Source organism: Mauremys reevesii, linkage group 2, assembly GCF_016161935.1.
Source record: "Mauremys reevesii isolate NIE-2019 linkage group 2, ASM1616193v1, whole genome shotgun sequence".
NCBI lineage: Eukaryota > Metazoa > Chordata > Testudines > Geoemydidae > Mauremys > Mauremys reevesii.
Window position 1 is genome coordinate 207,066,404 of NC_052624.1, and position 72,089 is coordinate 207,138,492.

Here is a 72,089-nt window from a genome sequence, read left to right on the forward strand (position 1 = left end):
CAGGACACTTGACTTTACAATGGCATCTTTATGAAGGGAAAATATATTTTATATAATATTTAGAGAGTTTTTAAATGTCCTAATTATATTTTTTCCTCTAACCTCAAAGACAACCTTTCTGCATTCAGTTTTCCATTTAATATGGGGTAAAAATAGGATATTTTGTATTATCTCAGGGTGGTAATACCTGAAAGAATGATCAGGATAAGACCGTTCGGGGAACTGGAGCATAAACTAAGTGACAACTAGTTCCGGTTTCTGACTGCAAGGCCAACAAATAATGCAGTGTTTGCAGCCTAAATATTGCAGAAGTAGTATAGGGGAAAGCACGAGGAACTGCATTATTGTTTGTAGATTTAGAGACGGCTTATGACAGAGTTGCTAGAGAAATAATATGGTGTATTTATGGTTGTGAAATCTGCCAGAGACACATGTTCAGACTATCAGACATGCAGGAGGGCATCACAACAGTAGTGAGAAACTACTGCAGCTACAGTGAGTCATTTACTGTGAAGGTAGGTCTAGACCAGAGGTTCTCAACCAGCAGCCTGTGGGCTGCATGCGGCCCAATTAGCACATAGCTGCAGCCCAGCTGTGTGCGAAAAAAAAATTCAAAATGTGCCGCTCTGCTCTGGCAGGGGTCAGGGCTGGCTGAGAGGGAGACAGCGTCTTGCACTAGCGCTCCCACCAGCAGGGGGCTGGTGAGTACTGCAGGGGGCAGAAGGGTGGGTCTGTGGATAGGTTTGTGGGGGGTGGGCTCTGGGCGGTGAGGGGTGCTGGGAACTAGTTGTTTGCCAGGGTGCTGCAGCACCCCCAGGTTTTAAGGGGGGCTCCACGGCTGGCCCCATGCCTCAGGTCTTGGCTGCTGGCCCGCACAGGGTGCTCCACTTTTGGCCTGGTGCCGGGGGTCTGGCTGTCCATCCATGTGCTGTGGCACTCAGGTCCTGGCTGCCCAGCCCCGCGTGGAGGAGTCTGGATCCTGCTGCTGCCCGTCCCTGCACAGCAGGGTCCCACAGTGCGGACCGGCCGCCTGCCGTCTGGCCTGTGCCCAGGGCTCCGCTCCTGGCCCCGCCCTGGGTGGGGGCGCTGGGCATAGGGGACCGTGGGCAATTTGGGGGGCACTGTGGTTTTCAACCTGCAGCCCATGTAACACATTGTGCGCTGCACAATGATAAACAGGTTGAGAACCACTGGTCTATGCTAAGGATCAGTTAAAACTCATTCCTATTTGTGTTTGTAATGGACACCTGGACACAAGCAATTAAGGGAGAGGCTCCACAGAAGCATGCTTTTCACTGCTGACATGATGCTGTGCTGCACAGATAAATACAAACTGGAAAGGGGTCTAGAACATTGGAGGGCTGCCTTGGAAGAAAACAGTTTATGAAACAGCCTACATATAATGCTTCATAGAGGGGGACAATGAGATGCCAGTAAAACTAGACAGTATAGAGTTAAAGTCTGTGCAACAAGACAAATACCTGAGTTCAACACTGAGCTATGATGGGAATGTGGATGTGGATGTTAGGAGCTGCATGAAGTGCACTAGGTGCAAATGAAGGGAGTTGATGGGAATTCTCTGCTATAAGAATATGCCAAGGAAACTAAATAGAAAAGTGTATATGCCCATGATTAGGCCAGCTCTGATGTACGGGTTAGAATGCTCACCTTGGAGAAAGAGCGAACAATTACTTGACACCGCCAAAATGAGAATGCTCAGGTGGACGCTGGGTGAGAAATTGTATGAGCCGTGATGCAGGTGGAATAAAGCTTTTGTTGACACTTGTTGAGCAGTGGTAGATTAGGCACTGGGCCCATGGGGCTCATGCCCCGGGGCCCCAGTCAACTGGGGGGGCCCTGGCTTCCGCTTCCCCGTGAGTGGGGCGGGGGAAGCTCTCCCAGTGACTCCAATGCCATCCCAGGCAAATGCTGTGGGGTGGGGGAAGCCCCCCAGCAACCCCCCACCCCCGCCCCATCCCTGGCAGAGGCCATGGGATGGCAGGGGAAGTCCCTGCACCCAACCCTACTCTCCAGCAGAAGCCCCAGCACCCTGACTCTGGTCCCCTGCAGAAACACTGAGGGTGGCAGGAGAAGCCCCAGCACCTGAACCCCCACTGTAGCTCTGGAACTGGAGGAGCTCTCACTCTCTGCTGTGGCCTGGGGGCCATGGTGTGGGGAGAGAGCTTCCCCAGTCTTGGGGGGGCGGGTGGAATGGGGGAGACCTTGGGTGGAACAGGGCCAGGGCCCCAGGGAAGGGCCAGAAAGGGGCGGGGCTGTGGGCGGGACCGCAGGTGGAAGGGGCAGAATGGGAGCAGGACCACAGACGGAAGGGCTGGGGTGGGGACCCCCACTTTGTCTGGCCCAGGGCCCCAGGAAACCTTAATCTGCCTCTGTTGTTGAGATAACTGGCATCATTTACTGTACTTCATCCCCTGTGAGACTACAGTCATTGGAAAGGCCTGACAATAAAACCTTCATAGCACATCGCACAATCATGTATACTCTCTTTAGACATACATACATAGGAGAGAGAGAATATAACTGTTTGCAGATTTTCTTTTCTTCCCTGTTCAGTCTCATCCTTGGTGCGGCACTGTATGTCGGAAAGGAAAAGGTCCAATCAGGGAAGTTGGCTGGATTCAGTGTTAAGAAGGTGAGGGACTCAGTGTTCTGACTGAGGATGCACCATGGATACATCTGCTGAATCATTGGGATTTCAGGTTTTCTGCTCGAGAGCACCATCAGACCAAGCTGAGTATAGCTGAATTTTCAGTTCCTAATGCACTCAGGCCCAGACCCACAAAGAGTCTTAGGTGCTGTGATGCTGAGCATTACAACACCTAACTTTTAGCTGCCTAGAAAATCACAGGAACAAAGCTGCTATCCACAAAGCCTGAGTTAGGCACTTAGGTTCCCTATACAATGAATGGGGAAAGAGGTGCTTAGAATCCCATCCATAGAAGCCAGCACACTGGGTGGTGAGTTTCCTAAGCCAGTTTCCTAAGCCAGCACACTGGGCGGCGAGTTTCCTAAGTCAGCCAAATGGAAATGATGAGAGAGATGTGTTCTAAGTCCCAGCCCTCTCTTGGAGATGGGCAGCTAAGTCCAGGTTGCTGGATGGTGCCTCTCTATCTTTGTATTCTATAACTGGTAGCCCCTCTCCTGGAGTTAGGCAACTTAAGACCCTAAATTGTTTCTTGTGAGAATGAGCTAGTGTGCCTGCCTCATTTCACGAACAGCAGGAGGAGTAGGAAGCAGAGCCCACCTTGTAACTTTTAGTATAATGGTTAGAGTGCTTGCCTAGGATGTGGGAGACCCAGATCTAATTCCCCTTTCTGCCTGGTGGGGAGAAAGGATTATGAAGAGGGGCCTCCCACACTTCTCAGGAGAGTGCTCTGACCACTGAGCTATGAGATGATGTGCAGCTCCCTCAATCTCGCTTGTGGAAGCTGTTCGATGTGTAAATAATGAGAGTCATTGGAGCAGGGGGACTGGACACTGGGTCGCCAATGTGGATGCCCTCACCACCAAGCTACAGTCATTCCGTTTTGCGCTCTCTCCCTGTGGTCCAGTGATTCTTTGAGTACTTATCCAAAGTGGCATAGCTTCAGCAGAGAGACTGAAGGACCCCCACAGCAGATTATCCCATAGCTCCATGGTTAGAGCACTCTTCTCAAAGGTGTGAGTGACTCCTCCAGAAATCTTTTTCCTCCCCTCAAGCAGAGCAGGGAATTGAACCTGGAGCTCCCATATCTCAGCTGAATGCTCTAACCACTGGACTAAAAGCAATAAAGTGAACACTCTCTGCTCCTCTGCTAGCCAGGAATGGGACCTAATCTCTTAAGTGGCCTCTGAGCACACCTACCAAATCAGCATCCCTCTCCCCTCCAGATAGACATTTACCCACCTGTCTTCCCCCAGTTCTTGGATCACCCTGGGGATTAGGCAGAAGATAAATCTCCAGATGCCTAGATTGAGGCAGCAGTGCATGTGCCCAGAGCCAGAAACTTAGGGAACTTCTAACCTGAAAACTTAGGCTCTGAGAGAGTTTAGGTCACTACACTTCAGGAGTTTTATGGATCACAGTGGAATCTAAAACTTGGACTTAGGCACCTAAACCTCAGCCTTGTCTACACTAAAAGAAAAAGTCGATCTAAGCTATGTCATTTGACTTACGTGAGTAGTGTAACTCAAATTGACGTAGTTTAGATCTACTTACCACGGGATCCACACTACGTGACTCTTCTCGATCAGGTGGAGGAGTCGACGGGTGAGTGATTAGCAGTCGGTTTAGCGGGTCTTCACTAGACGCGCTAAATCGACCACTGATGCATCAATCACCACAGCGTAGATCCTCCGGTAAGTGTAGATAAGCCCTTAGGCACCTAAATCGGGCATTTAGGAGTCTAAATACCTGTGTGGATCTGAGACATAATGATGTCTTCTCACTACCAACGTCACAACTGCTTCACTATCAAGACTTATCATTCTTATAGGTATTTTCCATTATAGTCGGCGGGCCTAATTATTCTCACTCATCTAGGTGTAAGTCAGGACTGATTCCACTGAAGTCAGTGGAGTTACATTAGCATAGATCCATTACTTTCCCTCAACGGCTGATCTACAGAGTTTTTATACCAATCTAACTAAATATATCAGTGCAAGATTAACTTTGTTAAACCAGTGTATATGTGGCTACATGAGAGGATTAACTAAATGTAGTTTTAACCTGAGTTTAATTTAGTTAAATTAATATTTAATGTATTAAATCAGTAAGAAAAATATGTACAAGATGTCATCCTTGGATATTCATGGAGTATAGAGGCAATTTTCTGAAATTAGACTAGCATATAGTTTCTTGATAATTATTTTAACATATCTGCAAAACTCCTGGTTTCTTGTATTCACAGCATATGTACAATTGGCTGGTTTATCAGCATCATTCTTTCTGGAAATAATTGTCCTTGAACATGTCTGCCTGAAGTCTGGCTTACCCATCTGTTTGTTTAAAAACCTAGTGCAGAGAAAAGTGTTGCATAAATCTATTTATACGAACAATACTAAAAATAATATATGTTGAAGTTATTTCCATCTCCCTTGCTATTTATAGGTTAGATCCTGATATTTATATGCTGGCATAATGCCTATTAAGGTTAATGGGAGTTTTGCCAGAATAAGAAGTGCTTAAAGATAAAAATTCAACATATTCTGATAAATCTGAATATAGCAGTGTCTTCTATTTCAGTCTAGTCTATATCATTTTAATTGAAATAATTATTATCCCAGATATTCAACTGTATATGGCAGCTCTTAACATGTTAGTAACATTGGAATAATATGCTGTTAATTGTAACCATCTTTTATCTTCAAGCCCTTCCATAGGTTCTTTTCTTCTTATTATTCAAAATGCTGGGGTTCCTTACTAATAAAAAGGCAATTCATTATTACTAGTGATAGAGCAGCATAATAACACCTGCCAAGAGATCAATATAAAGGATGGAAACTATTTGTATTACAAACTGTTTAGTGCTTGCAGCTTGATTAAATTAAAATGATAAAAATTGGCACTGATTGAATTAATTAAATGGACATTACTGTATTCATGTACGAATCGGCCTATAATACATATGTTTGCATGCACACAAACATATGTACTACTTAACTACAGTACAAAGCTATGTAAATGAAACCATTAACACTGAGAGGAAGTTAACAGTTGCTTTCTGAGGTGATTCAGAAAAGAGGTGATTGGGCTGTGAGATCTTATCTGTGAATAACTGTCTTGATGTGGAGGTTAATTGCTTGGATGGAAACTACCTTTTCAGACTCTCTCAGGGCTTTGCATTTATCTCTGCTAACTCCTCCTTGCAGAGTCCAGGAGGATTCAATCAGACTTGTTGCTGCTAGGGATGCAGTGAGGCTGAGACCCTGTAAATCTAGGAGAGCAGAAGCATTTGGGGTCTTGAACTTTATCAGGTTTGAATGTGTGATTGTGAAAGTAAAGAGCAGAAAAACGACAGCACTCAGTAAATCAAACCAAAAGAAAATCAGTGCTGTCAAAAGCAGGAGAAAAACAGACTCAGGCAAAAGCACAGTTTACAAAGCAAAGGCGTGAGACTTATTTTTAATCTCTCTCAGGATCCCTGTGCCTCCTAGAAAGCAACCTCTCTGCACCCTTTTTGTTGCTGCTCAGATTCCTGCAACTTGCTAAATGGCCTGTATTTCTGGAGTTGGGAAAAAATAAAAGAATATAGACTTGATTTGCCATTCCACTCTATCAGGTGTATGCCAATTCAGTGGCATCATGCCAGCACAATAACTGGTGTAACAGAGCTGTGACTCAGGTCCCAAGATTTTAATCACTTGGTGCCCAGATCCTCAACTACTGGAAACCCCTGAGACTCCACTGATTACAGTTTTCTATGCATATTTCTTTATCAGTGTCCTGCTCCCAGTTGGTCTTAACCTTTTCCCATTCAGGGATAGTGGCAATACAAGAATTTTATCAAGATCAAATAGAGAGGTTCCACTAGAAATATATCAAATTGATGGGGAATCAACTAAATTGTGTTAATTTTTATATACTCTTTAATTAAATTTTAACTGTGTATGCATGCAAATAAATAGAGCTGGGCAAACTGTTTGCTATGAATAATTATTCATTACAAATTGAGTCCCTAGTTTTGTTAGTGAATCATTAGTGAATCAATCCTGATTTTCCTCAAATGTCTTCATTACTCATACGTGTTTAGTGAATAGTCTGGGTGAATTGTTTTCAGTCCATAGTAGTTAGAAAACTGCTACTAACTCATGTGGCTGGGTGGCTCACCGAAGTCACACGGTATTGTTTTTGCTCTCTGAATGGATGACTGGAACAGGAGGATAGTGTACAACAAATAACACACTTCTGGTATTAATTTATGACTAAGTTAATCAGGTTCAAGATTTGCAAACATTTTGATGAATACCCAGCAGTTGTACAAATACCCATGAATAAATAATAATAATGCCCACTTGATTTTATTTTTATTTACTTGTGTGTATTACAGAAATACCCACACACCCCAATCAGAATCAAGGCCCCGCTCTGGGTGTTGTACAAAAACATAGGAAACCACAGTCTGTGCCATAAAGCGTTTGCACTATCAGAATCATAGTGATCTGAACTCAGCTCTCTTATTCACAAACATTTCTATATCATTGTATTTGACTATTGCTACAAATGAGGAAGATTTTTGTAACTGTGTTGCTAAAACAAGTGAAATATGTTAACTGGACCTAGTACATCAGTTAAACACAAAATCCCAATGTTTTTCCAGTATTACAGTTTAAATCAGTGATGCAAATTAAATCTGGATTTCCCTGAGTTGGGCTCATAAAATACGGTAACAAGATGGCACATTCAGTATTTCCTGGGCTAATTTCCAGGAACACAGAAGTATTTTATTAATGATGAACTTGTACTGTAGGGAAGGAAAGAGAAGAAAGTTTCACTACCCAATTCAAGAAGGATACTGCTGAATTTGTTTTAAAATTGAAGCCAATCCGGTGAGATGAGCCACATTTTTCATAGTCTAATGTCCAGGAAGTCAAACCAGCGTATATACAATTTAAATTGCAGCCTTTGTAGGGATATTTTTTTTCTCAGCCCATATTCATGTCATAAAGGCTTGACTTAATCTTCTTAATATATTTAATATATAACAGTAGTTGAAGCATATGCATTGAATATATTATTCACAGAAATTATAGGCATGTAATTAGAACTTTGTTGTGAGATATTAATTAGTCTGCCCATCAGATTCCCAGCCATGGTTGCCTGTGCATAATATCTGGGTTTTTTTATATATATAAGAGTTACTCTTTTCATGGCAATGAGAGGTAAGAGTTATTAAGAGGTCCATATAATTTATTCTGAACCGTTAAATCTGGAGTCTCTAATATGTGATTTGAGTATTTTGATTTTCCATGCCAGACTCAAAATGTCTTTCACTTACAGACCTGGTCAAAACTCAGAATTTCCATTGTGTAGGAAATTCCCATATTTTTAAATTTCATGTCATCCTAAATTGGAACAAAAAGTCAAAATATCCCAATTTCCTGCCAAACAAAATTTGCAATATTTTTTGTTTCTGTTCAATTAAAATGTTTTGTTTTAATAAAAATCTAAACATTTATTTTTGATTTTGACTTTTTACTTGTATAGTATATTTGATAATATAAAATACATTTATAATTGATAAGTTGTTTTGAAATGAAACATTGAAGTGTTTTATTCTGAAAATGTTGAAATAATGTTTCAGCTTCAAAATGCTTCATTTTGGGCTTCCCCTCCCACAAAAGCATAATTTGTGGAAATGGTTATGTCCCTGCTGGATCTTTAGATTTTGACAAATTGGCGTTTTCCAATGTAAAAAAACGTTACACTGGAAAATGTTCAACCTGCTATACTAATTTATGATTTTTTCCTAGCAGAGAAATAGGAAATAAAAGCTCCTGCAATAATTCTTTAGCAGTTTCTACACAGAAACTATTTTTTCTTAGTGAGGTGCAATAATTACAGTAAATTGTTTCCACTTGTCCTGAAAATATTCCTTATTAGAAGTGTTGTTTTAAAAAAAAGGGGGGGGGAAAGGGGGGAAGGAATGATGTCTGCATGACCTTTTTGCTTGGAGAAAATTGTTAGTTTGGCAATAAGGATAATGAAGGTCTGATTGGCATTTACTGTGTATTTGGTATCTGCTTCTATTACAAGAATAATAATCAGAGGTGTAAAGAACCTGTTTTAGAGAATGATTTGTGAGAATGGGGGGAGAATATAATCTCACTTTACTGGATGTAACACACTTTATAAGCTGATCATTTTGATAAGGATTGCAATGGGCTGTAATAGCTTTAGTATTTTATGTGTCTTCGATATCACTACTGGGGCTTTTATCTAGTAATGTGATTAAGACTGAATTAAAATCTTCTCCACTAATAATTAATAAACAAGTTGTATGGGGAACTAAAAGAAATAAAATCCCTGTGGGATAAATCAGATGGTGAGGGCAAGTCATCATTTTCTGTTTTAATTGACAATAATACTACTGTGGAACTGTCTAATTGTGAGGTCATTTATTTCATAGAAGACTTTTTCTCTAATTTGAAGTTCATTGTAACTAGATTAGTGGTTTGTACATTGCAATGCAGTGAACTGGTTTGGGATATTCATTCTACTTCATTGCTAATGGAGTTTCATTATATTTAAGGTCACTATGGGGCTGATCCAGCAGCATTGGAGTCAATGGGAGTTTTGCCATTGACTTCTGTGGGTGTAGGATTGGGCCCTATGAGATGGTTCTTCTCTGTTTTACAAAGAGAAACACACCACTGGACTGTACCAAAGTGAACTACTGGCCAGTGTTCCAATGACCTGGAATCAATGGAAGTTTTGGATGCTCAAGGAAGAATGAAAGAAAGGATTGTCCAGTGGGTAGAATGATAGCCTTTGGCTGGGGAGACCAACATACAATTTCCTGTTCTGTCTGTCACAGACTTCCTGTGTAAACTTGGGCAAATCACTTGAGTCTCTGTGCTTCAGTTCCCCATTTAAAACTGGGGATTATAGGGAAGTGCTATCTCCTCAGGGCATTGTGAGAATAAATACATTCAAGATCATGAGGTACCCAAATACTAATTACCAAATGGGTGCCTTAGATTGAAGAAATTCAGAATTAGACCTTGAAGGAGCTAAGCATATTTTTACCCCACCAAGAGCCGAGTGCCAGAATTTTTCCCTTCTACATATAAAATTTGTGGAAGGTAGCAGATAGATGCAAGTAGAAAGTCCATAAACACAAAGAGATAAATATGAAATTTAAAAAAACCCCAAAGCTCCCACCACCAAAATACCAACAAAATAGTGTGTGTTAACTATTCACAGAGACAAAACCAGAAGTAATAACAATCCACTACACATTATTAATAGAGTCACAGGACAATAGACTTTCTAGTTTCAAGGTATGCTGCTATTACTGAATGAAGAATAATACATAGTCCCAGGAAACAAGATAAACTATCTTACTTTTTCACTTGAACAAGAAAATATCATGCAAAAATGAAATGATGCTAAATTTAAAATCACAGAAGAATGAAAAGTTAATGTAAGGGTCTTTCAAACATTTAGATCTGTTCTGCAATGGTCATTCCACTTCTACCACATACAGTGCTCTGTTCCTCATCTCTGAAAACCTACATTTCAGAAGCTGCTTCTAGCACTGCAGATAACCAAGGGGTATATCAGACCATCAGTATTAATATTTATGCAGAAGTCACTGAAGTCACCAATGGCACAACTGGACCATGGGTGTGGGATGAAAATCATAAAAGGCAGGGGACAGGAATGAGCTGTGTCTGTACAGGTCTCCAATGGTTGTGTAGCCTTAATCCCCCCCTACCTTGGGAGATATTTCTCTCTGAGTTGATGATACAATAAGCCATGTCTCTGCAGAAACATAAAGATCAGGACATTAGTCCCCTCCCTCCATTAGAGTCTGCTCTTAACACTATTTAAGTCAATGGCAAAATTCTAATTGACTTCAGTGCTAGTAGGATCTGGCATTATCATTTTGCATTAGCACTAGCCTTAGCTAATTTGCATTAGTCCCCTTTTGTAACTGAAATTGCTATTGGAAAAAGGCTTTTGCTTTCTCAGCACTATCGCAGCGAGCAAAAGAGTCCCATTTTATCTTCATCCCAATAAGGGGAGAAAATTTGTGTTTGGAAGGTTTTGGAATGAGGGATCAGGAAGCCATAGCTGAGCATGTTGCATTGAGGGAGAGGTGTACTGCTGGGACTTGACTTGAACCTTGCTAATCCCTGCTGGCTCCAAGGGGCTGAAAGATTATATTTAGGTGTATATCACTCTGCAGAGCAGTGGAGTGCCTGTGGCCATGAGGCTGAGGCTCCCACCAGGGTCTTTGGGAAGATTTACCCACACTTCCCTGTAAATTAGATTTGTATGTTAGGGCTCATCAGGGCTCATCATTTCCTATGCATTATGGCCCTGAATCAGGAAAGTACTTTAAGCACATCTTAAACTTTAAACAGGTGTCTCGTCACTTCAGTGGATCTATTCATCTGCACATGCTTCAGTGCTTTGCTGAATCCGGGCCTATGCGCATCCCTAAAGTGTTGCTCTGTAATGAGCAAAGATGTTTTTGTTGCTGTGTGATGAGTGTAGTATGGGCTCCCCAAGTGGAATGTGCAAGGGGCTGGGAACATGTGCCTTAGATAGAAGAGATTCAGGATCTCAAGGGAGCTAACCATATAAAAATAAAGGCTTACAAAATAAGCCTACTGGAATATAAGAGAAATCTATGGTCAAAGGGAGGACAATGCTGAAGGAGATGCCAGGGAAAGCAGAGCTGCAAGTGAGTGCTCTGTCGTGAGCAGAAGGGCCAGCCAAGAGTGAGCCAGTGAAGAGACCAGGCTGGGAGTGTATAGGAAGAGGCTGTGGGACAGGAAGACAGGGAAGTTTAGGGTTTCTCAGGCTGGGAGCCCATAGTAGAGGGTGGGTGTGTTCCTCCTGTCCTGCCACCCCATGAGGAAGTATGGAAGGGGTGGATTAAAGTAGGGGGAAAGGCTGAAGACAAGGTGAAAAGGGCAGCTCTTCAGAGGGAGGGCTGTATCTAGTGGAAGAGTCTGGGTGGAAGATTTGGTTTTAGGTTTACATTGCACTTTGAGTTGAACTCCGGAAGTGGTGGACTTTGGGACTTAGCCGGAGGGCTAAGTCACTGCAGAGACTTGACAGGGTTGGGAGCTGGTGAATAACTGGCATTAAGGGGAAGCTTAGGCAGAGGCAGGGTCTCATGCCAGATTTGGGGGAGACCCTGTTACAGTCTTATTGAGATCAATATGACAGCCTGCGGAGTAAAGTACAAGGATGCCAGAATCAGGTCTCACATTTCATAAGGCACCTATGACTGTGGTTTCTAAGTGCTGGAGGAATTGAAAGCAGCAGGCAAACTGAACATAACCCCTTTATTTGTATTGACTGCCATGGGGGAAGGACTAGTCCCTTACATGTTCCAAAATGTGGAGAGTTTGTGCTTTTGTTGCAATTTTATCCCCCACAAAGGCAAAGCTGTCCCAATATTTCATACAACTGATTTGAGAAAACAAGACTGGATTGTAGTTTCTATCTTGACTGTGTAAAAAATAAACTCTGTGTCATAAAATTAAAAAACCCCACTGCTTTGGAAACTGACATAGTCAATCATTTTGACAGGAGATTTTGAAATAGGGCAGTGCTTACATAGTAATGCTAACATCATAATAACTTTTAAAAAGTTGTGCCCAGAAGAGGAAAAACTGGGGAGGAAAACTACCAAACTAAGACAATGATTTTTAAAGCTGTGTGACTGTGCTGCAATTATTGTTGGATCAATCAAGGGCTGGCCTTGCATTCCTTGGGCTTGATTCAGCACTTCTAACACACTCCTGATTTAGCAAAAGTCCCTTGATTTCAGTGTGATTGGTGGCTGTGTGAGAGCTGCTAGAAATAACATCTAGATGCAACTCTCACCATTTTAATGGACTGTTTTATTTGAAGTCCCAGCTCCTGGAGCCAGGTGATAATATGAGCATCTCAACTTAAAAAAAAAAAAGAGTTTCTTGTCCTCATGGTTATGGAGAAAAGCTTGAAAAGTGACCGGCAGGCAGCGGAGAGGCTCAGAAACCAGAAGGCAAAGAAAAAGAACCCAACATTTATTATTGAAAAAAATCTTATTAAAAAAACAACCACCACCTCCACAATTCTCTTTCCCATCGAAACACCTCCAGCTTTGAAAGACAAGTGAGCCAGGAATTTCCATGAAGAGAAACATCTCGCTGGCCTAACACAGCCGACTGGTTTCTGTAAGCCGATGGATTGTTTGTGTAGCTCGGGCTGAAAAGTTTCCGTGGAAATCACCCAAAAGCACAGCCCCGGCGAGTCCCGGGCAGGGCCAGGCCACCGGCTGCTGTGGGGAACCGCCTCCTGCTCCTGTCCGGTGTGACTCGCCGACGAGCACAATAGGAACCCGCTGAGCAGCTCGCTTAAGGTCAGCGTTTGATCGGGATTTCATGGCCGGAGACAAAACGTCCAGAAACAGCCCCAGGCACCGAAAGAGCGGAGCCCAGCTTGCAACCAACCCCTCTCTCCTTTCAAACCTCGCCCTGAAGCGTGGCTAGTTATCCAACGGGCTTTCCCCTCCCCCGGCCCGGGTGAGGGTCAGGAGACCATGATCCCCTCGCTCAAGGTGGTGGTGACACACCCGCGGGTTTCTCACCCTCTGCAGTAAATATCCCCAAAGCCCTTACGTCCATTCCTGAGCTCTGACGCCCAGCCTCCGCACCCCTGCAGCACCTCGCGGCACCTATTGGAAAATAAAAGCGGGGGGAGGACTCCCACTCCTAAAGGTGTCAACCCTTGGGATATAGACTGAGAAACGTTTGTCTTTCCAGGTACTCATGAGGGGAGGTAGGAATCATAAGAAGAGAAGGCGACCAGGGTCAAATCCTACTTAGCACCTGCTCCTCTGAAGTCCAGCCGAGCAAAACTTGGTTTCTAGTAGCTTATTCGGTCTAACTGACTGTAACCGAGTTAAATGTTGCACTGTAGGAAGAACAACATCGATAGTTTTTGTTTTTTTTAAGGATTTTTACCTTCTCGAGGCATGTTGTGTGTGTGTGAGTGTGTGTGTGTGCCTAGCTTAGAGTTTAGACTAGATTAGGTTTTAACTGTACGTATTAAATAGAAGGATTTTTAAAGGGAAGGAGAACTCGAAGGAGTCTACGAAATAGGCTGAAAATCCACTGCGTTTTCGTGTCGCCCCCAATCAATCGGTCTGGTGTAATGTCACAGTTGTTTGAGAGTGGAAATACTTCCTATCATTGGCTGGCCTTGATAACATATTTTAAAGGAGCTTGGATAAGAGACATAGTGGGGGAACTGCACAGCAGGTAGCCTTTCATAACTCCTCTGCTTATCAGCCTGGCCTAAATTTACCAGCGAGTTTTAAAGTACATTAAGTTACATAAACATGGCACGGAAAAGAATGCATTTCATCCTTTGATAGCGACCAAAGTGACCTTTACTGTATCTCACCTAGAGCCCGATTTAATTAATGCACATTCCGACACTCAACAACATTGGGAGAACCTGTGCTTGCTCGCTTTAAACATGGGCTTTGTGTTAATGGGCAGTACACTAAATTGGCTATGTCTGCTTATTTCATAAAACAAACGGCAAAGGAATCCCTCTGCTTAGCCATAAATGCTACATGGGAGAACGTTCAGAACACATTTCCGGTGGCTGGGGATATTTAGTATCAAGGAAAATTTCTAAAGCGTTACAGATGATCTGTGCTGAACAGAAGAGCCGACATTTATAACACTAAATCCAGTGTTTGCGAGAAATAAGTCGAAAGTTGGCAATAAAGGTTAACAATTGGATATGAAAACAAGCTTGTGAAGCTCTGCAAAGGATAGCTGCATAAGTTAAAGGGAGCTGCAGTGAAGGAAGGGGGCATACATTTCTCACACACTAATATATGTTATACTCTTCAGAGCTGTATTTTAGTACTCTCGCTCTTTTTTTTTTTACTTTTATTTTTAAAGCCTCTTGTGTAACCCACAGCTTTGTCAAAAGAGACTACAGGGGGTTTGAACTTGTGTATTATTGTTCACTAATCCTCTTTTCCACCGGAGCTTTCACAACCCACAAACTGAAGCGAATTATAATTTAAGAAAACAATCTCTCTCCCTCTCCCTAAATTAACTGTAGTTAATGAGTGAATTAAAATTGAGATGGGTGTAATCCAGCCAAAATAAACCACGCGCTTCCACAGAGAGCGCTGCAGAAGAGAGAAGCCAGCCTCCGCCTGCAGTGTTGTGTTAAAGAAACCCACACAACGAGGGACTCTTTCCTTCATCCAGGCTTCATCGGCCACAGAGCCTTTCGATTTGACTAATCGAAATAAACCGGAACAATCTAATGGCCGATATATTGGACTGGCTAAACAGTGATGGCTAGTCTATATGTCTGTTATTTCTGCAACTCTTCCCCTTCTCAGCCATCCCAAGATTATTAGCAGGGGCTGCTCCCCGCCCAGCCTCATTTCAATCCAGTTATTCGTTCCGTCAGATGGAGGTAAAAGATGCAGAAGAGAACCAGAGCTGAACACAGCTAGGAACGGTTTAAAGCCCGGGAGAAAACTTGCTATTTTCGCTGCTGGGTGAAAGTCCGTCAGAAGTGGGGTGCGGGGGAGGGGAGTGGCAATTAGAAATGAACAATTTAAACCAACCTGCGGTTAGTGGTTTTGGAACAAAACTGAAACGAAAAAGGGGAGGGGGGAGGTGTGGGATAATTTCCACGTTGCCTCTGACACAGTGCACAGGAGTTTCTTATCGGAGTCTAATGGAGAAAATAAAATGAAATTTGTAGCCTGGCTGTAAAGTAAACAGAGAGCTAATCAGTGATGAAAAAGTTTTGAAGTCTGGAGGGTAAATTGCAGGTCACCTCTGAGCCAGATCTCTGCCAGGCTAGAGTGTCTCTGCCCATACCTCCTCTCTTCTCTCCAGCCGGAGTAGGAGAGAAATCATGGAGAAACACGCAACATTACAACCCCTTAGTGACTCTTGCGTGCTGAGGAAGACATTTTCTTGCCTTCGACTATTTCTTTCCTCACGAGTGGCGTGAGGATATAGACTAGCGCTATTATTTAGCGGGCACAACACCCATTTAAACAAGAAACTTGTTATAAAATTGGTGAGGGATAGATCCGTGACGCATTCGTCGAAATTTCCCCTCAGTGAAAATTCAGTATCGTCACATTATATCAACCTGGATGGCTCTCCATAAACCGATGTAATACTTTCTGGTTTACTTTATCAAGGATCTGCTGGAGAATATGAACGAAAAGTAATGTCTAAAACCGATTGGTTTCACCCACTTTAGCAGAAACATTTCCTGCTAATAACCATCACGGAACGAAATTACCTTTGTCACATATCATTAAACCTTATGATAGTCTGCGTGGGTCTCTCACTTTAGCAAATCTAAACATTACTGAGAAGTATTATGGGTTACTAAAATAAAGTCAATTGGAAGACCTGCAGTTGCATTCAAGAAAATGGACCGGTTTCCAGACCTCTCTGCCTACTAAATTGATTAACTTGCATCTCAGATTAGGGGGGGAAACCCCTAATCATTTAAATCTGACACTTGTACATTAGTCAGGCAAACATGAGCGGAAAGGAATCTCCTGCAATTCAGCAGAGAAATTGTTTCTCCGAAAACAGGCTCTTTTGCTCCACAATAAATCCTCCTTCCAAATACACAACAAAATAAAGCAACGCAGTGAAACTCAAAGCACTGAACGCGCGCTCCCAGCAAACTATTACACCCAATATTTTATCCCCAATCACGCAAACTGTTCGCTTCCCACTCACCTTGCCCGGAAACCCCCCCCCCCCCCCGAGATAAACACGCTCTATCAGCAGGTTTTTAAATTGCGTCTGTCGGAACGAATAGTTTCTGATGGCTACAGGGAGGGAGACATGCTTCATCTAGCCCCCTGCTACAGCTGACTCTCTTTCTGTACAAACTGATGATGACAGATATCCAGCTGATAACCTCTGGGGATCGAAGTTATTTTAATTTCCAGTCACTTTCCTGCTAAGGACCGTATCAGTTTGTACACAGCTGAGATAAGAGAAAGAATAAGAAAGAAAGACTAAAAACGTAGCCATAATGGCTGGAGGGGACGGAGCGCGTTCTCACAGCCTGCCTTTGACTTTACCTGAGTCTTACAACAAATCGAGGATAGCTTTGATTTTTGCCAGAAAAACCCCGGGGACCTTTTGATGGCGATTCACCTGATTTCTGAATATGAAGGCAAACAACGTGTGGCTCATACAAAAAGATACACGGGCCGATTCGGTATGACCTAGGTGAAGTTCAGCCTATAGAAAAAAATAACATCATGGCCCTTGACTCTTTAAAAGTCATTTCCCGCAACCTGCGGGAAAAAATGATGGGACGGGAAATTCATCGGTGAAATGGGCTTTTAGTGAAAACAAAGCCTGACACACACTCCCCCCCACACACACTTGGTAAGACAACTCCCATATTTTCTGTATATTTATACCTCCCTACTGTGTGTTCCACTGCACGCCCCCGATGAAGTGGGTTTTAGCCCACAAAAGCGTATGTCCAAATAAATTTGTTAGTCTCCAAGCTGCCCCAAAGACTTTTGTTTTTGCTGATACAGACTAACAGGGCTACCTCTTCGAAACCTCTGTTTCTGTTCAGAGAGAAGAGAGCGATGGACGGATACTTAGCTGGACAGAATAATCTGGGGGGGTATAATTGGGCAAAGGGGTTCGATGGTGCCCCAGCTTGCATTCTATCAGCATGCAACTTTGGGATTAGTCATTGATCCCCTTTTGTAAGCATTTGCCTAACACTGATATCTCTGGAAAGTGGTTTCTGATCTCTATCTCCCCCCTCATTCAGCGCGCATCACATTGTGCCTGGTCTGCCTCTCACGCCAGAGCTGGGAGCAGCGGTGCGCCTGTCCTGTGACTAGCGCCGGGACTGGCACCCCTCCGGAGCGCAGTGTTTGTTTAGGGCTCACTGAATCCAATCAGGACTTGCTGGCTGCAGTTTTCCGGCAGGGCTGTGAGAGGCGCCTCCTCTCTCCTTTTTATAACATGAGCCGCTCGCAGTAGCCGCTGGACTCGAGTTTGCCGCTCTCCTCTCCCCTCGCTCACTGGATTAACGCCTGCTGAGACCAAAGCAAGGAAGCCAATGCGAAGCAATCACGAGAGGTTTGCTTACTGGTTTTGTTTCTTCTTGCTCTTGTCTTGATTTCAAACACGATCCGGGCTCACTGAGGGTTCTGCTGGTGCCCGAGGAGTTGCTCTGGACAGACTTCTGCTCGCTTTGCCTGGGAGCCTTATCTACCCGCCCCTTATCGCCTAGTTATCTTGCAAAGGGAGAGACGTATTTTGTGCCTGTCTGCCAGGGGGGTTTGTGTGTTGGGATTGCTATTCATGTGGTTATCTTAAGAGCCCCGAGGTGGTTTGGGAAGCTCAGAGAAGGAAACTTGCGCGTCCACTTTTGTTGCTTGAGCGACTGACACTTCCCCCTTCTCCAAACTCTCTCTTTCGCTTTCTACCCCTCTCCTCCAAGGACTTGGCACCGGGCTGGGCTGGGCTGGGGGTGTGTGGCCTGTTTTAATACTGGCTGCTCCCGCTCGTGGTGTGATCTCCGCCGGGGGCCCCAGGTTGTCTGACGTGCCGCAGTTTGCGTTTGTTGATTGTGGATTGGTGCCATTTCCAAGGTGTGCTATTGTGGGGTTGGACTTGCTACTCCAGAGGCTCCGAGTAAGTGGCGCAGGCTGGCACCAGCTTCCTCCAAAAGGTACATGCCCCTCGCCCTTCGCAGATCGCCTCTCCTGGGTGGGCTTTGCACACCCCCACCCCCGGTCCCTTTTGCGACCTTTTGTCTGAAACAAACAAAACGGAGGGAAAGACACGGATTGATGCAACGCCCCGTGTCTGTTTCCCAAGAGCTAGAGAGAACCTGACCCGTGCCATTGCTAATTGCTTTCCTCGTGGGAGGAATTCAGATGACTCATGCATCGGAAAATAAGGAAGGGGCGCGTGGGTAGCCCGCAATAAACAGCGCTCGCCCCATCCCCTTCCCCTCTCGTTTTCGATCTGCAACCCAAGATAAGGTGGGAAAGCTCAGCCTGGCGCCCTGCTCCCTGCCTACTCTACCTATTGCTGGGGGCAGCGGAGCTCGGGCCGCTAGCGCGCCCTGCTAGGAGGGTGGGGGGTGGGACGGGGGGTGTTAATGACCTTTGCTGGCTGATCCTTATTCTGCCCGGGAGCCAGACAACGCCGCAAGGCGACAGGAGCGATTAGAGGGTCTCCTCGGCTCCCAGACCCCCCCCCCGCGGGTCTCACAAAGAGGGAGACGCTGGGGGCTGTTTGCTAACTGGATTTTTCTTCTCTTTTGTGCCCCCGCCCGCGCCTTCCCCTCCCTATTCCCCTCCCGCCCCCCAGAGGCTAGACGGGGACCTGGATGGCCCTGACTGACGGCGGCTGGTGCGTGGTGAAGCGGTGCGGCGCGGACGCTGGCGACTCCTCCTGCCCCTTCCCCGCCAGGGAGCCGGGCCCCTCTCCTCCTTCGCCGGCGTCTTCCTCCTGCTGCTCCCCGGGCGAGCGCGGCTCCTCCAAGACTCCGCAGCACGAGCCCGAAGGGACCCGGCCGCCTCCTCCCGCCGCCGCCGAGGGCAGGTCCCTGCTCGCCCCCTACGTGCACTTCGGCGCCCCCCACGCGCCCAGCCTGCCCAGCTGGGAGGACATCCTGCTCTTCACGGATTTAGACCAGACCAACAAGCTGCTCTGGTCCAGCCGCGGCTCTAAGCTGAGCCCCTTCGGCGCCGAGCAGCCCGAGGAGATGTACCAGACCCTGGCGATCTCGGCCAGCCAAGGGCCGCCGGCCCCTTACGATGGATCTGCCGGCAGCTTCATGCACTCCACGGCCAGCTCCCCGGTGTACGTGCCCACCACCCGCGTGGGCTCCATGCTGCCCAGCCTCCCCTACCTCCAGGGCAGCGGGGCCGCCCAGCCCAGCCACCCGGGCAGCAGCCACTCGGTGTGGCCCCAGCCGGCCTCGGAGAGCCCCTCGTACAGCAACGGCAGCGGCTCGCACCCCTCGGGCCGCTTCCCTTACTCCCCCAGCCCGCCCATGGCCAACGGGGCCTCCCGAGAGCCGGGGGGCTACAGCAACAGCCTCAATGCCAGGGACCAGTACAGCCCGCTGGGCAGGCCTCTGAACGGATCTTACCCCGGCCACTACCCCTCCTATGTGGGACCCCAGCTCACCCCGGCCTGGCCCACGGGACCTTTTGAGAACTCCATGCTGCACTGTCTGCAAAGCCGAGCCACCCCGATCCCGGTGCGGGCTCCCAGCGCAGGTAAGAGCTCCCAGGCCCCGCCACGGGCGTGGGTCTGTGTGAAGGGCCGGCCGGGCTCTGGAGGGATACAGCAGGAACGAAATGACCCCAGAGGAGGCGGGGGAGGGGGGTTCCCTGCAAGGGGAGGGGAGCTGGGGCGGCATTTTCGGTGTGTGGCCAGCCTGTGTTTTCTGCTGCCAGGCTGGAGCTGTGGTTGTGCAGAGGGGAGGAAGTGACAGGGAAGCAGATGGCACCGAAGTAGAATTATTAGTCCCGATTTGTGTATCCTTTGAGGAGGTGTATTGGAAGAGGTCGGTGTCTTTTGGAGACCATTTTAAGATCCTGGGGTGTGGGGTTTGTTGTTGTTGTTTTTTAAGGGGAGGATAAAGGTGCCAGTAGAAGCCGTTTCATTAACATAAACACATTCTTCGAATGAAGATGCATAAAGTTTGGTAAATAGGAATCCTAAAAGGCCGCTAACCTTCAGGTGTCTTTTGGAATAAGTTTTCTCTCCTGAATTGTGTGCAGGGACAGTGGTTTGGAAGGGATCAGTGGAAGTATTTTGAGACCCCCTATTCTTTTGGTGTTTTTGAATGGTGTGGCTTTGGTGATAATAGCAGGCAGGGGGGCGGTAATACAAACGTATCTTTTGGAATAAAACGCATCTGAAGTGAGTTTTTTTACTCACCAAAGTTTATGCCCAAATAAATCTGTTAGTCCTTAAGGTGCCACGGGACTCCTTGTTGGTTTTTTTTTTTAAATAAACGTTACTGCCTTTTTGAATTTTTTTTTAAAATGGCATCAATTGGGAGTATTTTAATCGGCGTTTTAAGCCTGGTCTTTTTTTGAAAGAAAAGAGTTGGTTAATGTAAGTCATTTCCTGATGTCTCTTTATTGTATATTCGTGCTTCCCCGTATTAACATAATTCGATTAAGAAATAGTGAAAAATGCAGTGTAAATTACATCTTCTATTCGGAATAAACGATTCAGGCACATTACAGAGACTTGTTCAATGGATGTTTGTGATTTCCAAAGGCAAATCCAAAGCCAGTTAGTGTTAGCAATTTTTAAATTAAAATCAATGGGAATTTCTGTTTTAAAACCGCTGGCACAGTCAGGCTCCCAGTGGCGGAATTTACTGATGTCAGCGTCTTTTTAGCAAAAGAAATTATACGTGTCATTAAATTAACTGTAGGATTGAAGATTGAGTTACTTTGCGATGATTTTTGGTAATTGCAATCTCTTCAACTTCTTTCAGTCAGAATATAATTTTGCGCTTGCTTTTGCCTATCACAGTACTGCTAGTAAATATTTTATGCACATGGATTCAGTATCATTTTCCTTCTAAACAACAGACGGTACCACCTAAAAATCTTTTCATCGTTCCATAAACAATCCCTCTCTAGGCCCCCAATGCAACATATTTGATTTAGGCATTTTAAGTCCCACTCTCGTGTTTACTAACATGACACAGAGAATGAAGATGATTAATTTTTTTAGAGATAGCAGCGAAAGAGCAAAGCAAAGCAGAACACCCTCCTCTCGTGCAACACGAACGTTGAGTGTCAGGACTTTAAAAGTTAAAGTGGAAAACACGGAGATAACCGGCCTGGATCAAATCCGCAAGGAAGCAACCATATCATCTGCCTAAGGAGAGGGCTATGGGAATGGAAATTCTCATAGACAAATGAGGGCGGAGGGAAAAAGGCTCATGGATAGGTTTGAAGCGGAAGGAAGGAATGGGTAATCCTAAACAGAAAGAGGTTAAGGAAGAAGGGTTAGATCATTCTGCAAGGAAGGGCGAGCGGACACATTTCTGTTTCCGGATCACTGGTTCTCCTTCGCAAATACCCGATGTACTTTCCTTATGTATTCTGCAAGACACCGATTTGATTTTTGGTTCGTTTACACACACTGTCAAAACGATTAAATCGGTGGTATATCCCACCCTGGTCCCTACAATCCTGTCTTTGGAAAAGTGGTGATAATATAATATGAAGTGTAATATGTTTACTCCCTGCCTTAAAACGGCCGGGAAAGTAGTTCCGCTAATTTCACTGGGTATAATTCAATGTTTCTAACTGTTCCCCCATAAACTTTCCCGAAGATGAATTTGTGACCTTGCGACCGAAAAGGTGTGGGCATGTGCAAGGTGGGGAGGGGGGCATTGGCTGCTGGAGATACAGAGCCTTCAAAACAGGGGTAAGGTCTTACTGTAAAGGAAATAAGACTCTAGGCAAGATCCAGAACAGGAACAACCAAAGTGTGTGTGTGTGTATCCGAACCACAAAGTGCAGGTGTCCTGGCAGTCACCAAACCTCAAAATCTCTTTCTTCTCCCCTTCTCCCCATTCAGGTTTAGACTAAATTCAGAGTAGCGTGTGAATGCAATCTGTTTCTAATGGTTGTGAGTGAGGTGATATCTTTTATTGGACCACTTCTGTTGGCGAGAAAGACACACTTTCCCGCTTACATAGAGTTGTCCTTCAGGTCTAGGTAAGGATGAAAACTCTGTGTAAGCTCCAAAGCGTGTCTCTCTCACCAGCTGACCTGGCCCAATACAAGATATAACCTCACCCACCTTGTCTCTCTAATATCCTGGGACCAACACGGCTCCAACTACACTGCATGTATTGGCGTGAGAAATATTATCGCAGCACAAAGGCCTTCTGTATGGTTTCCCCTTCAATTAGTTTATTTAAGAAGATGTCAAGGTCTAGTATATGCTTGATATAACACATTAAAATAGAAGCGAATCAACGGATTAGAGTGATCCACAGATTGAGGTTCTCTTATGCTATCCCTTTAGTACACATGTTCATTTATTAAGAGTTCTCTGTAAAGCATTCTTAGAGCTCCCTCCCGCAACTTTAGCTCAGGAAACATCCCCATTGACTTGGGCCTGTAATATATTATAATAATTATGACGTTTAATGTTCTGGGCGCTTGCTGTAATACAATCACTATATACCGATAGCACAAACACCATTTACAATATCTATTATAGATTTGTGTAGGTCTCCTAATATTTCCATGAACACTTTTATTCCCGGGTAGGAACTCAAAGGAAAGAAATCCGTCTTGTTGTAGAGGAAAATAATAAGGGAGATTTGCACAAAGTTAAAAAATAAAACTTAAACCCCATAACCGATTCCATCACATCACTTCTGACTAATGATAAAAATAGTTTTCTGTTTCTGCAAGTTAGACTCCCGCATTTAAAATGGATCCAACCATAAACGTTTTATCAAATAAAAAGATCAGCACTCAGAACACATGCAGTGTGTGCAATCAAGCTCTTTTTTTAAATGTAAGGCAAGAGTATTGTGGAATTCTCATAACTTAATGGAATCAGAATTCTCATAAATAATGCAATGACAGAATTCTCATAACTTGTAAGAGTTTCTAAGCTTTTACTGAACAATTAAAGCTATATTCTTTTATTATAGTTATAAATATATCTAGCATGGATTAAGGAAAAACTATTCTAAAGGCTAGAGAAATATTACCTCCATAGAATTTCTTTTCATAGGTATGAAGGTAACATTTTAAAGTAAACAATTGGAAAAAATAACTGTTTAACTCCAGTGTCCTTGAAGCCTGAAGCATTTCACTGATTACAGTATTCAATGGCGGCTTTTAGTGCAAAGATTAATAAATCTTAGTGATGTGTTAAGAGTTACAAGCTGACAGTGTAATTTGAACTGTGGTCTCTGGACTCTGCCATGTTCTGATTTCATTTTAACTTGTAATTTTTGTAAATGAAGGGAGGAGAAAAAATTGGGGGGGGGGACAAGGGAGGCGGAAATACAATTTCTTTCTAGGCGAAGTACATTTAGTATAATCAAACAGTTATATCAACGCTTATTTGACATTTACAAGATCTCTTTCACTTTAGGGAACACAAAGCTAATATGTGAAACATAAACGAGTAACCTCATGACGAACAAAGTCAGGTAGAACAGGGCATTAAAAGGGGCGAGAATCAATTGTGACTTCTGCAACAATGGCTTCCTCCTCTCTTAAACTAAGAAAGTGATGCAGAGGTAAAACATTTTAAATGATCTCTGTACAATATATGTATGTACATACATACTTATACACATATTTAATTGATCTTTATCTTTAAAATATGAAGAGATGAATCAGATAAAAGAAAGGTTTCCAGACGAGGAAATGTTTGGTTGTTATAGTTGGGATTTATTTATTCTTTGCCTAACATGTATATCTTTATTAACTGTTTAGTAGTTAATAGAGCCCTGTGATAAAATGTTAGGTATTTTTCCACTTAGTATATTTATTAATAATTAGATTTAGTTTCTCCCCCCCCCACAATAAGGTCAGATTTTTGTCTCAACTACAGATTTAGTAAAATCCAGTTAGCAAAGACTTTTTTGTATTGAAGTTTTAATAAGTCGCAAAGCATTTTTTTCCCAGTAAGAATCTAAAACGATCAAACACTTTTGCTCAGTCGTGACTGAGAATTATTTGACAAAAATAACTTCACTTCTAATTTACTATGATTACACTTAGACTCCCAAGTGGACTTTCAAAGGTGGATATTTTGGCAACGAACATAATAGTTTTGAACACCCGCTCCATATTTATTCTGAGTAAAGATATCTCTGCCCGGTGTAAATGCCTTTTAATTTATTGCTTCTTTCTACACTATAAATAAATAATTGACATAAATACCGCGAGCAATTCTGATTGAAAATAGACTCTGTTCAATATAGGCATACAAAAAGTTACTAAAATTCTGAAATCCAAATAAGTTTGCCAAACTAAACGAAAATTGGTAAATATCGCACTGTGTGATTTTCAGTTTCAAATGTACGCGATTGGATCTTTAACTGACCCAGCAGTCCTGTCCTGCGGTTTTCACCACGGCAAAATTCTCGTTGTGATCAACGTGAGAAGGATCACGTAGGGGAAAAAAATCCCACCTTGTGGTTTAACACTATTCTTTTAACTAGGAATTAAAACGTTGTTCTTCGGTCTCTCTCTCTGTGTAGAGTTTTTGTCACGCTCTCTCATGAGAGGAACATTTGTATCAAGGCCCCTGTTCATTAAAAACATCATCAGGCGATGCTTTAAACAGCTGCAGCGGACAGCGCTGACCGAAATGGTGAGAGATTCAGAGTAGGGTCCCTGCGCTGTTGTGACCGGAGGAGCTAAGGGCTGGAAACTGGGGGGTTCAGCCTGGCCTGGGGCTTTCAGATCGCGAGCAAGCCCCCGGGGACAGATGGTAAATGGGTCACTTTAGTTCGTCTGCCAAAGGCGCATTTTGCTGCGCCAGGAGAGCCGTGACCTGAGCCTGTGCTAGGCTCCGAAGAGCAAATGACGAAGCAGGTTGGGGTGGGGGTATCTCAGGGCTTTGCACGACTTCACTTTAAAATGGCTCTGATGAGGATGAGTCAAAGGGAGGAAGCGGAGGGCAAAGCCCGCTGGGGCTGGGCAAGTTTCCTGCTGCCGTCCTGTTGCGCAATGCCCCGAGCCCGGCCCGCAGAGCGAGCAACCTCTGCCCGCTGATTTCTGCGGCTCCTAAGCCCGCTCCCCCCGGCTGACAGCACAGCGGGGGATGGTTGCATTGTTAACTCGCCTTCCTTTGACTGTGTCCCCTCCTAGACCTGCTGGAAGATCTGTCCGAGAGCCGGGAATGTGTGAACTGCGGCTCCATTCAGACCCCTCTGTGGAGAAGGGACGGCACCGGCAACTATCTGTGCAACGCCTGCGGGCTGTACACCAAAATGAACGGCCTAAGCAGGCCCCTCATCAAACCCCAGAAGAGAGTGGTGAGTGAGTGAGCGAGCGCCAGGCACAGACGGCTGGGAGCCAGCCTCGTTCCACATTCCAGCCCTCCCTCCCCCAAAACCGGAGTCACACCTTTTGAGTGTGAACGGCCGCTGACATCATAGGCCTTCAAATACCGACTCCTGTTCCTAGGGCTTGAGCCTGCAGTCCTAGCTGCCACAATTTGCCCTTTAGCTCCCTCTGCCCACTCACACAGTCCCTGATCCTGCCAGGTTCCCACTGAAGTCCATAGCAAAACTCCCATTGAGAGCTAACTATGCAGGGACAGGCCTTCAGTGCCCACAGCTTTCGCTGGAGCCAGTGGGAGCCCCCTGTGCTTCAGCACCTTGTAGGCTCAGGCTCAGGGTGACCCTGTCCTGACAGGCAGAAAATTAGTTCAACACAGTGGAAAAGCCCCTTTAACGTGGGTGAAGTTGCAGGCTAACCTGTGAAAAGATGTGTTAGCCTTAGCCGGTTGTGCTGTAACCTAGGTTCCCCCTATGCAGCCTTCTTGCTGTCCTTCTGGTGCTTCAGTCCAGCGTTGCTGCCTGGCTCATCTTTAAGTCATAATTATGTTGGAGCATAAACTGGGGAAATAAAGTTCACCCTTTGGGTGGTTTTTTTAAATTGATAAACCCCCCTCAGAGAAGCAACGCAGATTTTAAAAAATACACACTGAAAATATCAGACGTTTCAGTTTTTTGCAATGTTGAAAATTGTTTGTCCAGGGAGCTAGAAATTCTAAAGATGTACCTTGTCTGTGAAAAGCTCATTTCTCTGGATCTGGGGGATTTTTGTTTATATAATTAAAGGAAAACCAATTGCTTAAACAAGATAAAAACCTTTGTTTTTTGTTTTACTGCTAAAAATGAACCATTATTTGTCAAAAATGCACATTGAAAGCCCCAGAGAAACAAACACCACAGACCAGAACCCCAGTTTATAATTCGGCACTGGTACTGAAGAGGGAAGGAGAAAATGGAACAAGAGGGCACTGCAGACTGTTTTTAATAAATCTGGGTTGAGGAGGGTAAAGAAAGAGAATTCTCCTTTTGATAATTGCCATTAGTGGGATAGTTATAATGAGTGATGTTAACCCAATCCAAACTGGTGCTTGGACCCCGGTGTCTTCGGTGTGGGATAAACTGATCAAGGTTCAAGACCCCTTCAATCACCCCAGCTGTTGCAGTTCCTTCATATTTCTACTGTATAAAAAGAAATGCCATTCTTTGTTAAACAACAATTCTATCACCATCCTCTACAACATTTTCTGTAACTGGGGGAAAAAAAACATTTGACGAGCTTTTAAAAGCCACATTTTCTTCATCATGTCAACATTCATCTGGTGAAGTGCCCTTGAGCCAAAGAATTAATTAAAGCCAAAAGTTAATTACTGTTGGATGCTCAATTTCTTAACTGGTTATTTAGCAAATTTCATTAAGTAAGGCTAATTAGCAGGAACAAATGCAGAACATGAGGTCAGATCCTCAGCTGCTGTAAACAATCATAGCTTTCCTAACTTTAAGGCCATGGAACCAGATATACCCGAGCTGAGGATCTGGTCCATGGTGTTCCTGGTTTTCGTGCGTGCATATAGAAAACAGTAAATTGCAGCGATTTCAATCTGACACCTCAATGAAACAAACGTTTTACAGTGTTCAATGAAAAATATAGTCATAATCTATTCCAAATAAAGACACCCAAATGAATATATATGATTGTATATTAATATATCTGGAAGTATATAACAAAAAATGGTTTGAAAGATGATAAGCATGTTTTGGCCCTTGTCCTACTGTTACTGAAGTCAGTGGTAAAACTCCTGCAGCAGGAAAGCCAAGATTTTATTCATTTTAGTGCCAAAACTTTTTGAAAGTTAAATAGTTTTTTAGATAAATTAGATTTTACTACAACAGTGATGCAGAAAATGATAGAAACCAGAGAATATAAAATATATTGAGCCTTATGCCAATTTTCATGCAAACAAAAATAAAAGAAAAACAAAAAAATTGTAATAAGATCCAACTATGTAAATTTTAGAAAATGCAGCATATACATTGGGGCCAAATTCTGGTCATGTTACACACACAAAAGTAATTAATATGACCAATTCTGTTTCAGTACTAATTATTTGCTACAGTATTTTCAGTGTTGCCTTAAATTGGTACATACTGAAACCAGAGCTTGTTGATTATCTTCAATATGCAGCCCGTAATGACTTTTAGATTCAAAGTTCACAGTCAAAGCAATTATATTTAATTTATAATTCTCTTTACAACTGTGATGTAAAGTTACATCTCACTACTTAGTGACACAACTGGATAGAATTCAAGAGACCTGAAAAATACTTATAATTCTGAAAACATTATTTTTTGTTTTCTGTGTGGCAGGTGCTGTATCAAAGGTCTCCAGATATTTTGAGCAAACGAACAGTAAATGATACAAATGGAAAGGGCGTATGCCCAATAAATTAGTTCTTGTTGTGGACTCTTTATGGTCATGATGGGCTGAATGCAGTGCATTGAAACTGACTGTTCTATGCAAATCTTTTCAGCCTGCAAACATAGCTAGTCCCTGATTTTTTGACATTGCAATACTTTGTAAAATAACAGATTTATGATGTAGCTTGAATTCCTTGCTTGTGATGAATGTGAAAGAGAGCGCTTGTTACAGGAACGTTTATAACCCATTCACCTTCATTTCACATGTTTATGAGGACTGGCTTCACTTATGATATATAGTCTGCAGTCATAAAGCTCTTTGTTATATGGTTATTTCTGATATAAGGTTGCTTCATCTTGGCTCCAAACTCCACTGAAGAGTGTCATAAATGGCTTGTTTATAATATGGACCTTGCTGTCACACACCAATTTACTGACTTCCTAGAACATTCACACACAGAGAGTGAGCACTGTTCTGTAAAGCATGTTCCTGAAGTATGTTGTTTTTCATTTGGTGATAAATATGTTTTTACAAAAATGACACTGTTTGTTGTACATATTAAGTCCCTTTGATATCTGTTCCATATTCCTTTTCCATGTCAAAACAAAAGTTTGCAGCTGTCAGCCCTTCAGGTGAAGTTCAGCCTGTGAAAATTGAGCTGTCTTTTTGCTTTAAACAGAATCCCTGCCATACTGGAATGTTCATTTTTCACTGCTGATGTAGGAAGGTCATTAAAAGAAGCTGATGTTTCTCAAACCAATTTAAGGCAATGCTTAAAAAGTAGGCAATTTAAGGCAACACAAAGTGCTGTGTCAAAACCATTACTTTACAGTAGCACATTATGAAAAGGGAGAGTGCTCTTGAGAGCTCCACAGAAGAGACTTATGTGCACTGCCCAGTTTTCGTTTTGATGGAAATCTGTTGAAAAACTTTGCAGCTGCCTTTTATATCCAACTTATCAGAGGAAGTGATGAGATCCCGTTGTCTGAACACACAATTGGTGATCAGAAACTCCTGAGTTCTAATTTTGCCTCTCCAGAATTGGGAAAATCACATTACCTCTTTACATAAGTTTCCTTGTTTGTAAAATGAGGATAATCATACCCACATTTTTGGGGTGGGTGGAGGGCTTAATTAGATAAGGTTGTGAAGCAGCTCACAGAAGCTAAATGTTATTATATTGACTTTGTATTACACATAGCTTTGGTAAACCAGTTACCAGTCTATTCCTCTCCAGCTGTTAAGTGGCAAAGTACATTTGTTTGTATTTGTTTGTTTATTTTTTTTGTTTACTTGTGCTCCCCTCTAGCCTTCATCGAGACGACTTGGTTTGTCTTGTGCCAACTGTCACACCACAACCACAACCCTGTGGCGTAGGAATGCAGAGGGCGAGCCAGTATGCAATGCCTGTGGCCTTTATATGAAACTTCACGGGGTAGGCAGCTATTTCAGTCCACATTTGATTCCTGTTTAGTAATCCTCATATGGAACATCAATTGACTTCAGTGTGCAGAGCGCTAACAGGAGCAGGCTCCACGGACTTGAGTCTACGCTCGTTGAAGTCACTGGCAAAATTCCCTTCGACTTTAATGTTGCAGGATCAGAGCCTAAATGAGGCGATCATAAAAATTCTGTAAATGTTTGTTAAATTGAAGAATAAGATGAAATTGTTTCAGAATGTCATTTGTTAGTAAATTGTTGGTTATACTTTTTCAGCAAATGTAGAAAAATAATGTAAGAAAATAACTGTACTGTGAATATAATGGAATCCATTTAGCGCTAGACTCTGGGAAATCTTATGAGTAAAGTTATACACAGGTATAAGTGTTTGAAGGATTGGGGTTTTAGAATGTATCAATACTTTGTCCAGCATTAAAAAAAAAGAAATTAAGTGATGGTTATAAAACATTATAATCACATCACTTACATGAATTGATTATATTTTCCAAAGCTTTTTTTAATTAGGTAAGTGATATTAATTTTGAATACATATTTTCTGTTTAAAAGGTATGTTAATTGTGCTTTTAATGACCCAGACTTCAAAGCAGCTATTTACGCATTTTCTTGGTATAAAGATAAGCTTGAATATGCTGCATTAGTTCACATGGATAAATACTTTAAAAGAATATATATTACGTTTTAAAGACCCATCCTACAAGCACTTAGGTCAAGGCCTGTTCATGCACAATTGGAGTCAATAGGAACAGGATCGGGCCCTTCATGTATATCTGTTTTCCAGGATCAGCCTCTAAATCCGTAGGATCCAGTCCTGTTGTCCTTACTTAGGAAAATCTCCGGCTGAAGTAAATGAGAGATTTGCCTAAGTAAAAACTTCAGGCTTTTTGGAATCATGGCTAGAACACTGGAAAAAATAGTTATTTTTTGGAGAGTAGAGTCTGTATAATCATACAAATGCTTTAAAATAGTTGATTTCAATTGATTTAGTTGGTAGCACCATTTGATCTTATGGTAAAATTTCTGCTGAGTGCTGTACATGCAAATCTTTATGATCTGTGCTGATTTTCCCCTCCCCCAGGTTCCTCGGCCTCTTGCCATGAAAAAAGAAGGAATTCAAACTAGAAAGCGAAAACCAAAGAACATAAATAAGTCAAAGACGTGTTCTGGTAAATATTGTAAGATAGGATATTTGGATGTAAGCATTTTGTCATACTGGAAAATATTTGTTTCTAATCACAATTACTTCTGTTGCAGGTAACAATAATAACGCAGTTCCTATGACTCCAACATCCACGTCTTCTACTAACTCAGATGATTGTAGTAAAAATGCTTCCCCTAGCACACAAACTACAGCCTCGGGGGTAAGTGATAAAATAGTATCTTTATTTGTAAGCAAGCTGATCACTGTACAGTATGTTATCTCAGCTTTTATCTTATCTAGCAGTACAATAATCTAAACAAACTTTTCAGTTTTGTTAGCTGATACAGGAGCAAGAATTTCTGAGGAAATTACATATAAATGTAAACAAAACGACAAGCTGAAGTACTTTACAGACCTCTTAATTAAGATCTATATAAATTTTATGATTAAATCAACCAAAGCTTAAACAAAAACATTTTGTTTTGAAGAGTTTAAATTGTTTTATCTTAAAACCATTTTTTTTAGACATAATAACAATGCACGGCATAGTGACAACATCAATAACATTAGTGCACATAACACAAATTCCTTGAATGCTGGCCAGCGTGCGTGTATAATTCAAGGCACCACCCATCTCATCTTTTTCAAAAGTTATTTAAAAACCTGTGCATGCATTACGCACACAGAACTCCCTCCTCCAAGCATAATTTTAAACTCCCACTAAAAGCAACAAAACTCAGTCTTGAGGGGTCTGTATGCAGACAGGATGAATTGAAATGTGCACTTAGGGCCTGATCCAAAGCCCATGGAAATCAATGGAAAGATTCCCAGTGGGAGTGGAGGCTGTTCAGCACTTCACAGGACTGAGCCCAGGAGGTCCACTGAACAATATCTTGTTTATTTCAAACTCTTATTTTCATCTACACACCACACCACCTTACCACCCCTCAGATCAGCATTTGGGATAATACATACTATAGTAAAGTTGCAAAGTAGTTTAATTTATAACCTCTTTTATTTATCTACACCTCCCCCTCCCCCCGAAGTCTTCTATATTCTTCATTTACTATATCATTTACTTTAAAAGATACCCTTAGCATGGCTTTCACTGTTCCTTTATTAGTGAAAAGAAACTTGTTTATCATAATTATTTTTTGGTATGTTTCCCAATCCAAATTCCTTTCCGTGGTTTCTTTCCTGAAATATGCAGTTTCACTGTAAACAAAACAAAACAAAATTCAAGTTTTGTTGTTTGTGGACTTATTTACAACAATACTGCTCAGAGATGCTGGACTTTTGTATCTGATGCCATCAAGCAATATTATTAAAAGGCTGTATTTGACATGAAAGAATTCAGAGAGTTCAAACAAGAAATAAAATACATTCAAGGAAGGGAAATTTGAAAGTAAAGCATTGGTCTAAAATGATTGGGTTTCATGCTCCCTCTCTGCCCTTCCCCTCCCAAACATTTGATAAGAAAAAACACTTAGGCTGTGGCTACACTTGCATTTCAAAGCGCTGCCGCGGCAGCGCTTTGAAGCGCTAAGTGTAGTCAAAGCGCCAGCGCTGGGAGAAAACTCTCCCAGCGCTGTCCGTACTCCACCTCCCTGTGGGGAATAACGGACAGCGCTGGGAGCGCGGCTCCCAGCGCTGGGGCTTTGACTACACTGGCGCTTTGTAGCGCCGCAATTTGCAGCGCTGCAGAGGGTGTGTTTTCACACCCTGCTGCAGCGCTGCAAATTTGTAAGTGTAGCCAAGCCCTTTGTTCTAAATTCACCACTAACTTCAGTGGGCATTGGATGAGACCTAAACCAGTAATCTCCCACTTGTCTATTTTGAACCATGAATGCACATTATAAGAATTGTATCTGTGAAGTAGTTGGAATAATGGCCTGTAGTATTATACCCATGTCCACTCATTTGATCTTATAATCTTGTTTGCTATAGGCAGTCAATAATTAACATGTGAAACGAACAGGAGAGGCAAGAAGGTGCAAGCAGAAGGTCATGGTCTTTAAGGCTTGATCCTGCTGTCATTGAAGTCATGGGGAGCTTCACTATTGACTTTAATGGAAGTAAGCTCAGTCTCTGGGACTGAATCAGGGGAGTTGCTGAGCATGCTCAGGACCCGTTGAAGGCAATGGGAATTAAGGGCATTCAGCATCGCAGAGCAATGGAACCTAAATCTGGTCAAATGTAAAAACATTTTATATTAATGCCAAACCTCTTTCTCCTCTCTACCCATTCTGATATTTTTTTTCATGAGAATTTAGAGCTGATGGATTGATGGCCATTCTCTGTTTATTATCAGACAGGTACAGCCCAGACATTAGCAGTGCAAGCTTCCCCCTGCTGATCTATGTGCATCAGCTGGAGGAACTGCTCATAGGGATGACTCCATGCCTATTTAGTCCTTGGCTTTTCTAGCAAAAATATTGTTATTTAGGCAGGGCCGGATTAACCTTTTGTGGTCCCAGAGCCAAACATATTTGTGGGCTCCCATGGAGGCAATGAAGCATGGCACAGGGAGATCAGTCCCTGGAGCAAGGGGCCAGCCAGGGGGCATGACATGGCAGGGGCAGCCTTGCTCCGCTCAATGCGAGGGCACTATTTACAAACTGCCAGGTGCCAGATGCACACTAGCCTGCCTGGATCTGTGCTGCCAGCATGCCTCTTCCCCTCGAGGACAGTTCCATGCCACACCACACACACACACACACCCCCAACACGCCCCGACTCCCTATGGCCAGAGGCCCCCGGACCCACTATTCTCAGCGCCCCCCCAGAGCCACTCACAAATGCATAGCACCCTGCCCACAGACCCACCACAACTGCCCAGCACTCCTTAAACAGAACCCCCACTCCCTAGTGCCCCAACACACACAGATCTTCCCTGCCCCCTCACAGCCCAGCACCCCCCACACTTCCCACAGACCCACTCCCCCACACCCTGCCTCCTGGCCACTCTCACCAGCCCTGCTGGGAGGCGACTGTGTCTGCTGGGCTGAGCCGGTAGCGCAGCCAGGGCCGGTCTCAGGGCTGGGAATCGCTCCGGGTCCTCAGGAGTGGCGCGATCAGCCAGGCCCAGCCAAGCCCTCCGCACTGTCTCTGCTCCATACCTGCCTGAGACTGGCCAGGCTTCTGCACCAGTCCCAGGCGGCTCAGCTCTGCGGAGACAGGTGGGGCTCCACAGGTAGTAGGAAGCAGAGACTGCCCAGAGCCAGAGGTGCACTGGGATCCAGCCAGGGGGCCGAGAGGAGCAGGTGGTGGGGCCGGGGGTGGAGAGGAGCCCTTGGCCAGCTAGCAGGCAGGCCGAGAGGAGCAAGTGGTGGGCAGGGGGAGCCAGCGGGGTCTCGGGGCGCAGTGCAAGCGGAGCAGGCCAGGGCCCCTTCTCAGCATGGGCCCGGCTCCATGGAGCCACTGGAGCCATTGTAAACCTGGCACTGCATTTAGGGCCAACTGTGCTTTTGGTGTTTTTGTCCTGTGGACGCTTGTTAACTGGGAATTATAATGAACTATATATTCTAACAAACTCATTCCATGTAGCTCACTGTACTGACACTTTTTTGACGGCCCTAATTCTTATTCTTTGAGGAGTAGAAAAATGCTAAATTGACAAAAAAGAACCAAAGTACGTTAGGGAAAAATAGATGAAGTTTTAGAAACTATTGCCTGAAATTCATAGAAATGTTATTGCTAAATGAATCATTTAGAGAAAATGAATTCCTTTGCTGGTATAAAAGTCATTTGTTATGCTTTTGTGAGGCTGCCAAAAGAGTTCCTAGCAATGTGGAAATCTAATGGAAATGAAATTCAGCAGAATTTGTGTCAGCAACATTCATTTTCAGCCCTACCTTTTCCATTTCCTTTAAAAGTAAAATAATGGGGCTGGGGCGGGGGTGGGGGCAAGGCAGTTACTCAACTGAGCAGCTTTGAAACTGCACATTTCATACAGGGAATTTTACTGGCTGCCAGCCTTGAGGAAAGATAATGGCTTAAATGTTGATTTTATGCCCTTAGTTGAAGAAGTTAAAAAAATTAAAAGATATGATTGATTAATAGTAATGGGCATGAATTATAATATTTGGATCCAGCTCCAGGCTTAGAACATCCCAATGTTTGGAAGTGTTTGCATCTGAGCTTTTGGGATTATCCGTTATAAAGATGGGGGCTCTTTGCAAAATTCACATCTGGATCTAGGGACTTTAGTTTGGGCCCATTTCTGTCTTTCTGAGGCGTATAGGTACTCGGTTTTCTCCAGTGTTAATATGGAACAGAACCATTTACAGGTTATATGAAATTGCTTTATATCCTCATAAAAGAATATTTTAAACTTTCAAAGCAGACTGCCTCTATATGGAGACACGTCATCCCACTGATCCCCCCCCCCCCCCCCACCTTAAGTGCACAGAGGAGAAAACTGCACACAACAATATGCTGAAATAACCGAATATACAAGGCAGAGCGCCCCAGTCCACACCCTTCTGTAGATGTGCAGAGGCTGCAGTAGACATGGTTGCCAGCAGTACTCCATTACCCCATTAGGACAAAATACAGTGTAAGGACTGTTACAAAGTCTGCTCTTGATGGCAATAGATGGAGTCTCCATGAGCCAGAGCTGATGTCATTGAGGACATAGCAACAATGAATTCTCCCTTCAGAAAAGCATTGGGCCCATATAAGAGCGGAAAGAGGCCCTGAACTCTGTGGCAAGAGGAGCCACTACAGCGCTGCTGCCCAACCCCTTATTTTCACCTGGCGTTGGGATTGCTATGGCCATTGTGTCTTGGGCATGACATATGTCACACTCATATAGCAAGTTGTCTAGATTATGTAAATACAAATCAGAGCACAGCAGGCAGGGCCCCACTTCTCCCTCTGCCACCTGTGCAATGACCAGGAATCGTGATGTCCCAGTAGGAGCCAATGTGCACCACAAATGGTACCTTGTAAAGCAGCCTGGAACGTGTCTAGAAGTGCTGTCCTTTACATCTGTTTTTTTACTTTGGGCCAGTAGAGACCATGCAGGGTAGCCTCTTCTGCCTACGTGTGCTCCCTTGTGGAACAGATATGATCACCTTTCTGCAGCATGCCAGTACTTTGTGCGTCCAGTGTCCATGAGGAGCAACTGAGCTTGCTTTCACGGGGACCATGACGGTGCTCTACATTTTGTTGCAGCTTATGCTCCTGGACAGCACTTCCACTCTTTTGAAGTTCAGCCCGCATCATGGGTGGACACAGTCCTTTGTCTATTGTTATCCTGGTTATGATAAATTTTAAGCATAACCGGTCAGTTATTGTCCTCACTTACACCCATACAGCCCAAGCAATATACTGGAACTGAAGAAATCATTCCTATTTATCTTGTAACTGAGTGGGTGTGTTTTTATATAGATATGATACATTTGTTAGTCTCTAAGGGTAGGTCCATACTTACCCGCCGGGTCGACGCGGAGAGTTCGACTTCTCGGAGTTCGAACTATCGCGTCTAATCTAGACGCGATAGTTCGAACTCCGAACGCGCTCCCGTCGACTCCGGAACTCCACCACCGCGAACGTCGGTGGTGGAGTCGACGGGGGAGCCGCAGAGTTCGATCCCGCGGCGTCTGGACAGGTAGGAAATTCGAACTAAAGTAGTTCGACTTCAGCTACGCTATTCGCGTAGCTGAAGTCGCGTACCTTAGTTCGACTCCCCCCCCCCCCCGCCCGTAGTGTAGACCAGGCCTAAGGTGCCACAAGTACTTCTGTTCTTTTTGTGGATACAGACTAACACGGCTGCTACTCTGAAAACAGTGCAACTTTATGAGCCTGTGCAGCAAAAACTGTACACAACACTGTGCAATTTAAAATCTTAGGGACATTTTTGTTTGGTTGATTTTGTTTATTAATGAGTGGAAATGAACAAAGTTTTCTCAGAAGGGCCATAAAAATAAATATTGTGATAGTCTAATGTAGGGCCTTGTCCTGCAGTCCTTGTGAAGGAAAAACTCCCATTGATTTCACTTGGAATTTTGCTTTTAGAAGGACTTCAGGATTGGATCCTTAGAGTGACAATAGCATGGACAGCAGTCTTGCCAGGCTGAAATATTGGCTCTCTTTTGGAAATTAATGACACATTAACCATAGATTTATGTTGGTATAATATAAATGAGAGATTAGAATAAATGTAAACTTACACATTTGTAGTATAAGCAAAAGGATTAATTACATCAGCATTAAAAATATAATTTTACATAGTGGTAATGTCAATGAATCAACAGAATTCCATTGTTGTTATATTCATACTTATTTTTAAGTCAATCATTATTAAGACAAGATTACAGCAGGAAAGGAAACAATAGTATTCAGAAGAAGACTATTCAGAGGAAGTGCTGTGGATAGGCGGGCTCACAGGCAGGACACTGAGATTAGAAAATTAAGGGAACCCCCAATCTTTACCAAATCAGGTTTTGTGTAACAAAGAACTTTTGTAAGCGTGCTTTGAATAAATAACGGTTATCACTGAAGCTGAGCAAAGCCCCGGTAACACAACAGGATGCACATCATTTATCAGTACCGACTGGCTTATTATATCTCCAGCCATAAACCAGTAACACCTAGAATTGATGTAGCACTTTGGATCTTTAAACATAAGAACATAAGAACATAAGAACGGCCGTACCGGGTCAGACCAAAGGTCCATCTAGCCCAGTATCTGTCTACCGACAGTGGCCAATGCCAGGTGCCCCAGAGGGAGTGAATCTAACAGGCAATGATCAAGTGATCTCTCTCCTGCCATCCATCTCCATCCTCTGACGAACAGAGGCTAGGGACACCATTCTTACCCATCCTGGCTAATAGCCATTTATGGACTTAGCCACCATGAATTTATCCAGTCCCCTTTTAAACATTGTTATAGTCCTAGCCTTCACAACCTCCTCAGGTAAGGAGTTCCACAAGTTGACTGTGCGCTGCATGAAGAAGAACTTCCTTTTATTTGTTTTAAACCTGCTGCCTATTAATTTCATTTGGTGACCCCTAGTTCTTGTATTATGGGAATAAGTAAATAACTTTTCCTTATCCACTTTCTCAACATCACTCATGATTTTATATACCTCTATCATGTCCCCCCTTAGTCTTGTCTTTTCCAAGCTGAAGAGTCCTAGCCTCTTTAATCGTTCCTCGTATGGGACCCTCTCTAAACCCCTAATCATTTTAGTTGCCCTTTTCTGAACCTTTTCTAGTGCTAGAATATCTTTTTTGAGGTGAGGAGACCACATCTGTACACAGTATTCGAGATGTGGGCATACCATGGATTTATATAAGGGCAATAATATATTCTCAGTCTTATTCTCTATCCCCTTTTTAATGATTCCTAACATCCTGTTTGCTTTTTTGACCGCCTCTGCACACTGCGTGGACATCTTCAGAGAACTATCCACGATGACACCAAGATCTTTTTCCTGACTCGTTGTAGCTAAATTAGCCCCCATCATGTTGTATGTATAGTTGGGGTTATTTTTTCCAATGTGCATTACTTTACATTTATCCACATTAAATTTCATTTGCCATTTTGTTGCCCAATCACTTAGTTTTGTGAGATCTTTTTGAAGTTCTTCACAATCTGCTTTGGTCTTAACTATCTTGAGAAGTTTAGTATCATCTGCAAACTTGGCCACCTCACTGTTTACCCCTTTCTCCAGATCATTTATGAATACATTGAATAGGATTGGGCCGAGGACTGACCCTTGGGGAACACCACTAGTTACCCCTCTCCATTCTGAGAATTTACCATTAATTCTACCCTTTGTTCCCTGTCCTTTAACCAGTTCTCAATCCATGAAAGGACCTTCCCTTTTATCCCATGACAGCTTAATTTACGTAAGAGCCTTTGGTGAGGGACCTTGTCAAAGGCTTTCTGGAAATCCAAGTACACTATGTCCACCGGATCCCCCTTGTCCACATGTTTGTTGACCCCTTCAAAGAATTCTAATAGATTAGTAAGACACGATTTCCCTTTACAGAAACCATGTTGACTATTGCTCAAGAGTTTATGTTTTTCTATGTGTCTGACAATTTTATTCTTTACTATTGTTTCAACTAATTTGCCCGGTACCGATGTTAGACTTACCGGTCTGTAATTGCCGGGATCACCCCTAGAGCCCTTTTTAAATATTGGCATTACATTAGCTAACTTCCAGTCATTGGTTACCAAAGCCGATTTAAAGGACAGGTTACAAACCTTAGTTAGTAGTTCCGCAACTTCACATTTGAGTTCTTTCAGAACTCTTGGGTGAATGCCATCTGGTCCCGGTGACTTGTTAATGTTGAGTTTATCAATTAATTCCAAAACCTCCTCTAGTGACACTTCAATCTGTGACAGTTCCTCAGATTTGTCACCTACAAAAGCCAGCTCAGGTTTGGGAATCTCCCTAACATCCTCAGCCGTGAAGACTGAAGCAAAGAATCCATTTAGTTTCTCCGCAATGACTTTATCGTCTTTAAGCGCTCCTTTTGTATTTTGATCATCTTTAAAGCACCATAGTAACTAAGGGGAAGCTCATGGCTCTTAGTTAATCCCTGCTCCCCCTCCCCAAATCTCCTCCATAGCCTCTTTGCATCTCCACTGCCATCATTGGGGGAGCTAATAGGCTGCATGTCGAGTATTCTCTCCATCACCACAATGCAGATTGGTTGGAAGTGGATTGAAAGAGGCAGGGAGTGGGTGGAAGCTTGACTCTGTCCCCTGATATTTTGGCCCTCACAGCTGAGTCTGTGCATGGGGTTAGTAATCCGCTATGGGTTTCAGGGCCAGTATTAATAGTTACAGAGGTTACTTCCCTCTGGAACAAGTGGGAGCAGGGAAGGAATTCTGCCTCTCTTAGCAGGCAAGGTTACCTCTCACAAGATAAAACTGGCAGCAGATTTTTGGGCTTTAGTGTAAAAAATATACTCAATGGTGTCTGTCTGTGGCTTATATTGTGGGTGAGAACTGTAAGCACAATGCCAGTTAGGCAGAGGATTCACTACAACTTTGGGATCCCACCTTGCCACTTCAAATTCCTTGATTTGCCTTCTCCAACTCTTCCAGCCTGACTCTCTTCAGTTTCTGCCTCTTGGACAGAGTCTCTCTCTTGCTCTATGCCATGGCTGCTCTGAATTTGTCCCCAAAGACAGACACATGGGGTGGAATTCACATGGGTAACTTAGACTGAGCGTTGCAGTGCCCAACGTTTAGGTGTCCTGCTGCCAAGTGGAATTTCTACCCTGACTTAGGTGCCCAGGCTTCCTATACAAGACATGGGGAGAGTTAGGTGCCTAAAAAAGGGATTCATAAAAGCCAGCTCGCTGGGTAGAGAGCTGTGTAAGCTAGCCAGTAGGAAACGCCAAGGACAGGGAGTCACCTAAGCACCACCCCTCCGAGCGAGTGAAGTGTCTCCCTCCACTTAGGAGTCACACTTTGGATCCTCTCCTGGAGTCAAACACCTAAGCCAGGTCAACTCTGTCTCCAGTAGTTAGAGCATATGGTCAGGATGTGGAAGACCTGGTTTCAGATCCCTGCCTGATGTGAAGCAGGGATTTGACCTCAGGCCTCTTACCTCCTTGATCTATGGCAAAGTTCCCATACTTTTTTGCTGCATCTACCTTTGGAGATTCGTGCCCCATGCACACTTACCTCGGTACAGGGGAATGGCCCAAAGGGGGGAACTTGGATAGTGCTGAGTGCAGAGACACCCAGGAGGTCGGGGAGAGGGGGAAATCCCCATGTGACTAGTGACCTCCAGGGTGCCTCCCCTGCTAGGGCCAAGGGGAGGGGCCTGTGGGGAAAGGATGGATCCCCTGGGGTCAATTCTGGGCAAGGGCTACTTAGCCTAGAAGTAGCTTCTAAGCCCCATTGGGTGTGGGGGAGACCAGAGCCACTGGGTATGAGGGGATTCTAGTGCCTGGTCCTTCAGTGGACAGCAGATCCAACCTCAGGCACCAGCCCTGCCTAGCCCCACTCTCCATGGCAGCAGCAGAACTCCCTGGCCTCCCATCTCCACCTGGCAGTGCTACCACCTCCCTACCTAGGCCCTGTTCCCCCAGAGCAGTTCCTCCCTGGCTGGCCTGTCACTCCCTAATAGAGACCCCATATCCTCATGCCCTGACCCCTGCTTTCCCAGCAGAGCCCTCCCCTTGCCAATTCCCTCTCCCACACTCACAGCTGTGCTGTGCACAGTGTCAGACATGAGGCCTCCCAGAATGCCCTGGAGGATGGGGGAGCAATCCACAGGAAGCCCAATCCACAGGAAGATGCTGGAATCTGGGGACCAGCCTTTTACCCACCTCCCCCCAACCCAAGGGCACTCTCATCCTCCTGATAAACTCATCATGCTCCCCCCCCCGGGGGGGCACACCCCACAGTTTGAAAACCTATGGTTTATGGAGTCAATCTTTCTCCTGTTAGCCCAAAGAATACTTAGTTATTTTATACACAGGGAAACAGCTTCAACGGAATACCTCATAGCCCAATGGTTAGGGCATTCATATAGGAGATGAAAGACCTGGTTTCAAATCCCTGGTCTACATCAGGCAGTGGGGGCATTTGAACCAGGTCTCCCACATTCTAGGTGAGTCCTCTGACCAGGGGCGGTTCTAGGTATTTTGCCGCCCCAAGCACGGCAGGCAGGCTGCCTTCGGCGGCTTGCCTGCGGGAGGTCCCCGGTCCTGCGGATTCAGCGGCACGTCTGTGGGAGGTCCGCCGAAGCCGCGGGACCAGCGGACCCTCCACAGGCATGCCGCCGAAGGCAACCTGCCTGCCGCCCTCGTGGCAACCGACAGAGTGCCCCTCGTGGCTTGCCGCCCCAAGCACGTGCTTGGCGTGCTGGTGCCTGGAGCCGCCACTGCCTCTGACACTGGATCCTTCAGTATAAGTGTGGTGGCACCCCCATGTGTGTTGTCTGTGGGGTCCAATCTGGTACATGAGCTCTAAAATGGCCTCTGAGCATCTCTACCAGATCGAGCCCTGCAGTGAGATAAGTAGACAGCTGCTGGAGCGTAGGTGTGATTTAGGCACTGAGCTGAGCCGCTCGGTGTGGTCAGGAACAAGGTGGCTCTGTGCATGCCCACCTGCAGAAAGTTAGATCCTAGGGAACGTTACCAGTGGAAATGTAGGCAACTGGGGAATTTAGGCACCGACAGGGTTAGGTAGCAGCTGACATGGGTTTTGAGAATCTAAATCTTGGATTTAGCTAGGTGCCTTAGTCCCCCTTGTGAATCCTACCTGTGGCTTCTCTCTGATTATGGAATCCTCAGAAACTCAGGCCCGGATCCAGAGAACATGTTTTGGGGCCTGATCCTGGTTCCTTTGAAGTCAATGGCAAACTCCCATCAATGTGAATGGGAAAAGGATTGGGCACTTCAAACATCCCTGGAGATTCCAATCTGGTTGTCATTTTCTATTTGTAAGGCAGGACTATGCTTCTGAAAGCTGCCCAGTTCTTCCTAACAAACCTCGTTCAATTTTCTTCAAGAAGTTGCAGTTCAGTTGATTGTCAATATTATCATCAGACTACAGCAATGCAAGTTCAAGCTGTTAACATTTTATTAATAGGGGCCAGCTCCTCAGTTGGTGTGAATTGGAATAGCACCATTGATTTCAATTGCACTACTATGCCCATCTATACCAGCAAAGAAATGGGTTCAAATAATTCACAATAATACATTTTCTTTGTAGAAGTTAGGGGACTAATAGCAGAGATATTTAATCATGAGCAGACCTGTGTAACCTAATGATTCAGCCATGGCCATTTCACCGGCTAAAGATTATTTTCCATGTCTCATTTTGGGAACTCCCCAATTGAATTTGTCATTCCATTAATTAGGAGTGGTTTTTAAACTAAACTGCCCTGCCCATCCCCCTCCTCACACATCTTTTCTCCTCCCTCACTTTGTGCTGGCTCATTTTAGGAGCTGGACCCAGTCTGGGCCAGGCACTGATATGCAGCCTTCAAGCCGGAAGTGCCTCCGCATTCTCGGTATCTGAGGGAGCGTTAACAGATAAGCCACAAATGGGAACACAAAACAGATCTCTCTGCTCCACCCTTGTAGAATTGAATCAGGGAAAGAGTGAATTACTTTTTCCAGACAAGGAAAAAGCAGGTGAGCTGTTTACCCGAAGGAATAATAGCAGCAGGGTTAGGTGAATGGGAACCTTTCACACTAATTTCTAGTGTACACAGTCTTTGCAAAACTTGTTCAAATTTGAAAATATTGTTTTTCTGTAGTTTAAACTCTTTCCTCCCAGGGAGGGTCAATGTATTTTTAAAAATGTCTTTCTGGTTAAAGAGGAACCCATGTTATATATTACAGATATAAAAGCCTCTTCCCAAAAGGTAGGCTGCTCTAAGACCATTAGAACAGGACAAATAAATGGAAAGTCCTGGGGAAGGAGAGGAGACACCCATGGATGTGACAGCACACCACCAAAGGAAAACATTGTCTGTCTTTTAAATTTTATATATTGAACTTATTTGTCTGGGCAGTGGGCTTCCACCCTGTGCTAGCTAAGTCTCCAGGCCATTTAACATTCTGTTGAGAGTACAAGTAAAGAGGCCAATTAGATTGGTTGCTTTTTGTGATGTTGACTTCAAATTGGAATGAGAGCATCAAACTCTTTTCAGATGGACCACTGACCAGGCATCAGTTAGTAAACTTTGATCACTAATGACAGAACTGGATTTGAATTACCAACCTACAGGTGAAAGTTAATAAGTGGAGATATACCAATCTCCTAGAACTGGAAGGCACCTTGAAAGGTCATTGAGTCCAGCCCCCTGCCTTCACTAGCAGGACCAAGTACTGATTTTGCCCCAGATCCCTAAGTGGCCCCCTCAAAGATTGAACTCACAACCCTGAGTTTAGCAGGCCAATGCTCAAACTACTGAGCTATCCTTCCCCCCTTGATGCTCTGTGATCCAAATCTTGCCAGACTTACTTAATTTTTTATTTAAGCAAAACCCATAACCAATAACATAAGCTATCTGCTACCACAAGAGACTTGAAGTAAGAATGACCAGGTGGGTGAGGTAATATCTTTTATTGGACCAACTTCTGTTGGTGAGAGAGACAAGCTTTCATGGAACTTTTCTTCAGGTAAGTGGTGTGTAAGCTTAAAAGCTAGTCTCTTTCACCAACAGATTTTGATCCAATAAAAGGTTATTTCCCTCAGCCACCTTGTCTCTCTAATATCCTGGGAGCAACATGGCTACCCCAACACTGCAACAACAATTGAAGTAAGGATAGGAGCAGCCATGGTTGCTATCATTCATTCCTTGCACACCTAAAAGTCCTATTGAAATCAGTGGGATTTGCAATGTGAAAAGGAAGTACAGCTTTCAAACAAATTATTAGAGCTGATGGAAAATTTTCATACAAAACATTTTTTCCATCGGAAAATGGCATTTCTTTGAGGTTGAAACTTTTCGAGGGAATGTGTCAATTTCAATGACATTTTGGTTAGAAAAAGAATTGTGAGGAAGCATGTTAATAATGTCCAAACATTTAATTTTAACATCTGAAATGGAAGCTTTATGGTTTGAAATGATGTTTTGCTTAAAAAATTATCATATATTACAGTTTTTTAAAGAAAATGAAACATTTTGATTTAATCAAAATTAAATATTTTGATTGACCTGAAATGACTTTAAAAAAAAAATTCAGTTCACAGAAAATTTCAAAATTTGCAGTTTTTTGTTTTGATTTTGAAATGTTGGAATTTTCCACTGAACAGAATTTTGGGTGTCTGATCAGCTCTGCAAATTATCCGTAAAATGTCTTTTCAGAGGGGCACGGGATTCTGTTGTAAATAAAACATTGTGAAACGTTTGAATGATGCAGGGTAAAGGACCTTTTAAGAATGAACTCAATTTCAGGAGTAGCAATAAAGCTGCATCATAAAGTGCACTGTTTTTGATCAGATAACATTTATATCACCCTATAAATATTTATAACAGTCATATAATTTTGTTTTACTGAATAGCAGTATAATATGTAATAAATAAAACATAAAGATGGCAGGAGAAATAAGCATACTTTCTTGTGTTACCTATATAACTGGTTGGTGGTCAAAGTCAGATATTCTGAATTATTTTTTATTAATGGATACTTTCTGAAGTACTTCCAGAGACAATTCTTCTTCAGGTTATACCGATGGACCCTCACTAACTTTCATGAGCTCAGCTGAGGGGGAAACTGGACCCCAGTTTACCACAGGCAGAAAATATCAGCTGACCACAAATACCTCTTTCAATGGAAAAGAAAGAGGACAAATTTGTCTCTACTGGTGGATCTTGCCATCTATCACCATGAAGACCCACAAAGCATTTTGGGAAGTTGCACTTGAACAAAAGTGCAGATTTCCATAAACATTTAGGCTAGTCTCTGCTTTTTATATATGAGAACTGCTGGTTTGGCGCCGCTCCAGGTGAAGATCGGAGAGATGGGCCTGAGGAAGGTTTTCCTTTTGTGTGAAATGATTGGATTAAATATGTGTACTTTCCACTTAAATAATGGGCAGGCTATTTCCGCAGTCACACTGTCAGATATTCCCTTTTTTAGGAATTTGGTCCAACAAGTATCCATTTACAAGTAAATTAAGATTTTAAAGTCAATTTATCCAAGAGTTAATTTCTCATGAACTCAGCTCTTAAACATTTCCTTTATTAGGTGAAATGTTGCCTCTTTCTGTCTGGCACTGAAGTTTTCCTTTTCAGCAGATCTCCTAGGCCGCATGGAAAAAGTGGATTGTTTTTATCTTTGCAACTCTCCATTTCTCTGTTAAAATAAATGGACTAACTATTATTAGATTTCAGAGTCACATCCACCAAACCTTCCCTGTGGTTTGTCTCACTGATTTAGATCTTTGTAGGTTGCAGTAGATGTAACAAATCCATACCCACTGACAACTTCATGATTCAAGCTCACCATAACCAATCCAAACTTTATGGTAACAGCAAGGATGGAGCTAAGACCCTCTTGGTTCGAAAGCATAGGCCTCTGCCACTTGAGATAAAAGTGAATCTGTGTTAGCTGTCAGCAGTATGGGGATGACGTCATACATTTGAGTGGTTCTGGCCAAGACTGTGAGAAGTGACTAATTATTTTGGCTACATCTATTTTTGGGTGCTCACTTTCTGAGGCATCTAAAATGAGTCTGATTTTCAGAAAGTTCTGAAAACCCACTTTGTGAAAGTCAGGCCACTTAAGTTGTCTGAAGCTAGGTACCCAAAAATGTAGGCACCCAAAATCACTAGCCACTTTTGAAAATCTTGACCCGTGATTCCATCCAGTAGGGGGCACTGGTACACGCACACCCACGCACTAGCACATTACAATCTAATCATACTAATTTCCATTTCTTTGGGCTTGTCCAGCTCTCCCTTTTTCTGGTAGATTATTTCCATCTTTTGAAAGATAATCATGTAATATTCCCAAATACTGATAGCTTTCGAGGCGGGATGATGCCAACAGAATGGTCCATTATATACTGGGGAGAATGTGCTGGCTGTCCAGATGGGTTTTTTTTTCAATCAGAGGGTTTGAGGTACAAGAGTGGCAGAATGGGGGTCAAATCCTGATCCTTCATACAAAGCCCACGCAAACTGGCTCTGCTTGGAGTCTGGTGCACCCAGTGGACAATAACATTTCTGCAGCATTCTTGGCTTTAGAAGCATTGCACACAGAACACTTACTTCTAGTGGCTTTCATGGAGCTTTGGCTCCATTTTTCACAAAGGCAAATTCTTTTCAGCTCTCCAGACTCCCGATTTGTTTAATTGATAGGTCTGAGTTAAAGCACACTTATGTTTTATTTCCTGTTCTCCAGGCGGGTTCTTCAGTGATGTCTGGCCAAGGAGAGAGCACCAGCCCTGAAGGCAGCACACTCAAGTATTCAGGTCAAGAAGGGCTGTATACAGGAGTCAGCCTGACCTCCACAGCTGAAGTTACAGCATCGGTGAGACAGGATTCCTGGTGTGCCCTAGCTTTAGCATGATTCAGAGAAGATGAAGCTGGATACCTGCACTGGGCTGCAGCCTTTAAACGTCCACACTTGTTTTTATTTTGTTCTGTTTTATCAGGCAGTCTGAGCAGCAGGGAGAGTGCTGGCTAGAACATTCCTCTGATGTTGTTTTTGTGCCTTAATGATAGAGGTGTTTTTTCCAAAGAGGTTCTGCCTTAGCATCCAGCTCCTCATCTATGCAAGAAAAACAAGGGAAAGTGAATCTCTCCCAGGGTAAAACGAATACAGCCAAAAAGAGCACCCCAGAGCTTTTGTTAGGTTCCAGAAATACATCTTCAAGAAATCCAGCAATGCTGCCTTTTTGATTGTATGTTTGTTTTCACTCTCTCACCTCTCCAAAGAATTTGATTGGTGTAGTCATCTTTTGGGAGGGAGATAAGGGAAGCATTTGATGATAAGGGATAGTGAGATAAATTTAAGAAAGCGCTAATGTGCGTATTGCTTGTGCCAATGCACACATCTTGAACTAAACCTTTGATGCCCTCTGACAGGTCAGTTCTCTTGTTAGCACTGTCTGTATCCAGTATGCCTGCATTACTCTGTCATTTTTCTGCATCAGAGTTCAAGTACACCCATGGAGGAAATCACAATGTTTGGTACAAGTCTCTCAAGGTCGAGTCGGTTAATGAGATCTTTTGTTTTAAAATATTTACTCACTTTGCAAGACTGCATTATAACTTTTAATGTACACTGTGACTGAGGTTTATGAAAGTTCATATTTTGTGACTGAACTCTATATAGTCAGTCAGAATTTGTAAACAGGGTAGCAATCAGATATTTTTCTTCCATATATAAAATAATTTTTTTAAAAAAAGAAGTGCAATTTGCGTTGCAGCAATCAGTGTTAAATCATTTGCATAAGATTTAACAACAGTTTTTATATGAATGAATGAATGTAAACATTTTAACTTAATGGTACGTAAATAATTTAAAAGAAAAAAGTTAACTAGGCATCCTTATGCTTTTTTTTTATTGCAGCAAAAACATCCCACTTTCTGTATTTCCAGTGGTTAAAACACAGTTTTCGAGAACAAACCTTCTCTCAGGAAAAACACCCTTATCCATTTGCTCATAAGTTTTGTGCAGAAAAGCAAATGCCTCCCCAGTGTTTTGCCATTGAATAAGTATGTGCTGGAAAGATACAAATTGCAATGAAACGTTACTACCTAACTGATACATATGTAAATACTCCATAAGATATTGAGGCATCTTTAAGATTTAGGATGCAATCTGTATAGTGTGACTGACCCGTAGTTAGGTTGGTTTACATTGTTTTTTAAATGGGATGTCATTTGGAAAGTTGTTCTTTCATCAGTGCTTTACAAATAAAAGGGTATTGTTTTTTTTCTGTACAATGAGACTTCTCCTTTGTATCACTCTGGTATATTACAAAATATTTAGCGGTATTTAAAGTTATAGAAATGTGTATGACGCAGCTGCAGTGTTTGAAGAACACAATGATGTCTTCATATTTAGCTGTTTAATCTAGCTGTCTAATCGTTCTGTCTATGTATCTTATGTATATAATATATAAATTTTCTATAGCTCCTATCACCGTATTACCTAGTAGCATATAAAAACAGGGACATATACCTGATGAAAAATGTGTAAGATTGAACACCTGTCCCCCTCCTCAAGTTTTTAATATTACTCTGTTGCTTATAATCACATCTCAGGATAGTGATGACATTCTTTCCATAAGTGGTCTGATTCTCCCTTGCACACCTAAAAATCCTAGTGACGTCACCTGGAGTTTCAGGAGTATGAAGACTATAGGATTGGGCCCAAAAATTGCTGATGAAAGAAAGTGCTAATATTTCATATGACTTCCAATAATATTAGCAGTAGTGTGGGACAGGGAAGCAGAAGCTCCTGAATAGTAGTCGTAGCTCTGCTATCAATACGCTGTACAATCTTGGATAAGTCTCAGCTGCTGGCCCAGATTTTCATTTGGCCTGAATTGGCATAACTCCACTGACATCAATGAAGCTATGCTAGTTTGCACCAGCTGAAAATCTGCACCTCTGTTTTTCCATGGCACATAAAATGGGGTTAATAAAGTTTCTCTTCCTAGCTCACAGGGATGCTGTGAGGATTGATGAATGAATTAGTTAACGTTGGTACAATGAGTTGATAGTGAAAGCACTATACAAGTTCTAAGTAAACAGAAAGGGCTGTCTCGTAGGATTCAGGATTGAGAAAGCAAAGGGAATTGCATATGGAGAAGAGGGTTTTTAACGTAAACTCTTTATTGGTTGAAATGCTGTCACAACATCATAAATGGGTATGTCTCCCTTTATTCCTCAGTGGAAAAAGCATCATTTATGAAACATTTTGATTCCCTGGAGCAGCAGTTGCATGAACTCATCCCTTTCTCCTTCTGAGATAGGTAGATAGAACAGAGTACCATGTAGTTTACTCGTGTGTGTGTGTGTGTGTGTGTGTGTGTGTCTGTCTGTCTGTCTTTAGGGTGAGACAATACAAACCAGGTTTTGTATTAACACAATAGTATGGTTTTATTCAGAAAAGTGATTGTGTAAAATGGCACGTCCTTATACCCTAGAGCCATGCCCTGCATGTATGCCTTGTCAGCCCAACCGTCTTGTGACAAAATAAATGTTTACTACTTTTACCCCTGTTGGTACTGCAGAGTCAGCACAACTATGGGAATGAGAGCTGGTATTAAAAGCTATTTATTCTGGCTCGCACATCATCAACAGAATGGATAACAAACTGGGGGCCAAATTCTTCCCTCAGTTGCACCTGCACCTCTCCGTTATCGGCTAGGTGGTGGCACTGGTGTAACTAAGGGAAGAAGATGGCCAGCAGAACAATCTTTTATGGACCTGCAAACTGTTATCATGTCCCCTCTCAGTCTCTTCTCAAGCCTAAACAAACCCAGTTTTTTCAATCTTTCCTCAGAGGTCATATTTTCTAAACCTTTAATCATTTTTGATGCTCTTCTCTGGACTTTCTCCAATTTATCCACATCTTTCCTGAAATGTGGCACCCAGAACTGGACAAAATACTCCAGTTGAGGCCTAATCAGTGTGGAGTAGAGCAACAGAATTACTTCTCGTGTCTTACTTACAGCACTCCTGCTAATACATCCTACAATGATGTTTGTGACGGTATTACACTGCTGACTCATATTCAGCCTGTGATCCACTATGACCCCCCAGACCCCTCTCTATAGGACTCCTTCCTAGGCAGTCATTTCCTATTTGTATGTGTGCAACTGATTGCTTCTTCCTAATTAGAGTACTTTGCATTTGTCCTTATTAAATTTCATCCTATTTATTTCAGACCATTTCTCTAGTTTGTCCAGTTGATTTTGAATTTTAATTCTATCCTCCAAAGCAGTTGCAACCCCTCCCACGTATATATTTATAAAGTGCTTTGTAATCCGTGAAGGTTAAAGGTACAATATAAATGTAAATTATCATAGTATGGCTGATTGACCTTCCTTAAAGACACATAGTGACAACGGAAACGCATTAAGTGTGTGGTAATATGGAGAGTGGGGGACTGAATCCTGGAAAGCAGCAACTCTGAAAAGGGTCTAGGAATCATAGTGGGCAAGCAACTGAGGATGAACTGCAAGTATGATGCTGTGGCGAAAAGGGCTAATGCAATCCTTGGCTGTATAAACACAGTAAGAAGGTGGGTTTACCTCTGTATACAACATTGGTGAGACAGATACTGGAATCCAGTTCTGGTGTTCATGTTTGAAAAAGGCAGCTGAAAAATTGGATAGGGAATAGAACTACAAAAATTATTTGAGGGCTGGAAAATGCCGTATAGTGAGAAGAGCGCTCAATCTCTTTAGCAAGAAGAAAACTGAACGGTGACTTGATTATAGCGTGTAAGCACCTTCACAGGGAGAAAATACTGGGTATTAAAGGGCTGCTTAATCTAGTGGAGAAAGGATTAATAAGAACAAATGGCTGGAAGCTGAAGCCAGACAAATTGAAATTAGAAATAAGGCACAAATTAATGAGGGCAATTAATCATTGGAACAAACTACAAAGGGGAGTCATGGATTCTCCCTCTTTTGATGTCTTCAGATCAAAACTGGATGCCTTTCTGGAAGATCTGCTTTAGCCAAACAAAACCATGCTTCAGTCAAACACCAGTTATTAGGCTCAATCCATGGGTAACTAGGTGAAATTTAATGGTTGTGATATACTGTAGGTCAGACTAGAGCTAATGGTCTCTTGTGGCCTTAAACTCTATGAATCTCTCAGATGGGACCTAAAACGGAGGTCCTGAATTCTGGTGATTTTATAAAAAATACTGGTTGGCCTAGTGTCCTGGCCGAACTTCAGGGTTTGCCTACCTAAAATGTCCTGCATCCTCTCCAAAATGGGTGTGAACTGTTGCTGTGTACTGTTAAACAGGTCATGTGTTGCATGTATTTCAGTGGTGGGTGAACAAATACATCTGTATCCCTCACCTGCTCCAGGGCACTGCTGTGAGGCTTAATTAGTGCCTGTTAGGCATGTGGATGTTACTGGATGAAAGGTGCCATATAAGAGCAAGCTGTGAAAAATGCCGGGAGGGATATGGAGCAACTGGGAGCTCTGGTGATTTGAGCACTGGCCTGCTAAACCCAGGGTTGTCAGTTCAATCTTTGAGGGGGCCATTTAGGGATCTGGGACATAAATCTCTCTGGGGACTTGGTCCTGCTTTGAGCAGGGGGTTGGACTAGATGACCTCCTGAGGTCTCTTCCAACCCTGATATTCTATCATTCTGAAAACAAAAATCTTCAGAACGGGTAGGTTGTGCTAGGGTGTCAAAATCCAGAGGCAGGGCCACATCCTACTTGCTTTGTTCACAGGACTAATCGTGTTCTAGTCAATGGTATGCCCCACAAAAGCAAGCAAAATTTGACCCCTGCTTGCCTGTTTACTTAGGGCCCCGTCCTGCAGCACTGACGTCCATGGGAGAGGGTGCTGTAGGCTCTGGTCCATAAGCAGTACAAAATGGCCTTACACCAGCCAGAGAGAACCAGCAGAGAATTCCCACTGTGTAGGGGACCTCTCCATTGGCACAAATCTGGCAGAGGAGGCTCTGTTACCTCTTGCACCAGTGCCCTGCACTAGCCTTGGCATTAGGGTTGGGAAGGGGTGTGCTGGGAGTGTTCCGGAGACATGGTGGGGGCAGGGAAGGAAGGGGTTTGGCAGCATAAAGCTCTGCTACACCTCAGCCTTGCCTGACCATATGCCAGTGGTGTAAATTAAAGCTGCTCCAGTGCAGCTTTCTCTTGAACTGGGGCTGGTGGCTGAGGGTCAGGGAGCTGAAAGTGGCTCTCTGTGTCCGCTGGCCCCACACGATCAGGATGGAGAATCTGTCCCAGAGAGAGAGAGAGAGAGAGTTTTCATTACACTTTTCTGCTCTCCCTCTTCTCTGTTCCTTTCTCACAGTGTCTGTATTTGTTCCATTTTACTTGAAGGGGAGCATGATTATTCCTTAAAGAAAGGTTTCTGAATCTGAATCTTTTCTACTCCACCAACCTTGTTTTGGATTCAAACAAGGCTCCACCATCTCTGTCTGCCCTCGGCCACTTTTTGCATGTCCTCTGTGTTAAGTCCCTCTCTGAGTAGTGTTTGATGGAGGGAATTTTTGGTCAGCCTCTTGCGTGTTCCTCCAGCTGCCCAATGGCATGCCTGCTCTGGCTTCATTCTTAACACACATCCCAGATGTTTCCAGCTTCTAAAAGGTTAGAGATAAGAAGTTGTTGAACTCGCTGGCAAATCTTGGCATTTGTTATACATTCATTCAATTTAATACCTAGTGTTCTGAGGTATTTAGCTTCAAAGGCATTTAGTCATATGTCTGTACCATTGGTAGATTTCCATTTTCATACAGATATGTTAAGATGGAGATAACATTTGAGTTGAAGCTTTGTAGTTTGGTCTTTAAGGTGTAGATTTTCAATGACCAAATCTTGGTTAAGCTGGTAATGCAGCTGCCACCTTGCCAATTTCTGACTTTATATAAAATAAGGGTTTATGTACTGTAAATAGTAGAATTACAAAGCAAGGGTCTATTTCTGTAACCCTTTACAGGTGAGTAATACTATTGAAATCAATGAGCCTTGAGTAAGGATTATTCATGTCAAGAAGGGTTGTAGGAATATATACCAAGACCAGAAGGTGGCTAGAACTGACCTTAGCGTCTTCCGTAGACTGTGGACAAAAACAGTTATGCTCTGTTTTTCTTACTGAATAAGTGAAATATTTTACAATTCATTTTTTGTTTTTAACAGGTAGAATAAGGAAACATTTCATGTAGCCTGATATGCGCCCCCCTAGAAAGCCATTTTTACATCTTATAAATGAAATGCCATCCTATAATTTCCATATGCTTTGATTTGCTAAAGTTGTGTTTTTTCGGGTCAAGTTGAGGACTTCAACCATGGAGTTTTGGAAATAAAGTTTACTCTTTTGTCTCCTTGAAGCTTTAAAGTATCACTTACTTCACGTTGATTATTCATTGATTCCTTCAAGTTTTCAGATCACACTCCACCTACAGACAGAACAGTTTGGACAAATTGTACTTTTGATAACTTCTTAAAAACTTTAAAATGTGGCTTCTTTCAAAGGAATGTTAAGCATAACCGAGTGTTAGATGGAATCAGACCAGTGGTGTCTTTAAAATTATAGCTTCAGCCCTATTACTCAACCCTGGGCTCTCCTCAGAATGGTGATAGGCACTAATGGTTTCAAATTAATCATCACAAGAAATTCACAGGACTAAATGAAAGCTTTGTATAAGCAGGAAATTCAGGAAAAACATCTTGTCTTTCTAAGCCCTTAGTGATCAGTTTTCGCCAAAAGGGAAAAAAAAACTCCCACCCATCTCACACTGTAAACAAGACACAGCTATATTATTATTTCTCTGTAGCTGATTAAGGCAACGAGGAAGTCCATGGATGCTCACATCTGCTGTACTGTAGCTGATATGACCACTGTGGTAATATAAAATAGTCCTGATCCTTCAGTCCCTACTCCTGCGAGTAGTTCTTTCTCATGCAGGTAGTTGCATTGACTTCAGTGGAAACACACACGAGAGAAGATTGCTAGCATAAGGCTGCATGACAGGGTCAAACATATTAAGAACCCACACATGATATAAACAAAGGATTAGCATTTCTGGGACAAACCAATGTAAACATTTTAAAACTGAAGCTGGAAGATATTCATATTTTGCCCCATTGTGTGCAAAACAATGCAGTAGAACATTTATTTAGGAAATGCTTTTCCTATTCAAAGCAACTAAAATGATGGACTGAGCATTGTGCACTAATCATTTATTACTTGTTATTGGCAGGCAAAGCTATGCTGACACAAGGTTAAGTCTGGTGATTTTAATCAGACAAAGTTCAGGAAATTCAGAGAAATTTTTACATTGCCTTTTCCATTCATGTAATTTTACAACAGGGTCTTTCATTATTGGGTTGCATTAGGCGAGGTATTTCTAGTAGGGATAAGGAGGTGCTAGTCCCGTTATATAAGGCGCTGGTGAGACCTCATTTGGAGTATTGTGTGCAGTTTTGGTCTCCTATGTTTAAGAAGGATGAATTCAAACGGCCTTGAACTTGAAAGAGAGAGAGAGGGAGGTTTTCCTTCCAAAGAAGGAAGAGGAGAGATGATATGATTACACTCTTTTAATAATATCAGAGAGGGATAAATCAGAAGAAGGATTTCAGCTATTTCAGCCAGTGGAGGCAGGGGACACTTGACAAGGAGATATATAATCTTATGTTCAGAAATTCAGGCTTGAAATCAGACGAAGGTTTCTAACCATCAGGTGCAATACTGGAACAGTCTACCGAGGGAAACAGGGGGGAAGGAAGGACCTCCACGACTTTAAATTAAAGAAGATAATGTTATGGGGGGATGTGATGAGATAACGGGGCTTAGCTTAGTCAATCAATTGTGTGCTGGTATGATGTAACCTTTCCAGAGGGTTTGGCTGAGAGAGTCTTGCCCCATGCTGGGGTTCAGCTGACCGCCATATTTGGGGTCGGGAAGGAATTTTCCTCCAGGAAGATTGGCTATGGCCCTGGGTTTTTTTTTTTCCTCTCCTGCATGGGGGGGGGTTCACTTGCTAAGGAGTGGGTGGATCGGCTTATGTGGCCTGCATCTTGCAGGAGGTCAGACTAGATGATCATAATGGTCCCTTCTGATCTTGAATTCTATGAAATTATCCAGATTATATTGGGACCGCTGCTGCTCCCATTGCAGCCAAGAGCAAAACTCCTGGTGAGTTAGCAGAAGAAGTGAAGTCTGATTTATATAGAGACTTTTAAGGAGATGAACCCTAGCCCTAAATGATGGTAGGCTAGGGTAGTGCTCAATAACTCACCAGAAGAAATAAGATGGGTCAATTTAAAGACTGCACTAGCTACAAGAGCAAGGAGTTAATATGTTTGACACCTTTGGAATTGATGAGATCACCTCAAGTAGCTGCCTAGACCAAACCATACTCATTGGGATAAGCCTCGTGAAATGCACAGAGGAAGTTTGGCCATTCTTCAGCAAAAACGGCCAACTTAAAGGAGAACTAACATAGTTCTACTGGAAAAGGAAACGTACCGTATATACTCAGCATCTCCTGAGGATGCTAATCCTGCTTCTTCCTAGCGTGAAGGAAGAACAGGGGAGGATGGCGTTCAAACAACAGAATACATTATTGGACTAACAGAATGGAAAAAATGGGTATATCTGTATTGTGATGACCTAAAGCAGCTCAATGAAGCAGCAGGAAAGGAAAGTAGAGCTGGTCAGAAAATGTCTTATTGTCAGACAAGTAAGTGTCAGCCATGAAAAAATGACAAAATAAATAAGCGGTGGAAATTTCCTAGTTTTCAATTTGTGTTTTTTGCTGAAACCCCCCACCTCAGACATTTTGGAAAGAAACAGAAATGTTTGTTTCCAGAAAAGAGTCATTTTTCATCAAATACATATTGACTGAAAAAAATTTAACCAGCTCTAAAGAAAAGAGAGTTTTGCCACCATGGAAAATATAGTTACCTGGTCGCTTTATTGTTGCGGCACTTATAGAGCATTCTGTCTACATCCCGGTACATTTTACGCCCCTGTGAAAATTATGGCTCCATGTTGCCCCCAACACAGATTGTGCCTAAAAGACAAAATTGAGCCCTTAATTGCGAAATGCTTTGAGACCCACAGATGAAAGAGGGTACAGAAATGCAAAGAATTATTATTTATTTAAAATGTATCTCGTCAGCAAATTAGTTGTATACAGCCAAGGGATTTTCATTTTGTGGGAAGATAAGGTAAAGGAATATGTGGAATGTAGCGATGCCCCTTTGGCCTATGAGTTCATCAGATCTCATGAGTTACGTATCTTTTAGCCTTGTCAGCAGTTGGATGGGAAAAAAAGGAAACCCTATGTACTTAAGGAAATAGTTATGGTGATTCAGTAGGTGGCACTCTTTTATCTGAGTTAGCACTGAACCTTTGGGAAGAGGTAGAAATTATGCCTTTTGGATTATAGATAAAACTGATGTCCTTGTGTATATATAAACCCACTGTACTATGTACCTCTATCAGACTCCAATTCCACAAAGTACTTAAGCATGTGCCTAACTTTAAAGACATGCATAAGTATGGTTCTTTGCTACCATCTGGTTGTCTTCTATGTGTTTTAAAATAGCATCTCTCTCTCTCTCTCTCCGTTGGCTGAACACCTTACAGAATTTGTAAAAGTAAGGAAAAAACTAGGTAAGAGCAAGGTGAAAAGACATTTGGGGCCAGATCTAAGGGTTTGAATGAGCTACACTTCCTGTCCTCTCCCCTGACACTGCTCTAAGTTGTGCCCTGCTTTTTCTGGCAGCCATGGCTCCCTGGAGTGCAGAGGCATTCTGGCCACACCCTCTTTGCCCCAAACCCCTATACTGAGGTTCTGATTGGGGGTAGTGGAGGACTGGGTATGCCAACTCTACGCTACTCTGGGATTTCCCTGTGTGTGGGAAATCCCTAGGTAATCAGTTATGCTGTCTTTACAGCCTCCTTTGGGCCTTGATCTTTTGTTCTTTCCCTCCTTTCTAGATGGAGCTGGTAAGAGGGCCTCCTTCATCTAGTTTCCCTCCAACATTATCTATGGTTGAAAAGGTTTGTTTTAAAAAAAAAGTCTTCCCCATGCCTCTTCTCCTCTCTCCCCTTATTGTTCTCCCTCCATCCTAGTCTATCCCAAGAGGGTGCTTGTTGCCTGGGATGGATTGGCCCACTCAGATAGGCATGTGACCAACAACTTCTGAGCAGCTGAGCATAGCTACATCCTAAGATGGGGCTGGGAAGAGGATCTTTTGGCCATGTCAGAAAGGAGGCTTTCAGTAGAACAACCCCCCAGCATTTATTGTTAAAAAAATGTTTTAAATTGATCTCGTGACTGTAGGGGGGGAGGAGGGGAGGGTTTGACTCATGATATTTGAATGCGTGGGGTTGGCAATACTACCCCGCCAAGAGCCCTGTCCCCAGTGCTGGGCTGTGGCTAACAGGCACAGTCTAGCTCAGGATGAACAATGAACTACAGAATTCGGGAAGCGCAATCGTGTACTTTTTAAAAAATCCAAGAAAGATGTAATGGGCCTAATTCTGATCTGATTGCCCCAGGTCTGTATAGGTGTAACTCCAAGGACCTCAGTGGAGATGCCTGTGGTGTAACTGATAGCAGCATCAGTCCAAAAGTACGTCATAATTGCAGCCACTGAGGCCCAGCTTCTCAGCAATAGCTGAGAATAAAGCAAAGCCTTTAAAGACATTTTTGTGCTTCCCCAGTCCTGAGCTGATGCTGTGCAACATCAGTCCCCAGCATAAGTTAGGGCAGCCTGAGGTCTGCTTTAACTTGTGCTGCCTTTCAAAGCCCCAAAAGGCTAATATGGAGCCATGGATTGCCAGAGTACACAAAATCCCTGGCCATGCCACCTTTCCTCTAGTTTCACACTCCCTCAGTGAGAAGGTGTGTAGGAGCAGCTATCCTCTTCAGTGCCACAGGATCCTCCTACATTCTGATGAAAAGTACTACATAAGAGCTAGTTATTATTATGTATGTGTGTATGTATGTATGTATGCATTACATTGGGGTGATCCTTCTGTGGCCAACTATACCAAATGTAAGTCCAGTATCAGCAGGCAGCTTGGCACCAGGTAGCTAAAGCATTGGGGAGAATCTGGGCTGGCGTTTCTCAAGATCTCTTTTCTTCCTCAGTGCCGCCCTCCTTCTCCTGAATAGCAACTGTTGTATGAACATTTAAATTGCTTCTTGATGGTCTTGGAGTTTCTCAAGAAAGAAGTAGAGAAGTCCTCCTCAATCCTCCTTATGAAACAAAAGTGGGGAGGGATTCATTGGCTGAGCAGTGATATGTTTGGATTTATAGTTCTGTACATGTATAGTCTGTTTCTCTTAATTAATACAACAACTGAGGGAAAGGACAACATGTTTCTCTTAATAAATAGTTAACAGATGATTAAAAGAATGTAGGTGGAAGAATATGTATTGTTCCAAAAATTCACCAGAAGAACTGAGACAGCACACAGTATTTTTTTTTATGTAAGATGAACTGTAAGAGAAAAAGCTGCTTAAGTTCTCTGATAGCACATTTATTTGCTAATTAATGAAGTCATTATTTGCTTTGATGTGTGCACTATTTTGTTGTACTAAAGTGCACACAATGATACTGGTAGGGGTAACTAAAGGGCATGTCATAAACATAACTGACGTCATGGAATATTATTTTTTAACAGTCTTTCCTGTTAACTCTTCCATGTGGAAAGCTAGATATTTTGGTGTATAGATCTAATGACTTCAGGGTAGCATTGTCAATCTATAGCAGCTGAGGATCTGGTCCATAATCTTTATTGTTTCCCGTGTTCATGGGTCATATGGCGTGTGAGTGTCATTCATGCAGTTATAAAGTGAAGTAGAGGACTAATATCAAATTTACTGAAAGCGAAGCCACTAAGTGTGGGCATTTCAATCAGACTCGTTACCCAGAGGACACTCTATGGAAAACCTGCACCAAAATAGTCTAACTGAAAATCTGGCCCTGGTTGTGGGTTTTTTAAAAATCTGGCTGTGAATGTCTGGTCACCAACCTGCTTCCCTCTCCCAGTATATCCTTTAATGTTATCTAAAATCCCCGGTCATATGGTATATAGCCTTTTGTTTTGAAGTCAGAGGATTCTAATAAGTAGATTTACGGAATCTCTGAACGTATGTATATGGGGAGGGCAAGCTACCATGGATGACTGGTAGCTAATTTTTTTAAAGTAATGGATTGAAAGCACATATACACATTAATCCTGCAAAGTGTTGTGGTCCCTCAACTACTAAAGTACAGGGGGAATTGAGAGTGCTGAGCACCTCACAAGATAGAGCCTTCAAAATGCTGTACTGACCTGTGTATGCTTCTGAGAAAATGGAAGAGCATTTGTTGTAGAATTTAAATCTTTTCTTTCTTTCTTTCTTATCCAAATGTGTTTTGTTTTGTTTTGTTTTTTGTTTTGTTTTTCTCCCAAGTGTGGGATACTTTCTTTCATGAATTTCTTGAAGGTTAAAGGGTCATGTAAATCTGTAAATCCACAGCACTGAGGAAAGCCATTTCCTGACATTCTGCCCTTCCATCTGTCAGGTTCCTCAATAGAAGGAAATGGCAGCTTCTTTTTATTGGAGTCCAGGTAGTGGTATCATTTAAGATAAGAATAATAAATCAAACATAAAAATAGAATGGCTGGTCATCACTTCATTAATAAAAACGGCAAGGGAAGAGAGAAAGATTTGTGCAGATAGGAACAAAGTGTCAGATAGGAACTTCAGAACAGGATCAGGCACAAATTGTATAGAATGTTCCTGTATTTTTTAAATGTGGCCATTTCCAATACAGGTAACTTGTTTTTGTCTTCATAATTTAAAGCATTATACATGGTCTATTATTCTATTTTGGATCCAAGCCCAGTTCACCTTATTTATGCGAGTAGACCAATGAAATCAAATTCTCATTCAATTTAAATGGATTAAAGCCAGTGTGTTTGTCTATGGTACTTATACGAACCCCGTCATTGTAGTATCTAAGCACCTCACTATCTTTAAGGTGTGGTAGGGAAGGGCAATTGTCTTGTTTTACAGATGGGGTCTGCAATGCAGATAGGTTAAGTGACTTGCCCAAGATCACATAGAAAGTCTGTGGTAGAGCAGAGAACTGAATCCTGGCTTCCCAAGTCCTAGTCTAGTGCCCTAGCCCCTAGACTGTAAGGAACTCATGCAGCCTGTGCAGGGCTTATAATTGACCTCATTTGTAAGGAACTCATGCAGCCTGTGCAGGGCTTATAGCTGAATGAGTATAGCTTACCCTCATGAGACTACCCATGCTAGCTATATAAGAACTCAGTGAGGCCTCATTAGGGTCTGTGCAGTGCTATGGGTGTCTGCCTCTTCACCTGCTAGGTGCTGTGCTCTTGGATTAACACCTGATGTTGCTTTGGCTGACCTGGAGTCTGTTGTGAGTGTTATTTTGTTCCCTGAACCACCTGGGGGGGAAGGAGAGACTATGGCATGTTTCCATGTAGTCAGTAAAGAAATGAAAGGGGAATGTATATAAACTTTGGATGAATAAGACAGGCCTGATATTAAAATCTGGGTGTTTTGCATGAATGCACATTGTACTCTGCCAGTGCTAGTGTCAGCACAAATGAGATATGCCTGAGCTGTAACTCCTTAGTACATGTGTTTGAAGGGAAATATGTGATTTCTGAACAGAATTACTGTGCAAGCAAAACCATATTTGCTAAAGATCACAGCAGCAAGCTTGCTCTGAATGTTGAGCCTGGGGAATAAAAAAAATCCCTCACTGCTTTGCACAGTACAGTGAGATTAGAAAACTTTGGGTTTGTGCTGCTAAGTACTGGTGTTAGTGGGACTTTGCATGAGGAAATCAAGCAGATGTTGGGGTGACAGAATCCTCCCTCTTAACTTGAAGATACAATTCAAGTCCCCAGACCCAACTGGCTACTAGACCCCTATCTGTAGAAGCCTTAACCACAGCCCTGTGTAGTGGATCTGTGCTGGATGTAGCTATGCTGGCCCTTTCCCCACCTTTTCCTGACCTTCTGCGCTCTAGAATAGTGAGTCCTCATGGAGCAGCTCTTGTTGGCACATCAGCGTTTGTGAAATCCTTCTCTAGAGACTCCCCTCAGCCACCTTTATTCTCCCACTCAGTACAGTGGACATTCAGGATTTCCTGTTGCTTTGGGTCTTGCATGCACACAAAAGAACCAGGATTTGCCCTTATCTCTCTAGTAGTAGTTGCTGGATATGGCCAATGTTTTGTGTTTTTAATGAAGTTTATCTTTCATCCCAAATGTAATGAATGTTAAAATTTGGAAATAATTAGAAAAAGGAAAGTTAATTTCAGGTGTCATTGTTTTGCATTTCTATGATTATATATATAATTAAATAAAGCATTACAATGAGGGTTCTACCACATGGACCACTTTTGGTTTCTGAAACAAGTCTCATTTGCACAAAAATAGAGATTGTATATAAGCTTGTTAAGTAACAAAAATAATTCTGTGGTGCTGATTACTGCAGGTAGTTCTGCTGCTCTCTTGCATTTTCAGAAATTCATCCAAAATTGTTCCGATTTCCCTACCCCGCATGGGAAGGGAGGCCTAGCAGGCTGAGAGGTAATCTTGAAGTTGTCCTCATACTAGGAGTTTGACGTGGTCTCTCAGCTCACACTTACACTTGCTGCCATGGCAATTTTTGCCAGTCTTCATGACGCCAGCAAATGGCAATACACTGCACTATACGTATTTAAGAGTGTTTGTTTTGCATATGGGTGTGTAGGAAGAGTCCTTTCCTGAAAGAAATAGACCCTGACCTTGTACTAATTCTGCTGACAGTTGCTACATTAGTATAGGGCAACCCTGTTTGAAGCAGCATCACCTCAATGCTGCTTCTCATTGTGGAGTTTTGACCAATAAAATTGTACACGTAACCAGTTATGCCAGAGACCGCCCCATGGCAATACCTGCCGTCTGAGCACCCACAAACTTTGAAGTTCAAATCCACAGCCAGCCCTCTGAAAAGCCATGCCAGTATCTTGGATCTGCACATCTGCAGGCTATAAAAGTAAGCCTGGTTTTGGATCTAAACTTCATGGCCTGGGCCCATATCAAGTTAATAGCAGATCAAGGAAAAGTATCTTGAAATATGAATATGCTACATAGCTGAAAAATTGTTAATGCTCTTGCTTTGTGAGCAGGAGGGAGCTGCAACTTTGGGGGTGGGGGTGTAATAGCTAAAGAAAACAAATGGAAGAGTTATTTAGAGCAGATTAAAGGGGGTTAGATTGATTCAGGTGCAAGCACCTGAATATTTTGCCTCCTTGTGTCTTCTGCCCTTGAGAATCCTAGCCACTGCATTATCTTTTAACAAACGTCTGTTTTTGATTGGTGCAAACCCATGTATTTCAGTAAAACAAATACACCTGATTTCCTTTGAAAAGCAGCCCACTGTTTCCACTACACAGGCTTCTACCACTGCCTTTAAATCAGTTTGGCAGCTTTTGTCCTGATTAGCCTTCTGGCTAAAATCAGGGGCTAAATCCTGCACTCTTCACTTAGGCAAAACTCCCATTGACTTCAGCAAGAGTCAGTTCTTTCAGAGGCAAATCGGATATAGCCCTAAACGTAGCATCAATTTGATATCTGCTATGTCCTGTATCAGGGGACTGTATCCTTTACTTCCATGTTTCCCAAACTTGGGACACCGCTTGTTCAGGAAAAGCCCCTGGAGGGCCAGGCCACTCTGTTTACCTGCCCCCTCTGCAGGTTCGGCCAATCGTAGCTCCCACTGGCCACAGTTCGCAGCTCCAGGCCAATGGGAGCTGCTGGAAGTGGTGTGGGCCAAGGGACATGCTGGCCGCCACTTCCAGCAGCTTCCATTGGCCTGGAGCAGCAAACCCTGGCCAGTGGGAGCTACGATCGGCCAAACCTGCAGAGGGGGCAGGTAAACAAACTGGCCCAGCCCGCCGGGGGCTTTCCCTACACAAGCGGTGTCCCAAGCTTGGGAAACACTGATCTACTTGTAGGATAATGGTCTCTGTGATCTAGTGGGCCTTTCCCAACTCTAAATACTTCTGCATTTGCCTCCTTTCAAAGTGCCCATGGTGGTGATGGGATCAAATGTGAGTTAGCCTCCAACATTACATTGTGTGTGGGTTGTTGGGTTTTTTTTTTGGGGGGGGGGTTGGAGGGGGGGCAGAGCAAAATTCTCAGCTGGGGTAACGTGACTTAAATTCAGATACCTGAGTTGAGATCAGCTGAGGAGCTTTAACTATAAATGATGCTCCATCTTCTGCCAAGGCACTCGAAATCAGCACAATAATTTAATAGGAAAAATGTATTTTGAAATTGAAGAAATAGAAGGCCCTGGTTTCCCAGAGGTTCAGGAGCCTTTATTTGTCATGGCATAATATCTGGCCTTTGATGGGCTATTACCCTGTGTGGCAATATTAGGCAGAGCACAGTTTCAGCACATTCTGGGGGCTCTAGGCAATGGCCTGACCATCCCATGGTTAGCCTGCCCCACTGTAAAGCTAAACATTTTGCTTTTTGTTAACAAATATTTTTCTGTGATCATTCTAGTGTCCAGCATGCTTGTCTTTCTTGCCTTAGTGCTGTTGCGATTCCTTACCTTCGCCTTTGGCTAGTTCCAATCTCCATAATAAGGGGTTATGAAATAACGCAGCTGACCTTGAGGGATTTATTGCTGGAAACTGAATGCAACACAAATATGAAGGGAGTAAAAGGCTCAGATTTCACTTTTTTTTTTTTTCCCCCCTGTTTTAAGAGGATCATGATGATATCCTGCGCTTGTGAGGGAACGGACTCAGTGATCTGGTTAGTCTGTTCCATCATTAGCTTCTGTGATCCTAATGCCTTATAAACTAAGTATACTACAAATATGCTTTATATCATTCCACATCATATCCGCATACAAGCTGCACAGCTACTTTTCCTTTTGGTATCTCAACACTGCCCAACAGATGCCATATTGGTTTATTTAACACTGTTATTAAACTCCTGTGGCGTTCACACAGTGAAAGTGAAAGGTTCAGTCTGAAAATGGTACAGCTCAGCAAGCGTTTAAGATGCGCGTCGTTCCAAGGTACATAAGCCTATGTTTAGTTTTTCCTCATTTTATTATCAGGTTCCAATTTATGGACCTGATCCTGCAAGGCTGTATTCACATGGTGATCACACAAGCAATCCCAGTAAAGCTAATACAGCAGTAGGGACAGACTGGCCAGTGGTAATTGTGAGGGGGAGGAGACTGCACTGAGAGGATGAGAGAAATCTGCACTGGGAATGAATAATCTCTATTGTGCCCGATGCTTGTAGCACTGGGTTTTGGCCTGTGATAGAGCCAACTGAAGTCCATTTCTTGTTTTGCTGTTCTGAGGTACTTAAGGAAATGGACACCAGGAGTATGTATAAAGATAGACTAGGTGTTTGTCTGCATGGGTTCTTGTTTTGATCAGCCAGACACCTAGCCCTTCTCCCCAGAGAAGCACTGCTTGTGCATGGCTGACTATAAGAAAAGCAGAAGAAAATTACATGCATGTATTTCAAAAGTGATGCTGTGTTGTAGCCACAGTTGGTCCCAGAATATTACTCACAAGGTGGGTGAGGTAATCTTTTATTGGACCAACTTCTGTTGGTGCAAGAGATGCTTTTGAGCTACACAGAGCTCCTCTTCAGGTCTCTGAAGTGTTTGTTTAGGGAGGAGTGATGATAAAGGGGGAGTGGAATCCTCTGTGGACCTACAAAGCAGGTGGGCTGACCTGTACAGCATAAAGAGGAACAAAAATAATGTATTGGATTTTAACCTTCTTTAGGATCAGGATGAATTTTGGGGTGGGAAATGGCAGAATTCACGATTTAATTTAAAGAATTAAATAATGTATTGTTTGCAGCCACTGTGCTTTGTGGGTCTCAAAATCCAAGTGCCTAGCCCTTGCAGTGGGAGGTGTGAGGACACCCTTTCTCCCTTCATCACCTTCAGTTGATTTTTATTTAGCAGCTCTTCTGACAAGAATTCATAGAATTATTTTATTGATGTGACTTCAAGATTTATCTTGTGAGCAGTGTAATCTAAAGACTAAATGGCTCTTACCTTTTCCCTGCCCCCTCCAATGCAAACGAATCATAAATGCTTCAGTAAAACAGCAGAGCAAAGGTGTGTTTGCTGCACAAGGTTGTTCCAATAAAACTGTACTTTGCCCAAGATGGAACAAAATGGTAAGAAAGACAGTCTAAAATTAAAGACATTCCTTTTTTTTATACAGACAAGTTATTTATAACCCTAATATGATACTTTATTGTGTTTTTTATTATGAGACCTGTTTTTATTCTGCTGCACAGCAGCTAGCCCTAGCATTTTGGCAGGGAAGAAGTGGGGGTACTATACAAAAGTATTCTTAACCTTTATTTCATCATTTATTATGAAACCTTTGTGGTAACCCTGCTCATAATTACTGCCACATCATCACTCCATCAATTTTGGTGTATTTCTGTCACAAACCAATACTAAAATATGATGTGTAGATTAAAAACCTCATACACAGTCACATAACCTTCACATTTATTTAACTTGCATCCGAAGAAGTGGGTATTCACCCACGAAAGCTCATGCTCCAAAATGTCTGTTAGTCTATAAGGTGCCACAGGATTCTTTGCTGCTTTTACAGATCCAGACTAACACGGCTACCCCTCTGATACTTCACATTTATTATAGCTTCAGGTTGGAAGAAATGTTTGTAAAATGAAAATTTCCTCCCTTATGTGTTCATTTCCCATTTGTAGCACTTTGTATCGCAAAGCTGCATTGTTTATAGTCTCTCTCAATGATATGGTGCAAAGGAAGTTAATCTGCTCACACAGTTTACACCTGTGAAACAATCCACTAGAGCACAAGTGAGTTTGCCTCGGAAAGAGGTGTTATTGAATTGTCCATCTTTTTATAAGCACATAGAATCACGTGTGTACAGTATTATAATTGACAGGCTTCTCTCTGATGTCTTGATAAGGCTCAGAAAAGACAAATGTCACTCCCATCGCATCCCATGTCAACAGAAGCTTTAAGGGTCTATTTGCCATATTAGTGAAATTTTGAAAAACAATTTTTAAACTCAAAATACATGTGCTTTATGAAAATGATCAATAGCTGACTAATAGTCTTCAGGAAATAAACTGAAGGCAATTCTTCTCTAGATTCTGTATCCTAATAAATGAGATTATGAAGACATGAATTGGTTTATATAATATCCTTACCATCATAAAATGTTGCTGTCATGAGTTATATTACATCTTGACAATCTCCATGATTGGAGGAAGATCAGTGTCTTGGAAAGATGTTGCTCCATATTGTTTGTTTTTATCAATGAGAGGATATGAATCCCTGTTAATTTAAATTTCTTTGCTGAGCAGCCAAGCATGCAGGCTGTCAAACAACCCTAATCCTTCTCCATAAGGCAAACCACAACAAATGTAAACTCTCCCATTTTTTACACAGACTTATTTTCAGATGTATGTAAACATTTGAACATTGTGGAGAGGAGGAATCAGGAAGCAACATAAGAACGGCCATACTGAGTCAGAGCCAAGGTCCATCTAGCCCAGTATCCTGTCTTCCAACGGTGGCCAATGCCAGGTGCCTCAGAGGGCAGGAACAGAACAGGTAATCATCAAGTGATCCGTCTCCTCTCTCCCATTCCCAGCTTCTGGCAAACAGAGGCTAGGGACACCATCCCTGTCCATCCTGGCTAATAGCCATTGATGGACCTATCCTTCATGAACTTATCTAGTTCTTTTCTGAACCTGTTATAGTCCTGGCCTTTGCAACATCCTCTGGTAAAGAGTTCCACAAACTGTGCGGTGTGTGGAAAAAAATACTTCCGTTTGTTTGTTTGTTTAAACCTGCTGCCTATAATTGCATTTGGTGACCCCTAGTTCTTGTGCTATGAGAAGGAGTAAATAAGGAAGTGATATTTAATATCTCTACACCAGTCATGATTTTATAGACCTCTATTATATCTCTCCTTAGCTGTCTCTTTTCTAAGCTAATAAGACTCAGACTTTTCAATCTCTCCTCATATGGAAGCTGTTCCATACCCCTAATAATTTTTGTTGCCCTTTTCTGAAAGGGTTCTTAATTGTTTCTGCATTTGTATAACCTACTTCTTCCTAATTCTCAGTAGTGAGTTGTTGGTTCAAGTTCTGTTAATTGTACAATGTCTGAAAATAATCCAGTAGCTTTTGGTTGTGACCTGTGACTTGGAACCATGCCTCCTATCTACATTTTACAAACCAAAGAACATTGGAATTTCCAGGGAGATTGATGCTTTCCTTCAGAAAAACAGGGTCAGCATCTCTTAAATTAATGACTGTTAGGTTTGTGCTATGCAAACCATATTCTAATATGGACAAGCTCACCAAGTATCTTTATTTTTATGGTTAAAATTGTTAGGAAAGTTTTGTGGCAGTTCTAGCAGAGTCCTGATTTCTCTGACCGTTCTCATTCTGGTTTTAGACCTGGGTAGGCCAAGGAGTATGGGTATGGTATGGCTGATTGTAATGGTCTATTGTCTCATTTTAGTGATGGATAAAGGTGATGTGTCCACACTAATCCTCTTAGATCTGTTAATCCTCTTTATATCTGTCAACCATGAGGTATTGTTGACCTGTTAATGTTAACCAAGTAAAACTCCATACTTGGTTATCTTTTCCTTGGAAAAGATCTGGAAGGTAGCACTGGGTGACAGGTTTCATGACAGAAAATCTGTGTTCAGGAAGAATCTATTCTGCCACCTGCCCTGTCTAATATGTATATGAGGTCATAAAGGGAAACAGGACAGTGTGGTGTGGTGTGTGGTTTTTTGTTTTGGTTGCAGTGCCATAATCACACTGATGTTTGGCTTCACTTTTTTTTTTTTCTTTCTCCAACTCGGGTACTACAGTTCAGTCGTTTCCAGTTTACCTGAAATTATAGTTTAGATGACAGCCTCTGCTTACAACTAATTTCTGATAAGACTGAAGAAATTCTGACTGATGTTAGAAGCAGCTAGAGGAAATTGTGAATTTGATATCTACCTCTTCAATTGAGGGTACATGGCTGCTTTTCGATAGTAATGTTTGCAATCTAGGAGCCCTCTTGGATCCTTGCTATCTGACTATTGTGATACAGCATGGCCAGAGGGCAGCAGGAGAGGGTTAGAAGGGAGCCTTATTCCCTGCAAGGGGAAGAAAGTTTGCTATAGATTAATTAGAGCACCTGAAACCAATTAGAGCACCTGCAGTCAGTCACATGATAAAAACCCCTGCTTCAATCAGACAGTGTGGGAGTAGAGCAGAAAGGATAATATAATAGTGCCGGCAATTTGCCACAATATCTAGAAGAAGTCCGCAATGGCCAAGACTGCTTTTTTTTTTCCATCTTCTCTGAGTAACTTTTCCTATCTGTAAAAGCAGCAAAGGGTCCTGTGGCACCTTATAGACTAACAGATGTATTGGAGCATGAGCTTTCGTGGGTGAATACCCACTTCGTCAGATGCATGTCCAATACGTCTGTTAGTCTATAAGGTGCCACAGGACTCTAAGTCTGGATCTGTAAAAGCAGCAAACACGGCTACCCTTCTCTGATACTTTTCCTATCAGGTGCAGGCCTTAGGTTGCCTCCATTACCTACTTGTGGTGGTCTCCATATTGGATTGTGGCAATGTGATCTTCCTGATGCTACTTTTAGGGCTTGTCTACACTAGCAAGTTTTTGGCACCAAAAACTGCCTTTTGGCAACAAAACAGCAATAATATACATATTGCAATGTGACTTTAAAAAAAAAAAAGCCTAGTTTTGGTGACAAGCTTCCACCCCTGCAAGAGACTCCCCCACCTCTTTATTGTCGACAAACAGCCAGTGTAGACACCACAGCTTTTTAAAATTTAATTTGGCCTACAGAAAGTGTCCCACAATTCCCATGCTGCCACTCTGGTCAGCGGTTTGAACTCTGCTGCCGTGCAGCCAATCCACCCCTCCCTCTTGCAAGCCCTGGGAATTTTAAATCTTGTTTCCTGCTTGCTGGCTTCCCAGAGGAGCTTCCCAGGTAAGCATAACTGGTTATCGCACCAAACGCCTTCCCACTTGGACCACCACTGAGTTGTCCGCTGAGTTGTTGGATCTGATCAGGATATGGGGAGAAGTCTGTTCAGTCACAGCTGTAAGTTACGCATAGGAATCAGGACACGTATGGGCAAATTTCTCAAGGCTTGTGCGAAAAGGGCTATGATCAAGACATGCAGCAGTACAGAGTGACGATAAAGGAGCTGAGGCAGGTGTATCATAAGGCGTGGGAGGCGAACCATCACTTTGGTGGTGCACCTAAAACCTGCTACTTCTATAAGGAGCTGAATGCTATCCTTGGTGGTGACCTCACCTCCATCGCCGATAGCCCTGTGATACTTCGCAGGCAGCAGAAAGAGGGAGTAACCTGGAGGCTGAAATTCTGGATGAAGAAGTCAAGCTAGAAGAGGATGTGGTGCTCCCTGTGGTGCTTCCAGTGGGGCAGGGCAGCCAGGAACTTTTCTCCACTCCAGAAGTGCTCAAAGGGGAGCAGGAAGCAGATGAGATGCCAGGTAAGTTGCTATGGCTTGTGTAGGGAATCAAAGTGGGAGGCAGGTAGTTGCCCTGTGTCGCTAATCTGCATGGCCAAGCAGGGTGTCGATGGACATCAAGACCTGCAGGGAATCCTCCAGAGGCTCTGCAAAGTTTCCAAGAAGTACTTGTTAATCCTCTGCTGCAGATTCCAAGGGATTGCAGCCTTGTTAGTTCCCCCATTGTAGGAAACTGTGCCATGCCATTTAGTAATCACTGGAGCTGGGACCAAAGCAGCACATAGCTGAGCAGGGTGAAAGCCGCAAGCTTCTCTGGTCACCCGCAGCAGTGAGATGTCAGCCAGCAGGTTGGCTGCCTGTGGAAAAAGTGTGTGATCATTTTAGAATGAGTTCCCTGTGAAGCTGCCCTGTAAGCTGAGACCTTTGTCCACATGCACAACTGCCCCACACACACACTCACCATGATTGGGGTGCTCATGCAGCTGTGTGCCTGCCTAGAGTCTCAGAGAAAGTGATTTTCTACTAGCAAAAGGCCCTTGTTCCTAAAACATTTCAATCATTTGCTGGAATGCAACAATCCCTCTTCTGTTCAGCACAGACCTTGACGAACACCCCATGCAACCCCGCAGACTGGCTTCAGCAGATAAGGGAGACCCCTTGGCGCAGTGAAGAAGACATGTTCCGGGAGGTGCTGCAGTGTGATGAGACTGACCAGGTAACACAAAGAGTGCTGGGAAGCCAATGCTGCATTTTCTAGGCAAGTGACCAAGTGGATGATAAGTTATGGAGGATCAGATACAGCTGCAGACTGAGCAGATCCCTGGTCGACCTCCACTGCTACACATGCAGATGCACGATTCTTCACCAACCCCACCCCCCTCTATGCCCACCAGGGCCGGCTCCAGGCCCCAGCACGCCAAGCGCGTGCTTGGGGCGGCATGCCGCGGGGGGCGCTCTGCTGGTTGCCGGGAGGGCGGCAGGCGGCTCCGGTGGACCTCCCGCAGGCGTGCCTGCGGAGGGTCCACCGGAGCCACGGGACCAGCGGACCCTCCGCAGGCACGTCTGTGGGAGGTCCAATGGAGCCGCAGGACCGGCGACCGCCAGAGCGCCCCCCACGGCATGCCGCCGTGCTTGGGGCGGCGAAATTGCTAGAGCCGCCCCTGATGCCCACACATTCCTTTTCACTTCACAGCACTCCTGATTTTCCCGATCACACCATTCCCTCTCACAGCTTGCACAATGATAGCTGGAGCTCCACACAGTTGTGAGGTTTTACCCTTTTTAACAAAAATAAATGCTAAGGTGTTTAATGGTACAGCGTTTTTATTCTATGTGTTCTACAAAAGCACATAGCAATCAATTCACTCTCAGGAACAGGTTTCTAAAGCATTTTGTTGCATGGATCTTGGGCCCAAAATTGTACATGGGTGCACCAACTCCAATGCAGATGTTACTGCCCCTCATTGTCAAGTGGTTCCTCAAAGCCTCTCTGATATTGATAGCAGCCCTCGGGGCTCCTCTGACAGCCTTAGCATCTGGCTGTTCAAACTGTGCAGCCAAGAACTCTGCCTCAGTGTGCCACACCTGAACAAACATTTCACCCTTAGATTCACACAGATTATGCAAAGTGCAGCACGTGGCTATGACCACAGGAATATTCTCAGTGAGGTCTAGCCTGCCATTGAGACACCTCCAGCAAGCTTTCAAACAGCCAAAGGCACATTCCATGTGGCACCTGCTCAGCCTGTTAAAATGCTCCTGGCTGTCCAGCTGACCTGTGTAAGGGTTCATGAGCCAGGGCTGTAAGGGCTAAGCCAGCTCTCCCAGGATTACTATGGGCATTTCCACATCTCCCACTGTGATCTTGTGGTCTGGAAAGAAAGTCCCTGCCTGGAGCTTTCTGTACAGGCCATTGTTCCTGAAGATGCGTGCGTCATGCACCTTTTCAGATGAGCCTGCACTGATGTCTGTGAAACACCCCGGGTGATCCACAAGCACCTGCAACACCATGGAGAAATATCTCTTCCTATTGATGTATTCAGAGGCAAGGTGGTCTGGCACTAAAATTGGAATGTGTGTGCCATCAGTCGCCCCGCCACAGTTAGGGAAACCCATCTCTGCAAAGCCATCCACTATTTCATGCACATTTCCCAGAGTCATGGTCCTCTGCAGCAGGATGCAATTTATTGCCCTGCATACTTGGAGTAATACAGCCCCAACAGTGGACTTTCCTACTCCAAATCGATTTGCAGCTGACAGGTAGCAGTCTGGATTCACCAGCTTCCACACAGCAATTGCAACACCCTTCTCTACCGAAAAGGCAGCTCTCAATCTGGTGTCCTTGTGCCACAGGTCGGGGGGACAGCTCAGCACATAGCTCCATGAAGGTTGCTTTATGCATCCTAAAGTTCTGTACTCACTGGTCGTCATCCCACACCTGCATGACAATGTGACCCCACCCATCAGTGCTCTTTTCCCTAGCCCAAAAGGGATGGTCTACCGTATGCAGCTGCTCTGTGA

The 72,089-nt window shown here is 43.2% G+C and overlaps 1 protein-coding gene across 3 annotated transcripts; it reads left to right on the forward strand.

The window, feature by feature from the left end:
• Positions 1–17,758: 17,758 nt before the first annotated feature.
• Positions 17,759–48,218, forward strand: GATA6 (GATA binding protein 6). 3 transcript variants are annotated; one of them, XM_039526214.1, is made up of 7 exons: positions 17,759–17,856; positions 19,099–20,015; positions 25,623–25,789; positions 29,539–29,664; positions 30,766–30,853; positions 30,942–31,048; positions 46,672–48,218. In XM_039526214.1, exons 2-7 carry the CDS (start codon positions 19,118–19,120, stop codon positions 46,837–46,839), a joined length of 1,554 nt encoding a protein of 517 aa, XP_039382148.1. In that variant the 5' UTR covers positions 17,759–17,856; positions 19,099–19,117; the 3' UTR covers positions 46,840–48,218. The 3 variants fall into 3 exon arrangements, with proteins under 3 accessions (XP_039382148.1, XP_039382149.1, XP_039382150.1); XM_039526215.1 differs by lacking the exon at positions 17,759–17,856 and adding an exon at positions 18,318–18,451; XM_039526216.1 differs by lacking the exon at positions 17,759–17,856 and adding an exon at positions 18,723–18,767.
• Positions 48,219–72,089: the final 23,871 nt, after the last annotated feature.

Excerpts from the sequence above, each read along its gene's own strand:
- GATA6 (XM_039526214.1), top strand. The coding sequence starts at position 19,118 with ATGGCCCTGACTGACGGCGGCTGGTGCGTGGTGAAGCGGTGCGGCGCG. Across the intron at positions 20,016-25,622 it reads GGTGCGGGCTCCCAGCGCAG|ACCTGCTGGAAGATCTGTCC; the intron begins GTAAGAGCTCCC and ends GTCCCCTCCTAG. Across the intron at positions 30,854-30,941 it reads TAAGTCAAAGACGTGTTCTG|GTAACAATAATAACGCAGTT; the intron begins GTAAATATTGTA and ends CTTCTGTTGCAG.